Source organism: Hevea brasiliensis, chromosome 17, assembly GCF_030052815.1.
Source record: "Hevea brasiliensis isolate MT/VB/25A 57/8 chromosome 17, ASM3005281v1, whole genome shotgun sequence".
NCBI lineage: Eukaryota > Viridiplantae > Streptophyta > Magnoliopsida > Malpighiales > Euphorbiaceae > Hevea > Hevea brasiliensis.
This window is the reverse complement of record NC_079509.1, coordinates 1,105,870-1,168,367: the sequence shown is the minus strand read 5'-3', so window position 1 is coordinate 1,168,367 and position 62,498 is coordinate 1,105,870. Positions and strand designations below refer to the sequence as shown.

General features: G+C 30.1%; 6 protein-coding genes and 1 pseudogene across 7 annotated transcripts; 2 read left to right on the top strand and 5 right to left on the bottom strand.

Annotated features, from left to right (window-relative positions):
- The first annotated feature begins 11,409 nt into the window (after positions 1-11,409).
- On the top strand, positions 11,410-14,942 carry LOC110638463 (LOB domain-containing protein 4). Its single transcript, XM_021789024.2, has 2 exons — positions 11,410-11,835; positions 14,404-14,942. The coding sequence occupies exons 1-2, from the start codon at positions 11,659-11,661 to the stop codon at positions 14,671-14,673; spliced, it is 447 nt and encodes a 148-aa protein (XP_021644716.1). The 5' UTR covers positions 11,410-11,658; the 3' UTR covers positions 14,674-14,942.
- Positions 14,943-20,499: 5,557 nt separating this feature from the next.
- Positions 20,500-22,118, bottom strand: LOC110638462 (uncharacterized). The gene is made up of 4 exons (XM_021789022.2): positions 21,589-22,118; positions 21,344-21,481; positions 21,082-21,231; positions 20,500-20,867 (listed from the first exon to the last, which is right to left on the bottom strand). The coding sequence occupies exons 1-4, from the start codon at positions 22,045-22,047 to the stop codon at positions 20,802-20,804; spliced, it is 813 nt and encodes a 270-aa protein (XP_021644714.1). The 5' UTR covers positions 22,048-22,118; the 3' UTR covers positions 20,500-20,801.
- A 3,603-nt stretch (positions 22,119-25,721) lies between these two features.
- LOC131175233 (uncharacterized protein At4g15545-like) lies at positions 25,722-31,330 on the bottom strand. Of its 2 annotated transcripts, none has more exons than XM_058138929.1 (10): positions 30,779-31,330; positions 29,489-29,542; positions 29,178-29,231; positions 28,945-29,008; positions 28,639-28,713; positions 27,553-27,795; positions 27,267-27,312; positions 27,096-27,174; positions 26,822-26,949; positions 25,722-26,010 (listed from the first exon to the last, which is right to left on the bottom strand). In XM_058138929.1, exons 1-9 carry the CDS (start codon positions 31,073-31,075, stop codon positions 26,857-26,859), a joined length of 1,005 nt encoding a protein of 334 aa, XP_057994912.1. In that variant the 5' UTR covers positions 31,076-31,330; the 3' UTR covers positions 25,722-26,010; positions 26,822-26,856. The 2 variants fall into 2 exon arrangements, with proteins under 2 accessions (XP_057994912.1, XP_057994911.1); XM_058138928.1 differs by having other exon boundaries at positions 29,489-29,557; positions 30,779-31,329.
- A 321-nt stretch (positions 31,331-31,651) lies between these two features.
- On the bottom strand, positions 31,652-37,657 carry LOC110638470 (cyclin-T1-3). The gene is given in 9 exon segments (XM_058138927.1): positions 31,652-33,110; positions 33,413-33,564; positions 33,642-33,817; positions 34,303-34,437; positions 34,698-34,726; positions 34,729-34,778; positions 36,236-36,551; positions 37,397-37,445; positions 37,550-37,657. Coding segments are annotated over 7 exon segments (1,794 nt in total). The 5' UTR covers positions 36,454-36,551; positions 37,397-37,445; positions 37,550-37,657; the 3' UTR covers positions 31,652-32,076.
- A 1,329-nt stretch (positions 37,658-38,986) lies between these two features.
- LOC131175509 (uncharacterized) lies at positions 38,987-41,247 on the bottom strand. The gene is made up of 3 exons (XM_058139964.1): positions 40,823-41,247; positions 40,430-40,618; positions 38,987-40,079 (listed from the first exon to the last, which is right to left on the bottom strand). Exons 1-3 carry the CDS (start codon positions 41,000-41,002, stop codon positions 39,549-39,551), a joined length of 900 nt encoding a protein of 299 aa, XP_057995947.1. The 5' UTR covers positions 41,003-41,247; the 3' UTR covers positions 38,987-39,548.
- Positions 41,248-42,729: 1,482 nt separating this feature from the next.
- On the bottom strand, positions 42,730-43,279 carry LOC131175469 (uncharacterized; annotated as a pseudogene).
- Positions 43,280-45,566: 2,287 nt separating this feature from the next.
- On the top strand, positions 45,567-49,200 carry LOC110638459 (probable potassium transporter 13). The gene is made up of 10 exons (XM_021789020.2): positions 45,567-45,608; positions 46,009-46,240; positions 46,340-46,588; positions 46,705-46,755; positions 47,025-47,285; positions 47,360-47,412; positions 47,503-47,617; positions 47,765-48,019; positions 48,111-48,633; positions 48,730-49,200. The coding sequence occupies exons 1-10, from the start codon at positions 45,567-45,569 to the stop codon at positions 49,124-49,126; spliced, it is 2,178 nt and encodes a 725-aa protein (XP_021644712.2). The 3' UTR covers positions 49,127-49,200.
- The last annotated feature ends 13,298 nt before the right edge of the window (positions 49,201-62,498 follow it).

Genomic DNA, 62,498 nt, shown 5'->3' with positions numbered 1-62,498 from the left:
AGTCCGTAATGAGAGTATTAGAGAAAAGGTAGGAGTGGTGCCAATTGAAGATAAGTTGGGCACTGAAAGAGTCATATGCATCTAAGATAAGAGTTGCAGAGATAATGTTAAGGTGGATAAGTGGTCATACTAGACTGGATAAAGTCCGTAATGAGAGTATTAGAGAAAAGTTAGGAGTGGTGTCAATTGAAGATAAGTTAAGAGAAGGGAGATTGAAGTGGTTTGGTCATGTGAAACATAGACATACGGAAGCTCCAATTAGACAAGTGGAGCACATTAGGTTAGAGGATAGAAAGAAAAAAAAAAAAAAGGGGTAGACCTAAATTGAATTGGAGGAGAGTAGTATAACATGACTTATAAGCATTACACATTTCTGAAGATTTAACCCAAAATCGTTCAAAGTGGGGAAAGCGAATTCATATAGCCGATCCCAAATTTTTCAGATAAAGACTTAGTTGAGTTGAGTTGAATTTATAATTATTAGGTTTACTACTGTTTTTTAGAAAAATTGATTGAATAGAAATTCGAATCTAACTATATTAAATGAGTAATGTACTTTAATTACTAAATCAAGTCAAATTATACTTATTTTTATTTGCTATTAATGTAATTGTAATTTTATTTTCTCGTAATTAATTTTTTTTATTTTTTATCATTCCATTATTATGCAAATTAACTTAGAAATCATTTGAAATTATTTAGAAATTACATTAATGTAAAGTAGTTTAGAAATTATTTGAATTCTTATTATATTTATTAGAAAATAATTAATTTTCAATAATAAAATGTATGAGCAGGTTTATATGTACATATGGAAGAAGGGTGGGTCTACTTCCTTAATCAAAATAGCTAATGCCATAACTTTTTAAATGGAATTTTTATTTTTTGACTTAACTGTCCCTCTAAAATATCATCCATGAAGAATTATTATAATTAATTTTATTAAGTGCAAAAAATTAATATCTTTCCTATTTTTTTTTCAAAAAAATTAGTATCTTTTCATCTTTGTTATAATAATTATTTTCATAATAACTTAAACACCATAATTTCTATATTTCATAAATAAAGAAAACTCCATCATGCCCATAGATAATAGATTTTTTTTTTATATCGCTATTTATAAAAAAATACAATTTTATTTGGTATTTTATATTCTTTTATTATTTTTTTCTTATCTTAATAATTAATAAATATAATTTTAAGCTAATTTTTGGACATCGGATGCTCTGCAAATTTTTTACAGATTTTGCATTAATTAATCACAATTATGTTAGCCGTCATTTTCAAAGATAAAAAAAGTAATTTTGTAAAATCATAATTTAGAATTTTTAAAAAATAAAATAAAAAAGAAATAAAGAGAAAATAATGGAAAATGCCATTTTCAGACCACTGCAAAAGGCCTGATCAGTCAGGTCAAGTTTTCTACTTTTCAAAGTTCAAACGTCACCATGAAGGAAAATGAAGGGGGTGTGTATATATATATAGCAATGTGCAAAGCTAGCTCTATTTAGAGTAATATGATATTGAAAGAAATTGTTAAAATGACATTGATAACCTCTAGTTATTTTGTCAATTACATGTCCATTTAAACAATTAATATGAATGATGTGCATTTATCAAAGAAATATATCTAACATTTTCAAATTAATATTCTAAAAGTTCATATCATATGCTTTTTTCTCATACTGTCCGTGAACTGCATAATAATAATAATTTGAAAAATTTTAATTTAAGAAATAATTTTTTTTATAAAAAAAAATTATATTTGACACAATGAAAATTTAATATGGTAAGCATTAAGAATAGTTAGAATTGACAATAATAGTTGGCTCCTAGAATCTGGGGATGAATTAGGTGAATTTTCCTTTAAAATAAATTCTTTTTGAAGAAAACAGATTCTACAATATTCCCGTTTTCTTTTTCCCTGCCCAAATTAAATATCAAGATTTAGGCCTTTAATATCTTTTCCAATTAAAAGAAATTTCCTAATTTTAATGTCGCCAATAAATATGTCCTGAATAAAAAATAATAAGACATATTGTATTTATTTGATTCAGTGGATCGAGTCATGGAGATTTTTTAATTATTTTGTATTTTCTCTTCAAAAACTTAATTTATTTAGACTTCAATTATAATTATGGTTATCTCAGAATTTTAAATATAATTTTAATACTATTAAATTAAAATTAATTAATTATATAAAATTATTTTTAAATATGCTATGATGGACTTAGACAAATCTTGGTATCGTGAAAGAGATATAAATTAATGTAAATTATTAAATTAAATATAAATTTTGAAGTTTCGAATACAACCTCACTCGATGCAGCAACTTTGAATTGTAAAAGATTAACCTGAAGTGTGTCACCAATGTTGACAACCGAGGCACAAGTGGTTGGTGAATCCAATTATTTAAGTTTGAAATATATACTTGAGAAGCAACTCGATCCAGTCCAAAGTGTTTTACTTTAATTAATAAATAATTATTATGTATTTTGAATATTATTAGTTTGGTTTAAAGTATTAAGCCAACGTACTTTGACTTTGAAATGTAAAAGTAGAGTGTCGCCAATATTGATGACCAAAGCACCTTTTCATTGCCTTCTAAGTTTCTTCCATATTCACGTAGAGACCACCAACGCCATCCTGCAACAACACGGTAAGGGTACCCGAATCTGAGTGGCGACCCACTCCTGCAGTGAGCTCAGGATTTGAGCATGTCGGGTAGAAGTTCATATTAACCATTTTCAAGCCAGTTAAGGCATCCATTTTTGCATCATCTAGTATCACTGCAAGCTGCCCCATCAAAACTTCAAGTAGTTTTCTCACCATATTGATTGATGTTATTAAATACTCAAGAGCAACTTCCCTGATGAAAAGTATAAAATAAAAACAATATTTAAACTAATATTTTAACACTAAAATCCAATTATATTTTTAACAAAATCCATGCCTTGGAGGAGGTGATCGATGAAGATGAATGCATTTAATTTTATTTGTGGACATCAACTACTCCTCAAATTCAAATCAAGGCTGGAATCTGGAAGTGGATGGAGCATAAAACATCTTAAATTTTTGCCTTCTTTTGGCTTTTTCTCCTTTCCTTCCAACTTCAATATTTCTAAAATCTTTTGAATAATCAACTTTTTTATTTGTTAAAACTTTTTTAAATATGTATAATAAGTTATATATAAATATAAGGAATTATGTATATATATTAAAAAAAAAATGTGCATGAGAGTCAAGCAAATTTAACTTAAATCATTTTAGTGGAGGTAATTTTAAATGCAAATAATTAAAACATATTAATAGTTTTCAGCACTTTTCGCATCAGAAAAAAATTTTACAAAAAGTGTTTTGCATAATTAATTTCATAAATATTGTCTTATATGATTGAAGTCCCCCGACAAGACACTCGCATGCATAATTTACATTACAAACTCATTAATTACAATAAAAAAAGCTTATCGTTTTTTTATTTCAACAACACCAACCCCCCCACCCCCCATCCCTACGCAAGCCGCTCGCACATTCATCGTGGTTGGTTTGGTGATTTATTTTATTAATTAATGATGATGGTGGTTGGTGCAGAGTCTGATTTAGAAGGGTCAAAGAAACTCTTTAGCCAAGCCAGTTGCTAGAAAAATCTTCACAAGACCGGCATTGGCCCTCGGCTGTTTGGCGGTTCTTTCCCTCTGTTTTTCCACGCATGCACATCACAGTGTCCCCCTTCTTCTGCAAATGGGAATAGCACATCAACTACGGGATCCCAAAATCCATAGACGCATATTGACAAACATCATGTTTGTAAAGACTAATCATCTAACAAAATCTATAAACAAACAAAAATATAAATTGGGATTGGATGTAAGGGTGTATATGTGTTGGTTTGAATATTAAAATCAGCTATTTCAATTTAAATAATTTGATTTATTTAATTTAATTTACTAAAAGAAAACTAAGAAATAGCATATAAAAATTTAATCACTCTATTAATACTTTAATAGATTGCTTATAGATATAATTTAAATTGGATTAATTGCTTATACATTAATAAATTATAAAAATTGGATTGATTTAATTTAAATTAATCGGATTGAATTGTTAGTGCGAGCTAGTGTGGACGCTTAGATGTCGAACTCGTCTTTCAGATAACAAACCTACAAAATCTAGAAGCAACTTGTTACTAATTAATATATGCCCTAAGTATGTCAATTTCTCAAGTTTATAAAATCTGAAATGCTATATCCTCAAGATATTAGCCACCTACCAATTCTGTCATTTTACCACCAAATCAGTTAAATAATATTGTGTATAAAATGCACAATAATTAATATTAATCTATCTTGATATGTAATTAATTAACTTATATAATTATGGATATGTATGAGGATATCAATATTTTCGGTAGGTGTGAGCACTATTTAATTTAAAATATAATAATTTAATAATAAATTTTAATTTTAAAAATATAATAATTTAATTAATTTAATTTTAATAATTAAAATTAATTAATTTAATTTAAATTAAATACTTAATCCTAATTTGTAGCATAGTTTGAATTCAAGATACTAAAGAAGTTTGTGATTGATAGGACAATTAAGTGAATAATTAATTAAGCATACGTAAGCTTTTGACAAAGGGTTTGAAATATTCTCGAATTTATGAAAGTTATCACATCTCGACCAGCTTTTGTCTCAGCAATAGCTACGTTAAATGACCTGAGAGATAAAATAATTTTTGAAATTTTCAACTATAAATTTAAAATTTAAAATTAAATAATTTTTTAATATAATATAAAATTCCTTCAAATCAAAGGATTTAAAATTTAAATTTGAATAACCTATTTATTAATTGAAATATTTCAGCGCTTACAAGATATGTCCTTCCCAGGCTACAGCATTCGTATATTATAGAATTTTATATCTTTCATATAATATAATTTGACTAGACTGGCTTACTGCTTTATTTATATATTATTATTTTTGTAATTATTAAATTATAATATTGAATTACTAGTTGATTGCCGGATTATTTGCATGGTAATCAAAGATAATTAGCCCATTTATGAAAACAATTGACATTAAAATTTCCTCCTACAAAAATAGTTTAATAATTACTAGATCAAATATTTAGATTTACATATTTATTATATATTTTTTAATTAATTCTACATAAACTATAGTATAAATATTTGATATAACCGTTGTAAAATTCATTATCATATATAATATATAATTTATATTAAAGACACCTAATTTTCTAAATTTGTTTTATAGTTTTGTTTGTTATTAAATTAACATATGCCGCTTTGATGTAAGATTTAATATTAATATATTATTTTTGTTTTCTCTTTTTATCAATCAATAGATATTTTTTTTTAATATAAAAAAATCCCACCAATCATATACTTTAATTTCTAAGTAAAAAACTTGAATTAAAATTTATAAATTCAAAGCTATTTCTCATCAATTAACTTAGATATTTTACTAATTTGGAAACTAAACTAAAACCATGGGCCAATTGTGTTTTAAAATAAATTAATGTCTTACCCAAACAAAAGAAATCCACAACAGAGGGCTAGGCCCATTAACAAGAGAAATCCACCTCCTGAGCTTTAGACCCAAAAACCATGACAAGATTGATGCAGCTGAATTTAAAAATAATTGGGTTTGGTCCATTCAATAATTAATCGTAGTTTATGTTTCAACTCTCAACTGAAATTACCTAGAAATCATTAAGAAGTGAAGTTTAAAGTTGAAGATTAGCCATGAATAATAATTGAATATGATTTTTGTTCGGTGATAATTAATTTGAAAAGACCATAGTCCATGACAACCCATACCCAATAAGAACTTCATTAAATAATTCAAATCAATTCATTATTCATCGATTATAAATTTGTAATATATATATATATATATATATATATATATATATATATATATACCTTGACATTATTTTTTGCTTAATTAAATAAATAAATATATTGCCAACGGTTAAATTTAAATCCAAAAAAATCAATGTAAAAATATATATTACATGTTAATTTCTTGCTGAAGTGTGACAACAAAATTCATTATCATCTTGTCAAATCCACCGACTTGGAATTCAATTCCATTAATAATGTCCAAAATTGCTTAGATAGAGTTGTCAAATTTGATCGGTTGCTTGTGGAATATATCACTTCAATCTTTATATGCGGTGGTGGTCATGTCCATTTTCAGTTTGATTTCGAAATAATTTTAGGTTGTACACATGCACTTGTAATATGGGCAGCACTTCAAGCTTTGCCCAATAATGCCAATAAGCTTAAACAAAGCTTACCCCACAGTGGGATTAATTATTGATTAAATTAATTAATGTATCATTTGAGCCAATTAATCGAAATTTTTGTGGAGATATACAAGGGGATTGCATAATAAATATTCTTGCTTATGTTTGCAAATCTCGTCCAGTTATTATTTAATTAAGTAGTGGAACTCTTTAAATAAAATTAGTGTCAAAAGCACTCACTCTTAGTGATGTTAATCATTTTTATGTATCCCAGCAGAGAACTTTCGGAAGGTTTTCTATATATCTTGTCAAATTCAGCATATCCCCATCACCTGTAATTTACTAATATAATTTTATAATATCAACTTTCTACTTAATTAATCACATTCAGTTGCATTATTTTATTTTTTCATTATTTAACTTTATTCAACACTAATCTCATAAATGATTCCAAAACAAAAGAAAAAGGACTAATCTCATATTAATTAATGTTCAAAATTATAAATATTTTAATATTAATTATTTCACATATTTTTAATCCCTTAATTTCTTTTCATTTTCACTCTTTATTTTTACGTATCAGATAATATTTATAAATTGTTAAATACGTGCTAAAGATAATGTATTTTATATTTTTAAAAAATAATTTTTCATAATATAAAAAATAAATATCATATATTATTAAAAACGGGTGTATGCATATCGTAAACACTGATTTATATAAAGCTACTAATCTTTAAGATGTAATTATAACTCACAGAAAGATGAATTGTAAATTAACAACATTAAAATATGTGATATCTAAATCCTGTTTAGCATTTCTGAAATTAAATTGATTAGTTAGTTGGTGAATTGATTAATTTATTTATTGATATAAATAATAGATTAAAATTAATATAATAATTAACTATTTTTTAGGTTAAAAAAAAAGCTACACAGAAATTAAGAAAATTCTTACTTATATTAGGATATATAAAATAATTTATACACTTAAACAATTAAAAATTAAAAAATTATATTTTATAATGTGATTTACTATAATTTTTTTTTTAAAATGACTTGTCATTAATTTAGTGATATATTAATTTTCAATTGAATAAGCGTATGAACAAGTAAGAATCACTCATAAAAAAAAATGGGATTAATTATTGATCTAACTTTAAATTTAAATCCACATCCAACCGATTGGTTCCATTTTTTTTTTTTTAAAAGCTTTCCGTTTTGAAAACGTTTCTCTCTCTCTATATATATATAATAATTTAAATATCCCTTTCATGAATTTGTATTTGGAGAAAAAAAATAAAAAAAAAAAAAGAGCAGTGAAGTGAATAAATTAGAGAAGGTTAAAAACTGGGAGAAAAAAATGCATATGCTGCAGAGCAAAAGCATGTGCATACATAGGCTATAGATTAGTTGAAGGATTGCGGTAATTGTTTTCTATTTATTTATCATTAAATTTTATATTCTTTTTTCTGATTCTTTAGTTAACCTGTGAATTTTTTTTTTTTTTTTTTTATTGACGGATATACCTCCGAACTAAAAATAAAACAAATAAAATAAGAAATTTCATGATACAATTAATTTAAATATTTTTAAAAAATCGTATAATATGCAATATGCACGTCCATATTATTACCATTGAACACATTATTAGTATTGAATCAGTAGTATAATGATCGAGTATGTATCTCATAAAAATTAAATTTTAAATTTTGTTAACGTTTATTTTTTAAAAAATTTCTAAAATATTAAAAAAATAGTGTATAAAACTGCATGCACTTCTAATTTTCTATCATATACATATTAAAAAAAAATATAACTCATGCATTTTGTAACTCTCTTTTTTTTTTTTTTTTTGTTATCTTGAAAATTGGTGAATGGAAATTAACTGCATTAGACAAAATGTGAATCTCACAATCCATTACTGGACAGACATATATATATATATATATATATATATATATATATATATAAAAGAAAAAAAATGATGGAGTATGGTGAGCATGTATGATATAATTAAAGTTGGGGACTTATTAATATAATCATTAACTTTTGGATTAATTACTATTAGATGTGACATTTTACTATTAATACATTCTTCTGTTTACCTTAGCTCTCAAAATGATTCTTGATATGAAAATTTTGGGACCAAATTATTAAACTAAAAAAAGCACAAGAATATATTAATTTCCTTGTGGACGTTAGATATCAGTAGAAGACTTTTGTTTTTTTCTTTTTAATTTTTTTATGATAGTGATTAGATGCTTAATTGCTACCCACATCACAACTAAATATAGAACAAAATTCCATTCCCATCCCATTTCCATGTATTTCCATCTAATTTTTTAAAACTATTAGGCCAAATATATAATTTCACATCTAAATTTTATTAAAAAATTTTTGTGATACTTTAAATTTTTAAAATGTCTCATGATATAACTCAATTATTGTAAATGTCCTGTGATACACTTTGACTCTTGTTGATCAAAAGATATTTTAATTTCACTTTACAAGAGTTTAAGTGTATTGTAAAATATTTATCGGAGTTAAAATATATTATGAGATATGTTTAAAAGTTTAAAGTGTTATAATATTTTTTTAATAAAATTTAAGGGTGAACTTATATATTTTTCTATACTTACGTGAAAATATTTATTTTGAATAAAAAATAACACTGGATGATGACCAAATCCCTCTCTAAATATAGTGATTAGGACTTTGTTTAGCCCGCCATATAGAGCTAAATTAAAATACAAATTAATATTTCTATGATTTTTTTACATTTTAATTTAGGACTTCGTGTATCGGGACACTCAATCCATTGGATTTTAGTTGAATTTGATCTTCTAAGTTTTTTCTAGATAATGTTATTATTAATAATTTTTCCTTATAAAAAAGTAGCAAATTAATTATATTTTAAGCTTAAGCTTAAATTTTGAATAATTACTATTTAATTTTTATATTTTAATAAAATTAATTATTTAATTTATTTATTTTAAAAAATATATTATTTCTTTTTTTTTTTAGTTTGTGAAGTATTTCGATATGGTAATTGTCTTAAAGCAATTTTTTTTCTTAAATTAATTATTTAGTTATTGTAATTTGAATAATATAATTATTTAATCCTAATAATTTTAAATTTATTAATTAGTGAGTTTAAGACTCTGTTGTATAATAACTTTTAAAGTAGTACTTACCATTTTGATCATAGTCAATATATTATTTTTTTTATTTATATTCATTTCCTTGTGGACGTTAGATATCAGTAGAAGACTTTTGTTTTTTTCTTTTTAATTTTTTTATGATAGTGATTAGATGCTTAATTGCTACCCACATCACAACTAAATATAGAACAAAATTCCATTCCCATCCCATTTCCATGTATTTCCATCTAATTTTTTAAAACTATTAGGCCAAATATATAATTTCACATCTAAATTTTATTAAAAAATTTTTGTGATACTTTAAATTTTTAAAATGTCTCATGATATAACTCAATTATTGTAAATGTCCTGTGATACACTTTGACTCTTGTTGATCAAAAGATATTTTAATTTCACTTTACAAGAGTTTAAGTGTATTGTAAAATATTTATCGGAGTTAAAATATATTATGAGATATGTTTAAAAGTTTAAAGTGTTATAATATTTTTTTAATAAAATTTAAGGGTGAACTTATATATTTTTCTATACTTACGTGAAAATATTTATTTTGAATAAAAAATAACACTGGATGATGACCAAATCCCTCTCTAAATATAGTGATTAGGACTTTGTTTAGCCCGCCATATAGAGCTAAATTAAAATACAAATTAATATTTCTATGATTTTTTTACATTTTAATTTAGGACTTCGTGTATCGGGACACTCAATCCATTGGATTTTAGTTGAATTTGATCTTCTAAGTTTTTTCTAGATAATGTTATTATTAATAATTTTTCCTTATAAAAAAGTAGCAAATTAATTATATTTTAAGCTTAAGCTTAAATTTTGAATAATTACTATTTAATTTTTATATTTTAATAAAATTAATTATTTAATTTATTTATTTTAAAAAATATATTATTTCTTTTTTTTTTTAGTTTGTGAAGTATTTCGATATGGTAATTGTCTTAAAGCAATTTTTTTTCTTAAATTAATTATTTAGTTATTGTAATTTGAATAATATAATTATTTAATCCTAATAATTTTAAATTTATTAATTAGTGAGTTTAAGACTCTGTTGTATAATAACTTTTAAAGTAGTACTTACCATTTTGATCATAGTCAATATATTATTTTTTTTATTTATATTGTTCGATGACATAATATTTATATTAGTTTTTATAGATTGAGGTAGTGGTTTATAAAAAGTTATCCCTCATAACTTTTAGATGTTAAAAAAATGTTTTGACTAATGTTAATGAGATTTTATCACTATTTTTATATTTAATAGTTAATTTAATAATTATTTTTATCGAACATTTATATTTTAACAGTTATATAAATAGTTAATCATTAACTATTAATATTTAATAATTAATTTTTAATAAAATAATTGACAGTTATTAAAATAATTAATAGCTATTAGAATAATTAATATTATCAAACAGATCTTAAGATGATTTGATTATAAAAGATTAATTTAAATAATGATAAGAATTAAATAGTTAATAAATTAAATAATATATTTATTAAAATAAATAATATAAATAATTAATTTTTTATTGCAACTAAATAATAAAATAAACAAACTCATATCTAGTTCTTTAAAAAAATTAAAATTAAAATTAATGGATGATGAATGAATTAAAATATTTTAATAATAGAGATGTATGATGATCTTTGTATTTATTTTAAATTTAACGCTTCGTAATTTTAAAAATAATGTTTTCCGTACGGTAAAGAAATTGTTATAAATTATTAAAATTAATTTGTTTTGATATATTTTATTATTATAATATGAAAGAGAAAGAAGAAATATCACATTGAGGCAGACCTAAGGGTCTTATCAATAAGGATGTTTTGTCCAACAAAATCTAATGGCTGTTCTTTAGTGGGACCCTTGTAAGATTTGCTGTCATGTAATTTCTTTATATAACACCCATTAGCTCTCCCGTCGAGCCCCCTCCTCCTGATATCAGCGAGCCTCTCTCTCTCTCTCTCCTTGTTTCATTTTCTTGTGAAAGGTCAGTTTCTCGAGTTTTAATTTTCTTTCTTAATCTCTCAACTATAACCATTTCTTTCTTTCATTTTTTTCACCTTTTTTAGCCAAAATATTGGATTTATATACATGTATATATATAGAGAGAGAGAGAGAGTAAATAGTAAGCTTAAAAATTTGCTATAGGAGTGGACAGATTTTTCCCACCCTCAAAAGGTCTATGGTCACCTTTAACAAAGAATGAAGGAGAGTGGTAGAAAACAAGGTGCACTATCGCCATGCGCAGCTTGCAAACTTCTCCGCAGGAGATGTGCTCAGGACTGTGTTTTTGCTCCATATTTTCCAGCAGATGAGCCTCAGAAGTTTGCTAGTGTTCACAAGGTTTTTGGAGCAAGTAACGTTAACAAAATGCTACAGGTTAATCTCCATCCATCTCTCTCTCTCTCTCTATAGTAATTAACGCTAGCACACAACTGCAATTTTTTTCTTTAAATATGTCAAATTGTCAATCAAACTATACCTGTTTGATTACGAGCGCAATTTTCTTTATGATTTAAATGCGGCGGCTAGCTTTTTTTTTTTTCCCTCAAGGTGCACTAAAATAAGCTTGAGATATGCACATGTATATAAGCTTGGGATCTACTACATATATATAATTATATTGCTAGGCACTGTTGTGTCCAACAATGCAAATAATACACAAATTAAGGAGCACCCTAAGGAATCAGGACAAGATTATAGAAAGTGCAAGTTAGAAAAACAAAAGGTACGCGCTCTTGTGTGGAAAAAAAATTACCTTCTTACATTAATAAATAAATATTCAAATTTTATAATAAAAACCCACATACATTACATTGCTTATAAAAGAATCTGATAATTGAATTTTTTTTTAACTAATTAAGATCGATAATGTTAACATCAATTGTCATATATATTACACATTGGAAAGACATAACTATTTTGTTTGTGGGTGTCAATTGCGAGATATCTATGTCTAATTATGTGGCATAAAACATTTACCTGCAGCCTATAAGAATAAATTAACAAAAAAATATTATTCAAAAACTCATGAATTCAAAATATAATATATGTAATAAAACTCACATATAAAATAATTTAGACCTACTTATTTATATCTTCAGTCAAGTTTAAGTAAATTTTTTTCTAATTATAAAAAATGGGAGAAAAAGAAAAAAATTTTAAAAGTAGAAAAGTCTTATTTTTAACTTTCATCATCGGTTGTTGTGGTTAGTTTTCAGTTGATAGAAATATTACGTACCCCACAACACTGAGAAAGTAGGGTTCTAATTCCCATATTCTATTCAAAAGTAACTGTTTTACCATTTTGATTCCTCAATTTCGTACACTAAAGAGAATAAAGGATCACAAATCTAGCTTTACTTGTTGGTTTGCATATGTGAAATCGAGATAATATGATTAAAGTGATGATTGAAGAGCCAAACCTCTCTTACTTTAAGACCCATCTACATAGAATTCTCTTATTTTTCCATATAAATTTGGAAAAGATAGGTTGATTGTGAGTGGCCTGTGCTTTGTGCTTTAAGAACATTGAAGTTACGTGGATAGAGATATATCATAAATATGTCCAAAATAGACCTTCATCCCATCTAACCAAATAAAGTTTGATACTTTACTATGATTTCTTATTTTATTTTATTATTTTAGTTTTTTTAAAGGGATTTTATTTTATAAAATTAACCTAAACTCATGTAAGCGATTATGTCATTATGACATCTCTACATAATTAGAGTTAACTAAATTTATAATTTAATTGTAAATATAATATCAATTAAAAAAATTTTACCTCAATAATATTTAAAGTTATTTTTTGAATTATAAAATTTTAAATTAAAATTTGAATCTTAATTAAAATTAAGTATATCTAAAAAATTTATTTAATATTAAAGTAAAAAAAAAAAAAGAAGTTATTGTTAAGTAGAACAAAAGAAGATATATATTGTTGCTTTTCTTTAATAAGAGAAAATTTAACGATGAATCTATCCAAATTGAATTGGATAATATTTCACGATTTAAGATATTATTCATTTTGGTCTTTGAACGGCGCAGTTTTGCTCTGGGAAAAGAAACCTCAAGAAGGAAGAGTTAATCTTGGCTTTACAATTGCAAGACTTACTATTGGTGTAATATTTTACACCACTAGCAATCAAAAATGGAAAAAAAAGATCGACCCAATAGTGTTAGCACGTGTGTACCAAACCCAATGCCAATGGTGAATGATTTATGGAGGAATTTCTCATGTCAAAAGTACTGTAAAACATCAACTCCAGCACGCCAGACCAAATAAAGGTCTTTAAATGCATGCTTACTTAAGGGCAAAACTGTGGCACATGATTTGGGTTGAAAAAATTAATTATATCTATAATAATTTCCAACCCTTTTCTTGAGGTTCACTTCATTTGATATATCGTTGCAAGGTTCATTGCATTAACCAAATAATGCCAATGGCATGATTATTGTATTCATTAATTAATACCTGATTTTATTAATATGTCAACGTCTATTAATATTTTTCTCTTATCTTGCTTTACCCTATATATTCTCAAGTGCTTTTTTGACCAAGCAGAACAGAGTTCCAGCATTACATTAGGCCAATTTCTGTACAGACTACATTTTAAAGTTAGATTTTAGCAAAGAATTTTCTTTTTTGCTTTTGCTTTTTTCCCCTTCTACATAGAACAAAAAAGAAAGAATATTCTTAACTTGTCTCGCTTACCATTCCTGCTTGAAGAGTGTAACATAAGAGTGTTTATTATTCAATACAAATCGCTAAATCAAATTGGACTTAATTGAAATAAAATATTTAATCTAATTTGACTCTCTTAAAAAAAGGGTTTAGTTTGAATATTTTAAAAAAATTTGTTTACGGTTCAGTTTGGTTTTTCATTTTAAAATAAACCAAACCGTTCCAGCTTATAGGGTATAACAGGTGGTGAAAATTTGCAGGAATTACCTGAGCATCAACGAAGTGATGCGGTGAGTTCGATGGTGTATGAAGCAAATGCCAGGTTACGTGACCCAGTATATGGATGTGTTGGGGCAATATCATCCTTGCAGCAACAGATTGATTCTCTGCAAACCCAATTGGCAATTGCACAAGCTGAGGTAGTTCACATGAGAATGAGACAATATGGTTCGTCTTCCAATAATATTCCAGGCACCATGGACATGGTGGTTGATCAGACCAACGCTGGGGAGTCTTTGTGGTCATGCTAGTTATCACCATGCATGCTTGCTTTCCCTTTTTGCCTACATACTTATTTATCAACTATAATGGGCTTGCTTTATTGTCTCCTTCTTTCATGCCCTTTTGCTTCTTTTTTTTTTTTCTTATTGTTTACAGCACATCTCTCTACTTGACCAAGAGATGATGATGATGATGATGATCATTAACCATATTGTATATATTTATAAACATATAATTATGAGTTATGATATCTTCAGTACAAGTGAAGTTGACTCTCTGTCAGCAGCATTTATTTTAATTACTTTCATTTACTTGTACTAATTAGAAAATGAAGTGTTTTTGGTGGGAAGAGTGGGGTTTGGCAGTGCAATGGTTGGTGCAATGTCATAATCCATTGTGATTATTAGAGTTAATTAAATTTGATTATTCTACAAACCTAAAAATTTTTGAATGGCGGTGAAAAGGTAGAAACCAAATCTGATAATGAAGTGAAATCAAAGATAATTAATCCAAGTTAATGTAAGGATGATGAAAAATTTCAGACAAGATTAGACATAAATCAAGTGTAACATGTTATCATGTCATGGCATGCACAAGATTGTCTTTTGTTTGAAAACTGGCAGCCTGTAATTGGTTTGCTCTATCATGTCATGGCATGCACAAAATTATCTATTGCACTGCAGAATTACAAGTAAATTAATGATTAAATCACAGAAAAGCAGATTCCCAACACCATACCTGCGCTATTTTGGGGAAACAGAGCACAAATATGAGTGAGATTTACAGGACTCTGGCATTCATGCATGAGCGGTTGGGAAGTTTGGTGCTTTCCACACCTAATAATTCCAAGCTGAGGTAGTTCAACTAGCCATTTTCTTATGCCCCACATATCAAAATTTAATAATTTTGATTGAAAATAAATGTGATAAATGAATATATTTTAATAAGAAAAAGGAAGAAACAAAAGAAAATATTTTACTGAAGATTTTCTTTTTTAAAAGAAAATTCCCTCGAGAAAATTTATTTTTTTCTGTGAAACAAGCAGTTCCTCCCTAAGTAATAAAAGACGAAACTTCCTTGCTTTCCTCGAGCCCATCCCATTAAACAAAACATGTCCTAATCGCGTAAGGCTGTGCCAAAAAGCCCATTTCACCTAAAGAAAACCATGGAAAAGCCTAGGCTCTGAAGCATGCTCAAAGGATATTGTAGCCTTTAAAATTTTCAAATTTTGATTGCAATTTAATTCTTAAATTTTTATACTAGAAATTATTTTAATGCTCAAAAAGCTTAATTTTTTACTAACCAACAGTTTATTTAATTTCTGAAGTTTAAAAAAAAAATTATAAATGAAGAGTTGATAAATTGTAAATTTATAAAAGTGCATGAAATAGGTTTCGAGTTTTATTTTTTAATTTATTTATTTTGAAATTTATCAGATTTATGATAAGAAAAAAGAGAGTACTTTTCACACGCATTAGACATTTGTTGAATAAAAACAAAAATTTATAAGACTTCGTTGAAATAGATATGAATTTCCTATTTAATACATTTAAAATTATACTGAAATTTTATAAATTTTCATCTTATATATATATATATATATATAGTGGAAACTTGAAATGAAGAGAGATGACTATCAAGAAAAAATGTGCACTAAATAGGGCATCTAGTATTGACCTCCTGTTAGAAGTAAATTAAGAAGCGGGTCTATATATTATCATTTTTCCCTATTGGTTGGTCAATGCATGTTACAGTAGCTCTTGTTTTTGTATGGTGTTGGACTTGACCTCTTAAATCTTACAGAGAGAGGCTTTAATTTATGAATCACAATGCCCTAATTGCGACATAAATATGAATGTATCATATCTCAGAATCTATGCAAGGATAAATATACAGTAGCTAGGCTTAAAAAAGTTAAACATTAAGCTAGCTAGCTGAAATTGCGCAGCAAGAGTAATGGGTGTCCTCACATTCCGAAGTTGGAAGTTTGCAAGTGCATTAGTGAGGGTCAACAGATCTTTGATCTTCATGGGACCTGGATATTGCTTCCATTTAAGTTTATGGGAAGCAAATGTGGCAAGATAAGTCACCGACAAATCTCATCGAATGGTCCTATCTATGATTGACACATGCTAGTGCTCGACTCAAATAGTTCTACATTATTATCATCAAGTGTTTGTATAGTTTCAACATTGAACCCCACTCACTAACACTTATTAGTTAGCTCTCCCTTCTCTTCAACGGACGCTGACTTTGGAATTCTGCATCACATGCAATCGTAGGGTGCATTTTTTTTGGATACTTCTGTGGCCTGTGGCTTGCTGTGTATGTGTGTTGCTTTCCATATTAAGAGGGACTTGGAATTTTGTTGTGAAAGAGGAAGCCATAAGTCCAATGAAAGTTTTAAATGGGGAAAATGAAATTGAATATTTACTATTCGCTTTATATCATAAATTTATATTATAGTAATTTAAAAAATATTTATTCAATATAACAATAATTGCACATTATTTCAAAATTTAATTAAAAAAAATATAAAGTTGCTATTTAATGAAATAGTTTTCCACATTTAAATTTGAATCAAAATCTAGAAATAACTATTCTATTTCCAATGTAATCAGCTTAAGGCCAAATGTGAATTCTGCCCAAATCTTCAATCAAATTGTGAAAAAGAAGGCAAATGGGATCAGCTTGTGAAACTGAGGATGTTTCAAAATCAATTTCAGCTAGTGCTTTCTTACGATTGCAAGAATGCTTGCTTGTGACACCCATTTGCTTCTGCTTCCTTTTCCTTTATTTTTTCTTTTTGGCTTATCCTACTAACTCTTTTAAGGGGAAAAATGAGAACAAAGCGGGTGAAAGGACATTATTTTCATTGGTTTGTCATGTTCATGTTGACTTGTTACAAAATTGCAAGTGTAAAATTGCCTAAATCTTGACTTTTTGAGTTTTTCCAACACAGAATTCAAAAGCATTAATTAATGCTTCCTAATCGTCCTCGTTTGACTTGGGATGCCTTGAACATGTCGTTTAATCTAGAATTGGAATAATATTTGCTGAGGCAGTTGATGCTTTTTTAATTTCTCTTCGGACCATACGGGAAGCTTCATATGTTGAATCTTGCTATCGAAACAAACCTTTCAAATAACAATAGCCTCAAAGTGCCTATAGTCGAGCCTGCAAACTCCAAGAGCAGTGCGGAACTAAATCTAGCTACTATATAAGTAGCTTGTTCCTTTGGAACCATAAAATTCCTTAATTAGAATTGGATTTTACAAAATATCAGTTTCATCATGTGTTTTAAAACAATGCTACTCTTGCTCATGGAAGAGGGATTTAATGTTAATTTGTGTACTATATAAAATTTCTAATTTTCTTTTTATTTATCATAAAAATAATAAAATTTTTAATTAATAAATGAAGAAATTTAACTCGATGTATTTTTAGATTTGATTATTGATGATTTTCAACTAGTGCTGTAACCATGTCTTTGAATTATATATATATATATATTTTTTTTTTGGTCAAAAATAGAACACACGCATATGAAATAAATCATGGCATTTTTAACAAGTTTTATATATAATAAAACAATATACTACTGTGGAATATTGCATAATCGGAATATATAAAAAGCATATGCCTCCACCTCGACTCTAGAGATAATTATTGGAAAAACGAAACAGAAAAAAGATGAAAGCCCAATGTCACTTCCGTTTTGAAAATTATGGCCATCTAATAAAACTTCCCGGTGTATCCATGCATAGAACCAGAAATTCGGCATAAGTTAAGGGTTAGTCGTAGAATTTATCACTAAGGGTGTGTTTGGTTTACCTGTTGGGTGCAGCTGATAGCTGATAGATATCCAAACAGATAAATTGTGGTGTTTGATAAGTTTAAAAAAAATAGAGCTGATAGCTGATGGACAACTGATATAATACCCATCAGCTGCAGTTTGTATCAGCTCTATTTTTAGAGCTGTTTCTCATCAACTGATAGCTGATATGATTTTATTTTTTATTTTGAACATATTATCCTTTTTTATTTAACTTAAAAATTAATATTATTAATATTTTTATTTTTTTATTTATAATTTTAATTAACATATTTCAACTTTGTTAAAATATTTTTTATTAATAACATAAAATATAAAATATTTATTTATATCCAAAAACTTAAAATTAATTATAAATTTTTCTATTAACAATAATAATTATTTTATTATTTTATCTATATTTTTAAAATTATTTAATTATCTTAAAAAAATAATTATTTTTTTATTTCAATACTAAAATAAATAATATAATATAAAAGATTAATAATTTTATATTTATTTAAATAATATAATATATTAATTTAATAATTATATATTTAATTTAATAATAAAATAAATAATATAATATAATAAATTTATAATTTTATATTTATTTAAATAATAAAATAAATTATATGATATATACCCTTATTAGTCATTTCACATATTAACAAAGAATACTAAATATAATTTTACCAAACACTTAATATAAAAATTTATCATCGCTATCGGTATCACTAACAAGAATGACTATCAGCTAACAGCTATCAGTTATATTCAACAGTTAATCCAAACATGCCATAAATCTTAATTTTAAGTTTATTAAATTTTAGTTTATTTATTAAAATACCAAATCTTGATTGTTGTAATAATAAAATCATTAAAAATCATATATATATATATATATATATATATATATATATATATATATATATATATTGCATATCTTATTTTAATAATTTAATTTAATTCAATGACTGACAGCATACTACTCACCAGATAAACACTTAGATTTAAATTCTCATTCTCTTAATCCCTACTCAAAATTAATTATACTTTTTCTGTAATATTAATTTTTTTTAAATAGAAATCTAATTTCATTTTTTAAATTTTACTCATAGAAAAAAAAGGAGTGAGAGGAGAGAGGGAAATTATTTTGGATGATTTATTAAACATATAAATAATCAAATATAATAGATTAATAAAAAAAAGTTTTAATTATAGTGCTTGCATCCTATTTTTAATTTGAATTTGATCAAATTTTATTTTAGTAATTTTATTATTAACAAATTAAAACTTATTGAATTTTATGTGATAAATTAAATTAACAAAATTTAATGATATTTAACAATTATTCGATAAGGAAGATGAAACTTATCCACATAATTTTAAGTTGTTACTCTAATACTAATTTGATAAATATAAAGAAATAATTATTAAAAATATAAAAAAGATGGATAATATGAATTATAATACCAAATTCTGTTTACAAGGATACATGCAGAAAGATTCTAAGTTTTATGGTTTTCAATTATTTTATGGATCATTAACAGTAATTTGATAGACAAGTAGAGCATATTAGGTTAGAGGATAGAAAAAAAAAAGAGATAGATCTAAATTGACTTGGAAGAAACTAGTACAACATGACCTAGAAGCATTATACATTTCTGAGAATTTAACCTAAAATTATTTAGAGTGAAAAAAATGAATCCATATAGCTGACTCTAAATTTTTAAAATAAAGACTTAGTTGAGTTGAGTTGTAATAGTAATTTGATACCACCATTTGGAATAATGGCTTCAAATTTTGTAAATAGCCTATTTTAAATCATGATGATATAATTGAACATGCCACTGCCACAAAACTCAGTTGAGCTAGCTTCACATATGTATGCAATAATTATTGAGCCGATCATATTAATGATAAATTATTAAAATAAAGATAATTTAATTAACCCAATTCAATTGAAGCAAATTAAGGAATTTCTATATTAAAGCATATGCGTATGATCATATGAATTAGGCACATTAAAAATCCCCAGGATGCCTTCGATATGTGATCATGTACAACATTAGTTACAACGTACACAGTTGTTTTCAAAACTCATGTCATTGTTAATTAAAGTGAAAAAGGAGAGATGGAGATTATCATATGATAGTTAGGTGAATCTTTTTCTATTTTGAACTTCAATTTCCAACTGAAAACAACCCAGCACTAGCCATCTCTCTTTAGCCAGCTTACCCTAATTAGCTTGGTTAGATCAGTACATGTCCATATCCCAACACTCCTTTTTCAGTCGCTGTCCATTCATTCTCCATATAATTAATTATTTAAGTCACCCAACTATATATGGTACATCATTAGACTTGCTACAGCCTCTTGCAGCCAATCATCATCATCATTCTTCATCTGGAAAAAAAAAAAAGAAAAATATTTAGTAATAGAATTAAAGATATCTCTACAATTATATGATTTTAATTTCGAGTCTGATTTCGATTAGGTAAATAAAAAAAATAAACTGATTATATATATACATATACTGTGCATATAAAAAAGTTAATTTATTTTATTAATTTTGTATTATTTAATAATATATAGGTTTGGATTATGGATTAGCATATACCTCGAGGGCATCATTGCTATATGATTCTTTTTCTTGGAGAGGATTGTCAATCTTTTTCCCATCAGTGTCGTCTTCACATAGTTCATTATTCCTGGCAAATCTTCCCCGGACACGAACTCTCCGGTCAGCTAGGGTTTTGCGACAAGCATACTGTAGGCATAAAATACATATAGCAATTTTAAGGTAAATGCAACATTCTAAAAGGGCTGAATATGAACTGAATGGGAAAAACGAAGATATTGAAATGGGGAGAGAGAGACACCTTGATGGTCTTATTGAAGTTTCTTTGGTTTCTCTTCTTCAAGTACCTCAGAATTCTATCTTTCCTTTCTTCCACCGTATACCGGCCAACCTTTATGTTGGTGTGTTCCATAGCTGGCATTTGATTGCATTGAACTCCCTGTAGCAAAATTTAGAAATTATCACCGCCTAAATTATATATACAATATTCAAACACAGAAATCTTTACATGCACTGTAGGAATTGAAGAAAGAAATTAATATATACCCAATTTTCTCCAGAATCAGGACAAACAGACTTGAAATTCGGCACAAGCCCACTGCAACTGTCTCCACACTCACAGGTATCCAAATACTGAAATCCGCCTCCAAAGTTCTGAATTTTGGCAATGCCACTAAAACCCATTTTGTAGTCCAGCAATGAGGGCACATCCACCTCAGAAAGCACAAGTTGCTCAGGGAATGAGGTGGTGGCGGTCGTCATCGGAACCCGCGACAAGATATCAGACTCTATCGGAAAACCTTCAAGCCCACCATTATTATTATACAAAATGGGAAGGACAACGTTCTGCTCATGGCCCAACATTGCACCACATGAAATTGTACCAGTGGAAGTGCTAGCAAATGCATTACCACCATAGTGCTCTTGAGCAATCACCGACGTAATCTCTGAGAATTCCTCAGGAGAAAACTGATAATCTGAGTAGAAATGAGGGAAGGAAGCCATTATTAATTGAGGAGAGAAAGAGAGACGGTACTAGAACGTAGAAGGTGGCTTATGGATTAAGGTTCTCTCTATCTGCCCTGTCACTTAATCTTCGAGGCTTAGATGATATATATATATATATATATATATATATATATATATATATATATATATATATATATATATATATAGGAATAGGAATAGGAATAGGAATGTAAGAGTGCAGTAGCTTTAGGCAAGTTGTTCTGCCCGAAAACTGTGCGGGCAACAGGAAGAGGCATCGATAAAGACATAATTAGCAAGCGAACCTGTTCATGTCTAACTGAACTCAACACTGTGTTTTTAACTATACTGTCTTATCAAAGCTGTGACACTGTTTTATTAAGCTGTAAACGCGTAACGTTTGTAACTTTGCTACTAACTCATCAATAGCATTAATATTACTTAACCATTGTTATATATACATATAATTTCACTTAGTTATCAATTTTCATTTTATCCTTAACCATAATCATAACAATATCTATTTTCTTTGCTATTTCATCTATTCGTTCAGAATGAACTTTCAGGTTTTTTTTTTTTTTTAGCCCACTTATATATATAACGAGGAAGAAAAAAAGTTGTCAACTAGAAATTTTATTCAAAACATCCTATCTAATTACCATTCTATTCATACAGAGGATCTGGGTTGCAGTCATAAATGTTTGAATTGTTCATCTTTAGAAATTTACCAATTAATTTAGCAAACCTATATTTTTCTTATTTATATGCTGAAAACTTTTAAATTTAATGTGCAATTCGAAAAAAAGTGATTATATTGTATTCAGTTGCCTAAATATTATCATGTAATTTATATAAAAAAAAAAGATTCAAACTTTATTTTTTTTTCCCTTAAAAAATTCAAAATTTTTATTTAAAAAAAATCAATTTAGGGTTTATACAAATTTGAGTGATAGTCAGTCGCAGAGGAAACACGAATTAAATGAATAAATTTTATTTTATTGATATTAATTTTGTCTATAAAGTAAAATTGTAAAGGATGGAGGGTAAGATGCGAACTTAGGCAAGTGAGAATGAAAAGGTGAAGTGACACAGATAAAGGACAGTGTATATAGCAGAGGCCAGAGGGGCTCATGTGATTACTATTCTCATAACGTTTAAAGCTGTACAGGCACAACTAAAGATTAGCCTACTTATAGCACAAGAATCTAACACATGGGCTTGTAAGATTTGCATCGACAAGCAAGTTGGATAAATATCTCCCAATTTCAGGGTTTAATTCTTACTCTTCTTCTTATAGCCTTACCATACCATCATAATTACATAGATTGAAAGGCCAAATATACCCTGTCTATGCTAATATCTCACATCACCAGATGTTGAGGGGACTGCTTCACACCCACTTGCCTTGTCTTTGCTCTTGTTTTCTCAATGGATGATTCCTTGGAAGTTTGGTCAAATTAAGCCGCTGGGACATAAATTTTTTTTTTTTTAAATTTCTGCATTAATGGAACATGTTCTCTAATATTTAAAGATTCTTGATTATTTTCCATGTGCTTTAATAAAAAGTTTTGTTTCTCGGTTATATGTTCTTCATGACTCTTGATCCTCCACCTTGTTACTTCTTAGTCCTAATCCAATTTTGGTATTTTACACAATGTAAATATATATTAAGCTACAGCTTGAGTATTAAGGTGTAAATGTACTTGAAGAAAGAAAAAGGAATGAAAATAAAAATCATCACTGCTTGATTTCTATTTTATGCCAATCCTAGATGTACTTGGATTAAAAAGCTTTCTCATTTTATTTCATTTTCACAGGTAGAAAAATATGAAATTGGTCCCGTTCACAAAGGCTTATTTGAAAGAGTTATCCATACATCTTGCACAATCTTTTGTTATCTTGAAAAAAAGGATTCCTTGGTTTCCTATCGTTCCTTATATAGGGCAACTTGGGAACATTAAAATTGCCATTAGAATTAGATCCTAACAGCATGTTTGGCATTATCTTTGTTAGTAGCAACTTTTACGCAAAATATTAAATGGAGTTCTCTCAGGCAACATACAATAAAGCTTAAAAATTAGATTTTGAAAAAAAGTTAATATTTGAAACTTTTGCTCTAAATCAGAAAAATAAGCTATTAACTATTGTCTTGCTGTATTTGAAAACGCAATGTGCATAGTTTCTGGTGTGGGTTGGTTCAAGCTCAAAAGTTTATATGTATTCTCAAGCTATTTGCCACAAAAGTGAAATTCAGATAGAATGTGAGATGAAGATTATGTTTAGTAGTACATAGTATCAGGTGCCATTGATTTCCCTTCTTCAATATCCCATCAACCAACTTAGCCAGCAAGCCAGGGATTAATTCATTCCCACTTGTGTCAGTAATGGGCCTCCTTAATTAACTAATTTTCATTTTCCTTTTTCCTTTATCTTTTTCTTTTCCCTCTCAACTTTTCCATATATCAAGCATGCATAGCTAAACATATGCCAAATAGAAATTCCTGGAAGCTAACAAACCTATACTGGCTGCTTTATTCATCTTCTGCTGCTTTTTTTCTTTTGGCATTTTCTAACTTTCTGTAATTTCTTAATGCAGAAATCAATTTGAAGTGTCAAACACTGAAGATGGCCTCTTTGGGTTGACTCAAACATATAGCATTGATATTGCATAGTGTAGTATAGGATATTATGTATCGTCTAAATACGTCTTATTTATTATTAATTTTTTATGAATAAAAAATGAGCACACCAATCACCAACTAAAAATAACCCATTACATTTGTGTTTTTATTTATTCTTAACTTAGCACTATCTTAATAGACACAGAAAAAGAGGGTGCTGGGATTCAAATTCTCATTGAGAATTTATATCACGACATATATATATATATATATGAATCTTTCAATTGCACATGCAGAGCCAACCAATATATCAGTTTGTATTTATTCTCTTGTTTTATGCACTATCAGTAACGAAGTTCTCATCAGACCTCTGATATAAATTGATGTATTGGGAATATATATAAGGTTAAGGTAAAGAAAAGGGAACAGGGAAATGTCGAAAAATAATGGGGATTATTAGCAACCATAACATGATCTGACACAATTCCATCTGATCACTTTTTATCTCCTTCCTAGTGGTAGTTGATGGTCCAACAAACTCATGTTGGTGCATGTTGCCTTGAAGTGAATCTAAGCTGATTTTAAGAGCATATAAAGATCACTACAGCACCATATGGCACCTTTTCTCTTCCTTTAATTATTATTATTATTATTATTTTCTCTAGAAGTATTCTTGTTCTATAGAGGACACTGCTTTTGTTTTCTCTTAGCAAGTTGGGAACTTTTGTCCAAAGATATGTCATACTTTTCTCATACATGTTCACTTCCCTTTCATGCAATCAGGTCGGCAATTGCCTCCCTCATTATGAGATCGCTTTTTCTTGTACAATATCTGCTCAAATATTTGACTAACCCACAAAAGATTTTGTCTAGGAAAAGCATCTACACTTTTGCTACATTATCGAGGTAAAATAGCCTCAAGATAAAAACACAAAACATAAATATTTGATTTACTAACATATATAAGACTTGCTTTTCTTTGTGCAATTGTTTAATTTTGAAGAAAGAATCAGCACATGCATCAGTCTCTAATATCAAATGTTAAACAAAAGATTGGTGGAGATGATAATGTATTGAAGAAAGTAACCTCATCAGTTTCAAATTAAAAATATCAAAATCTTTCAAAAGTCATGTCAATCAGTATTTCTTGATATCCAAGCAGGTAGTGCAGGAAAAAAAAAAGACGTATTTACACAACATACCTGCAAGTATGAAGGATATGAAGCCTACAATTTTAGATGCTTAAACATAAACCACTAAAATATACCTTAGTTGCTGTCAATAAATTACATCTTGGAGAATTTATCACAAGGCATCCTCTCGCTACAGGCGGAATGTTGGACTAAGTTCGATCCACAAACTGTCAAGTAATGGTTGTTAATTAGATAGAATCCGTCACAAGCCTTCATCAAATATATGAATTTCATTTCAAAACTCTGTTCTAAAGTTGAAAATAAAAGAATAAATAAATAAATATGCAGGCTGATTAGAATGTCAGAGCCTGAAATCAGGTCTTACTGCAAATATAATTTTGACACTATTAAGTTCACAATAGGTTCAATAGGTCTACACATCATCATCCAAAGGCCCATCTGAGATGGAGTGACAGCCCTGTAAAATTTAAGGCGGACAGAATGGCAGTACCATGACATCTCACCATAAATGATAGGGGTGTGCAAACGGTTGGTTCGGTTCTGAACCGAACTGAACCAATAAAACTGAAAATCAAAAATTTTAAAAACTGAACCAAACCGATTATCAAGAGAAAATCGGACTGAACAAAACTGATAACTATCGGTTCGGTTTTAAACCGATCAAACCGAATTTTATAAAATTTCATATTTTCAACATTAAATCTCAATAACAAAAATATGAAAAAAAAACTTAGGAATCAAAACTCAAAAATCTTAGCGTTTCCTTAATATATATATATATATATATATATATATATATATATATATATATTAGTAATTTCTGTTTGGTTCAGTTTTTTTTATTTTTATGAAAATAACTGAACCGATTAATCGAAATTATCAAAATTTATAAACTGAACCGAATCGATTAAACCGAATTGATTTGGTTTAGTTCAATTTTTTGGTTTAAACCGAAATCTGCTCTGCCCTAAAAAATGATACAAAAACAGGAGGAACAAAGAATAGGAGTAAGCATACCTGAGTACCGTATCTAAATTGGACATAGTTTAGGGTCAACGAATGTTGCGATTAAGCAATCCTTGGAACAACAGGTAAAGATCTTTGTTATCCATCCCAAATATCTCTTCTGCCTTCCTTAAGGTTTTCTGAAAGGTAAAGATTGAGAGACCAAAAAAATAAAAAAAAGAGAGAGAGAGGATAGTTCAACAAAAAAAAATGGAGTGTAAAATACACCACATCAATGAATATAATATTTGAAACACATACTGCCATTTAAGAATTCGTAACTTACTTCTCGAGTTTGCTTTTGAGCATTTAGTTCCTTGACGTTAGCCAAAAATGCACTGAACTGTTCATATGATAGGCGACTCCTGAATTACAAATATTGCCAAAACAGTCAACAGGAAGGTCCAAAGAACTCTAGATATATGTTAGTCACTGACAGTAATATTAGAACACTTACCTTGCCTGGCGAAAGAACTCCTTTCCATCAATTCGTGGAGTACATCCTAAAGAATTTTCCAGAACAAAAGAAAATCATGCTAGGAAGGGAAAGAAATCTTGAAAGTATGAGAGCCATGTAAAATTCCTTGGACTCAATTGACCATAACAGATTGAACTACTTGATCAAGACTACACTAATAAATAACTGCTACAAATGACTAGATAGATAGCAAAAAGACCAATACCAATTTTTACTATTAACACAATTCTGAAATCATTGTAAGATAAAAAATACTTCAATATACCTGGCAATGGTCGTCCATGGGGAGGAGAGTTTGCTGCTGATGACTGCTGGCTTGATGGGTACCATGAAGAAAGTGTAGTCCATCGCTCATAAGATGTTGTGCCAGAGGTTTTCTGAGGAGATCCAATGGCAGAAAAACCTTTAGGAGACACACTTGTAGAAATGATTTTTGGGGTTCCAGTTGGAGTAAGCCTTGGTGTGATATAGGGAGTAATAGAAAACCTTTGCCTAGCATGTCTTGAAGCTGTTTGACCAAACAATCAGCTTGTAATGCACTCATATATAACATTATCACGCAAGAATAGCCTTATTTGATTACAAAAAACCATCCATATATCATAAAATATAGTTAAAAGAAGCAAAAAAAACTAGTGTTGTAGAAAATGCATATACTCAGATACAAAAGGTTGACTGCAATTTTGCTGATATTAAGACTACGAAACTCAGGCATTGTCTTAGTAAGCAATACAGATAGACCTGGCAGGCTATCCAAATTTCTTCCAAATGCCTCACTATAAATAAATAGATTTGGAAAAAAAAAATTACTGTTGAAGGCTGAAATCAAATCCAATTTTCAGGAGGAAAAATAATCCTACTACAACAGAGAAAAGATCAAGTCATGTGAACCAGTTCTAGAACAGAAATCCAATTACTTGACTGAGTTTTTTACAGAGTGCTTGAAAGGAAATACAGAAGTGGAAAAGAAAGAAAAAGTTGGATGATAAAAAATTATCAGAACAGGTGGAAAAAAGAACCAGAAAAGAAATCACATACCATTCTTTCTATGAACATAAAACTTACTTACAGATTGAAGGTTAATATTTTGAGCAAGACCTTTCTCCCGAAGGATGGCATTTGACGCATTAAAAATACCCATACAATTATTATTGTTTGAAATTCAACAAAAATAGGATTCAGACATGTGAAAATGATGTTGACAAAGAAGCACAAAATGAATGACAAAAATAGAGCATTATTTTTTAAACAAAATAAAACATTACTAACTTGTAAATACAAGAAATGGAATCTGTTCCAACAAGACTTGTAATCATTATAGTTATAGAAAAAGAAGAGGCTAGTTCAATACCATCGTCATTTGTGTTTCCTGTATCGGTAGAGCCACTAAAAGAATTTTGGGTTGCATAACCATTCATCTCCTCATCTATGAAGCAAGGAGCCAAAAAAAAAAAAAAGCAGGACAATCATGTAGCAGAAAAGGAAAGAAAATCTGTTGAATGAAGAGAAAACAATAAGTATCAATCATCATTCGGCCGTTCTTTAGACTCAATACACCCTTGTGATTACAAGAAGGCCAAAACAGTCACTGCAGCATCAAGTAATGTCCCATATTTTATAGCAATAATCACATTGAATCAAAAGCTTCATCAGGTACCTTTGTCAGGATAGGCATTAGGAGCTGACTGATCACAAGTCCCAATGTCAACAGTTTCAGCCTGCTGTTAAACATGAAAAGAGAAGCTAATAAGTATCTCTACAAATGCAAAAAAGGGAAAATGGCACAGAAGACCTCGTTAATCACAGGAAAACTGTCAAATTAAGAACAGCAGGTACATTCTTGGATTATAAAAGAAATATGAATACAAATTGATAAATATGACTTCTTACCGGTAAACTATCATCATTTAGTGACTGCATCAATTGCCTCTTAAAGGTCTCCAACTGTCAAAATTAAAATAAATCAGTACCTCTTCCAAATAGATATAATGGAACTATGAAGTATAAGCTTCTTTACTATTTTAGCTGCACACTATCAGGAATAGTGAACCTGCACCAAGACCTTGGTTCAATGTCTCAGAACAGGCACTTCATGTGCACACAGACAGAGGAGTGGACACTACAAGAAGACCATTATTGAGCAATTGCACTTTTAAATACAGCAAGCAACTCAATTTCATACATGAATGGTGAAAACTCACCTTTGCCAAATCATGGCTGAGTTTCTTCAAGCGCATCGCCAATGAATCCCGCTCCTTTGAAAGTTTTATCTCCATTCAATATCAAGAAAACAACCAAGTAACTCTCAAATTCAATGGTTCAACATGTATGCCACAAATTTATTTGATTAAAAGACAAATGAGGGAAAAATTAATTATATTTTACTCTTTTTTGCCATTTTCAGATTTGCAGAATTTTTTGAATACCATACAATATTTTTCCCTTTGGAATTACTATGACAATGACCCACTGACAGTTGACTTAAACTGACTTCAATATATTGATTGGCTTTCCTTTGTGTTTGGAAATCTGCATCAAATCAGCATTCTTTTTTCCTTATTCCACTGTTACCATGGCAATAAAACAAACTGAAATGTCTCAGATTTTTCAAGATTAATTGTTATCTTTTTATTCAATTAATGAGTTACAGAATCCTGCAAAAGCAGCCTTTACTGTAACTTTAGTATCCTAACCTGATATAACTCACATTGTGACAGTTTTTCCTTTATACATTCAGAAAGCAAGATAACATAAAAGATTAGTTCTTTGGTAGGAAAATAACCATGACGTCCATTCAGCATATAATTAAAATCTATCTCCCCATCCCCCACGCCTCTTTCACCTTTTCACCTCTATTATTCTTTAGTCTAATAAATTTACTGATGTTTAATCCACTAAACCGGTGAAACTAATTTCTTTAATTTCACTCAATTGAGAAGTAAGAACTAAGAACATTACTTTATAATTTATATCAAGTAAAAACAATCACAATCAGCAAAATTCAAATTATTTTCAAAAGTTTACCTTTTCAGATTCACTCAGTTTTCAGTTCATCCTGTTACTGTCACTTTGCACTAAGTTCTTTCATATTCAAATGTGCTGAAATTATTACTGAATTTGGGGGACAAAGGTTCGTTCCTTTTCCTAGTCTCTAATCCCGAATAGCCATTAATTAGTTTTTAATTCTTTATATGCCACCCTCTTGCGAAAAGGGGGAAAAGGTAACAATAAAACGAAATAGTCATTCAATCCACGAAATTCAAAATTTCACTCCCTTTCCCCAATTTTCCAGCAAGCAATGCCAGCACAAAACCATAACCAATGCCTAATTCTTTTCAAAACCAAAATAATCGCAAAAATTTCTCCTTCTACAATCCCCAATTTTAACCAACCATCACGGTAAACAAAATAGCATAAATATCTTTTTGGTTTTAAAAAAAAAAAAAAAAAAAAGCTTCAGTTTTATTGAATCATCAATTTTCATTCCTTACATTTTCATCAAGGCTAATCTTCAACCTGGACTCCGCCTCCAGAAACGAGCGTTGCATGTTAGACGCTTTCTCTTCAAGCTCATATATAATTTGATCCTGCTCGTAAATTTTCTGCCTCATACAACCCGTCTCTGCCTCCAGCTTCGACACGCGAGAGGCAATGGCCATTGAGGTGATCTTACGAGCCAGATCTAGCTGGCCGTAAGGTTCCGTGGGTATCACAGCCAAGATTTCGTCCGGCAAGTGGAAGTCCGATCCACCGACTCCGGCACTGTGGGTGCTTCCATTCCGCGACATAATTAGTTGGTGCTTCAACCACCACCACCTCTTTCTCCTCCTTACTAATTATTTATACTTCCCTCTCTACTGCGCTGGGTTTGAAATTGAATGTGCAGATAATAGGGACAAAACAAAACGGAATGAATAATTAATTGAAATTGGTAAATTCCAAATTGCCAATGGCATCTGATCTGTAGATATCATAAAAGGAAAATGTGCCATCTCTCTGTTGTCTGAGTTTGAAATTTGGATGGTTTCCCTCCAAATGGGCGCGTTTCAGTCTGCGATTTGGGCTATCTTGTGTTGTGGGTCGGTTCGTTTTTTTTTTGCGGGTATTGGTACTTGACCCAAACTTGCTCCACGTCGCTTTGTTTCGTTTTGCCGACTACTCATCCGTAACCAAAGAGAGAGAAATTCAGTGCTAATAACTACAGGCTTAGGATAGTTAATTTAATTTTAGATTAATTGCTTCAATTAACACGCCAGACCAATAATATCATAGCACTTCCGGAGGAAATTTTGCCTTTATTTTGTGAATTTTGTCACGGTTGTTAACCATTAAACAGCTAATATAGCAAATAATAATAATAATAATAATAGCAAGAAGAGCTTTCATGATTGAATACGGCTAAAAATTCCAACTCTACAAGTTCTTTAACAGTGTGATCATAATTCCTCTACAAAATTATCATCTTTATTATCCATGGATCATAATGATTCCAAGCATTCCAAAGAGAGACCGGCGGGCAAAGGCATGGTGGGTAAAGCGAGTCGCGTCAGAACTTCGATAGACTCATTTCTTACAAATTATATGGAAAGTCGGTCCAAATAATCAACTGAAAAAGAAAAAAGTCCTCCATCGTTTATACCAAATATTGTTATCGTCTCCCTACAGGACTGATGACAGCTGACAGCAACTGTGATCTTCTAAACAATTACCTCCATCCAATGAGAAACTCTACTCAATATGTGCTTCAGAGGACAGACATCCCCCAGGCGTGATTTTCTGGTGCATGCCTTCAGTGATCCCTCTCCACATAACCAAGCCTGCTCATCCTGTTACGGTCGTCTAAGTAGTCGTGATTATTATAATGATGTGGCACATAATCATTCCAATGCTTGCCCTCAGGCATCTTGTCTGGTGGGCTCCATGACTTTCGCTTGCGTTTGCTTGATTTGGGTGAATGCAAGCCCTGGTCCATGTCATCGGGAACTTCACCTTCTTCCATGTTCAAATCTGATTTATGTGATAAATGCCCCTTCATTCCTCGACTTTCTCCATCCCCTGCATCCTCTTGATGTTTTTCATGATGTAGGTTTTCATGCTCATGCCTGTCCAAGGGCTTAGAATAGCTTTGCCTCCTGTCCCGCTTACTCTTCTCACTCTCTGCAGCTAGTTCAATACCAGCTTCCAGTTCCCTCTCAATGAGATCATCCTCGTCCAAGAGGTCAGTTTTCCTTGTAACATCACCCCTTGACTTCTTCCGTTTCTCCAGCGCTGCCTTTACTTTGTCTCTGTCAATCTTTTTAATAGCATCTTGGGGTGAATGGCCTACTGTACCTTCTCTGTTTTCCAAATTTCGACCAAAATGTTTGTCTTTTAATTCCCCTGTTTCACTTATTTCACTTCTTGCAGCATTCCTTTCTTGATCTTCTTTTCCATGGGATGCATGTCTCCATGTGTTTTGAGCTTCCCCCATATTCTCATGGCGAGGCACCACTATTCCTTGGTCTACATAATCTGAAGACTCGCCATCAGCATTATGATCTGAAGGATTCTTCATCTCTCCACTTGCATGTTCATTACCTTGATTATGGGTGGCTCTTGGTGCCCCACCACAATTATCTGCAAGTGACATTGACTTTGAGGTTCCATGTCTTGAATTTATACCTCCAGCCTGAGAATGACTATTAGTTGTTGCATGATCTTCCTTGCCAGATGAAGCTTTTGATGTGGTCTGATGTGTAACCCCACCTACAGTGCTTCCTTCAGCTTCATTGTTAGTAGAAGGTCGATTCTGTTCGTAGAGTTCAAGCATCTGATTGCTCACCTCTGAAAAAAAAAATAATAATAAATTCACATTTAAAGCTGAAACCGCTATATTCAAAAGCACCATCAGAAAATTTTTGCATGATTATTACTGTTATCCATTTGTATGGTTTAGTTCACTTCTGACAGCACACCAGCTTCCTATACTTCCCCCCCCTGGGGTAATGAATTATCAGAGAAAGAGAGGGTGGGAGGAAAAATACATGCTTGGAGAAAACAAATATTGCAAGCATAACTGTTAATGGGAAAAATTTGTGTTATCATATTCATCATTAATAGATTTTAAAGAAAGGGAGAACACCAACCTTCCAATTGCCGTGGGGTAACATCAAACTCTTGCCACCAAACTTTCTCTCCATCTGATGGAAGCTTTACTTTGAGGAACTTTGCAGCAAGAAAAATGGCACCTGCCGCAATGTGGTGAGGCTTAAATTGCAAGCAAAGAGATGTGCGCAGTCTGCATGCCGCATCCCCCCGATCAAGAAGAGAGAATAAAAAAAGTGTATATAGACTAAAATAAGCAATTCATCATACCCATCATTCACAAAATTCCATGCCACCTGAGCAAGGGCATTTTGAGCAACCTTAAATTTCTTTATCGCATCAACAAGAGGTTTATATGGGTGCTGCACGTTTAGATCAAAACCAAGAGTTGAAAGAACAACTCTCTCTCCAAGTAAAATCAATTCTTTCTGCTGTTCATATACGTCCTGCATGAAAGATGTGGATACATAAATAACAACAGATTAAAAACTACAAAGAACAGTAAAGCTTATGTAGGCAAAATGAATTCGAAAAGACTGGTGGCTACACATCCCAGAACAACTCAGCAAGAAATCATGCTAAAGCAAAAGAGACATACACATTAAGGAACAAGATTGCAGTCACAAATTCACAATACTGAAGACATATTGATTGGTGTAATATTCGAGAATAGGCTACCATGCTGTAAACTCTAGCTTTTCAGCAAGTTTCACAAGAAATGCCTTGGGTTTTAGGCAACTGACCAAGGGCGGAGTTGAATTGGGATATCTCAGGGTTAAAAACTTGACCATAAAAAAAGAAAAGGGGTGAGGGTGGCATGAGAAAAAAAAAATTTATATATATATATATATATATATATATATATGGGTAACATGAAAATGGTAAGAGTGAAAAAATATCCTAGAACAATAGCACCGTAGGGATAAATTACCTTTTGTTTGATCCTCTGAACAGCTTCAGGATCCTTTTTATGAATGATTTCATAAGAAACAAGGATAACATCTTTCAGTGGACGGGGAGTCTCCTCCACCTTCCCCGCAAGAAACATACAAACTGTGGCAATAGTCTGTAAAACAGACATTATGAGTGAAATTAGACACTACACTGATCATTTTCCTAAATCCAAATGTCAGTCTTCTTCTTTCTTTCTTTCTTTTTTTCTTTTTATGAAGAAATGAATACATGCCAGTGGACGTTGCAATCCAAGTGCAAGGAGAGTGCAAACAGAAGACTGAAGAAAGAAATGGAAAATGGAAATGAATAAATTAAATAATTGTTTCCTACTACAGAAAATATTTTACATTTAAACAACTAACAAGAACTCACCCTCCTATCATTCTTTGCATGGGATTGTGAAGAAAGAATCGGTGACAGAAAATTATTGATGTAGCAATTGTTAGCTGGGGCCTGCACTTTAAAAAAAAAATCCAAGGTTCATCATGCCATGACAGTGAACATATGTTCATTAACCACATTTGACAGATGGCTACATGTAAAGTAGAGAAAACTCACACTGCATTGATATTCCATCAAGGAATTAAATTTAGCAGGTGGCAAAAGCCACCAGGTAGCAATGATACTTCACATCGACGCTGATTCTGCTTTAGGGGTAAAAATATCTCAAACAGAAAGCAAGATATGGCAAGGAGTGAAAATGGCAAAGGAACAAGTCTCAGGTGGCTTAGAAGATAAGTCTAAATGCCATTTGGTGGGCTGTAAAGAGGTTGAGAGTTAAAAGTTGATACTTCTTGTAAAGCACTGTTAGGAAAATGGTTAGATTAGAAAGTTGATGCTCTTCAGAGGCAGGCGCTAGGGATGAAAAAATATAAAGAGGAAGTACCATTAAGCTTCAGCAATTGCTTGAGGGTATTCACGGGGAAGGACTAGGGAAAGGCATTTGGACTGGTTCACATAATTTACAAGTTATAGAGTTAATAGTTCACTTTTGGCATGACCATTCATGTCAAGGCCACTTAAAGAGTTGTATTTCCTGACTTATTCCCCATTGTGGAATATAAGGAAGCACTAAAGGCAAATATATGCATAGATAATTCTTAACAATTTCCATGGACCATCTGAAGAATAGAAGACCCAAAAAATTGTGTTCTTTTTCCCAAACTTGAAGTTCACAAACCATAAAAAAGAACTGTGACACTCAGTTATTCCCTAAATTTTACTAAATTGATGTGTTACAATGACATTTCACAAACTTCTAAGGGATCACCATCCCCAGTGCCATGAAAAAATAACTGACGCTAACATTAGCAGCAATACACATGCAAATTAACAAGCAAACAGTTTGTTTTTCCTTTTATTTCTTGGTGCTTGATCTTATTATCAGATGGATAGTAACACAAGTGCATGCCATGTGCAACAGTATTATCAATTTGATGGGTTTATTATATTAATCAAGTAGTTGAAGACAAAAATTCCTCAAAAAATTTTAGAAAATCATTCCACAAACTTCAAGTTGTCAAGAACTCTTATAACAACAATCTAAATAAGATCAGTTGTCCTTATAATCCCTCATTGATAAGCATTATCAACAGTTTGTAGCCAGAGGACATTGTAAAAAACCACCTACACTTTTTTGCAAATTATTTTCCACAAAAGACTATTATATCATTAGAAAAAAATTATAAGATCAAAGCAAATGCATAACATGTGCATAAATCTAAAACATGTGAATTGGCAATTAAAAAAGAAACAAATAGTTGGAACATGCAAAATAAACCGATCTTTAAGACTTCAACCTAACTTCTCATTAATGGAAATGTGGGAAAAAAAATCATATAATATGAAAATCAAAACATTTTAAGTTTAGACAAAGAACATCAGACACAACTTAATATTCAAAAACTCACACTTTCAGTCTCATGCCCAAATCTTGTAGAAATGTGCAGTAGGATTTACGTAAGTAAGTCTCCTTCTTCAAGTCAATGCCGTCACGTCTGGATGGAGAGTTTTCTTCGATTTCCTTTCTAGAAAAGTACCAACGACTGCCTTCCTCCAGTTTTTCCTGAGAATAATTCTGCAGGTTTGTTCCATGATGAGAAGAGTCACCAGGCAGTGAATTAGCCATGTGTGTCCTTGCACAACTGATGTATCCAAAATTTATATAAAAAAATCTCTATATGCGACAACGGTGCTGCCTAAATCACCATGTCCTATAGAAGCTCCCTGCATAAGGATTGCCAAAGATGGGTCAATAAAAGAAAGACCCAAAGAATAATGCATGCCATTGAGGAGAAAAGCAGATGGCAAAAAAGCCCAATGGAATGAAAGAATCTAACAACACATTAAATTGTCAATAAGACTTAAACTTGAAGCTCTAGTTTCAAGACGAGTTAAGAAATTGCAAGGATTAGACATGTGGAAAAAAAATGATGATTTAATGTGAAGTAATTCTATGAGCAATGTAGATATTACTTACAAAACCAATAAAACCACACTAGTTCATGAGTGCCCCAGAAAATGGAACTTTAAGTTTCTAAAACCTATATTGGATACAATACAATAATTAAATCATCTTCCAATACTTTAGCCAGTTTTAATTAATAAAAGTGATTCAACATTTTAGTCTGTCTTGATACCCATTTCATGATCCCCGAGAAAGAAGCTGTCAGTTTGCAGACAGATGATAGATGAGTGTAACAGTACTATGCTTATTTTAGGAACATTTTTTTAAATATTAATTCGCCTACCCTTTACTCAAATACATTACCCTATTTCAACAACAGGAAATCATCCCTGACCCGAATCTTTGTATCCCCATATTGTGGACGGAAAATATAAATGAACAACTTGAATGAAACAAATCAAAGCAAACAAAAACTTATCCAACTGTTCGACTTTCAAATTTCTAAATCGGGGGAATCTTCGAAGCCCAAACTAGGGATTCAAAGCACAAGGAATTCACCATATAATTTGCTCCTGTAATTTCACCAGTGGGAATTACTTTCTATCACGAAGGAGAAAACCACAAATATTCTATGTAATTACAACAAGGAAGTAGCGGAATTTACCTTATATAGAGCCCAAAAGAAGAAAATAAAGAAGATTTCGACGAACGAACTGCACTAAAAAACTGCAAAGCTCAACGTAGCAAAAAACTACATGGATATTAATAAATATGCACATCGATATAGAACATGGAGGAGAGAAAGAAGATATGGTACCTCCAAGCTCGAACGAGTGAAGAATAGAGAAAGGGGAAGAAAAGCCTTTTGTTGAATTAGGGTTTACATTTTATACAACGAGCACTGATACTGTTGACTAGTTGATAAGGCCCAAGCATTTTTATTTTTAAGCAGAATTAATATGAGATCCATATTTTCATTGTTAATTATGTAATTCAATAAAAAAAATAAAAAAAAACTAATGTCTCTATTTACTTTTTTGCTAGTCTACTATTATAAAAGAATTCATCCGAAATTTTAAAAATATTTTCAAAAAACTGTGTTTCAAAAATAAATTCAATAAAAAAAATTTAAAAACATTTACAAAAAAAATTCATAATTTCCTTGAAAAAATCATTTTTTTAATTTTTTTTTCCAAAAAAATGCATTTAATATAATAATAGAGAGATTCGTATGCAAAGAAAGTATCTAAAATATCTTTTTTTATAATAATATCTATTTAAATATGTTTAATAACTTTTTATATTTCATAATTATAATGCATATAAATTTATTATTTTTAATATAATATGAAATGATTTGTCAATATATAATTGACTCAATTATTAAATTATAGATTTTTTAATTTAGGTTCTTAACCCGTTTTTATTGGGTGAAATAGATTTATTAATTCTTTAATTTTAAAAATAAATTCTAAAAGCTAAAAAAAATTACTAGATTTTTTTCTAAAACAAGCACCAGATACATACAACCGTTTTCTATTTAATGGAATTGTTAAGTTTATTTTACGAAAAAATATTTTTTTAACGTTTAAGGTATTTAAAATATTGAGTGATAGAAAATATTTTCTAGTTAAAAAAGATAAAATTTTTTTCAAATTTTAATAATTTTACTAAAATATAAAAAATATTTTTATATATAAATAATATAAACACATATTATTAATTTAATATTATAATTAAATAATAAAAAATATTTTAATAAAAAATATTTTTTAAAAAATTAATTTTTATGAAAAATATTTTTAATATATAAATTACTTTTCACGATATAAATGAAGAGCCTCAGATAAAATATAAGTATAAATTGAGCTAAACTTTTCCAGTAAATTTAATAAAAAAATTTATCCTTTAGTTTAGGGGAATTGCATGTGCCCCACCAATTAAAGATAGAAATATTATTTCGATATATATTATATTTATATTTACTTATGCTTTATAATATAATACAAAACTCTTATTTAAATAAGCATTTGATAGTTTATAATTTTTAGGGATAAATTGAATAGATATTCTTTTATTTTGGGATTTTTGCACATTGATTTCCTGTAATTATTTCTTCTAATTTTTCAAGCTGATTTAATTTCAATAAATCAAGAACTTGATATTTCATCCAACGTTCATTGAAAGGATTCAACAAATTTAAATGACATATTGGAGATATGAACAGAAAGACCATGATCTTGGCACGTATACCTTCAAGCAAAACCCACATTATATGATAACAGAACAAAAACAAAATAAAAATAAAAATAATTTGAGAACAACAACCCAAATTATCTGTTTATAAAGTTAGGGAGGTAATTACATTACCAATAACAATAATTAATTACCTAAACCCCAGGTTCTATCCAACCACTTAAGGTAATAGTATTCATCATTTCGCAACATAGCATAGCAAGATTGAAACTTGCTCGAGAATGTGATACAAAACCCATTCTTCCTGATTTTGGATAGTTAAAAATATCATTTGTTCGTCAGTTCCCAGGCTCACGCATGCCATCATTTAGCTGGCATCAGAAGGCCTTAGTGAGAAAGATGAAGGAACGGCAAAACTTGCACAAGTCTCTGATACAAAATCCATCCTTCCAAATTTTCGCAGTAGAAAGATCTTCTGGTCGTCAATTCCACTTCCCAGGTTCATACATGTGACATCATTTATCAGAGATTTTCCAATTCAGTAGTAGTACCTCAACTGCTCCTTGTGGTATGCTACTGATAAGTACAGCCATTTTTGTCAATGAACTGTGCATCTCATTTCACTTCACTGATTGTACCCCAACTGTTCTTACACGGAAGCGATACTGAGGCTGTGACTCCTCATCATCTTCATCATCATCATCTTCACTCAAGTCATCCTCAACTCTATCCCAACGAGCATAATCCAAAGCAGAGTGGCCCTTTGGTTTTGGAATTGCTTGCCATCCTTTGGAAAGTTGGTCAGATGATTCCTTCTTCCTCTGTGCTTGAGCTATAACTTCAGCAGCAAGAGTCTTTCTAGGCTCAACTTTCCGCTGTGCTTGGGCAATAACTTCAGCAGCAATGGTCTTTCTAGGCTCAAATTTTTGCTCTTTGTATATTTCAGAAGACCCGTTGATGGTTGGAATTCTAGGCACAAGTTCAGTGTTAACAGTAGCTGCACAAGGTTCAGTTTGCTGATTAGTTCTTGCTATTGTTATAGCTGCATCTTCTCCGTCTTGCTGTTCTTCCTCAGGTCTAAATGGTTCTGCTTCATCTTTTTCTTCCTCTTCTTCCAACTCAGCTTCAGATTCAGGTATTGGAGCAAGTGACTTTCCTTGAGCAAAACAAAATAATTTCGTTAACTGACTGCGGGAGATCAATAATTATAACATTACAATATCAGCCATAGACCGTTAGTTATTAATTTAGCTTCAGCAACATTTTCCTAATTAAGAAACCTACGCATTGCTGGTAAACAGATTACCGGGACCCGTATATGATGATCCCCATCCAAGGTATTCATATTGATTCCATATTCTAAATTACACCTTTAACATATAATAATAATAATAATAATAATAATAATAATAATAATAATAATAATAATAATAATAATAATAAAACACTAGAATACAGGGACTAAAGTTTTAAAAATCTCAGCAAAAGAAGAATGGGATACCAATTGTGTCCTCAACCGAGCTTCAAGATTTCGATAAACTTCCGAAGAAGGGTTCAACTCCATAAGCCTGTTGACATCAAAGAGGGCGGAGTGATACTCCTTGAGGGTGACTAGTGTCTGCGCCCGCAGCATCAACGCTCCAGCGTGCTTGTGATCAAGCTCCAGCACCGACGTGCATTCATCAGCAGCCTATGATTTAAGTAACAGCTATGGTTAAATTGAAAGGTATATCAATTCCACCAGAAGAAAATGCAACAACATCGATATTACCAGAAACTATTTTATGTATAGAACAAAATTCTAATTGCCACCCAGACAATTATTTCGCACTAAAAGGTTAACTATTCACCAAAAAAAAAAGCATAGGAAGACAAATTAGGAAAAAGATAGTACCTTTTTGAAATCGTGCAATTTCAAAAAACAGGCAGCTCTGTTACTATGCAAAGCGATCTTCTGGGGCTTGGTTTTGGCCATGGAAAGCGCGTCAGTGTAAAAGCCCAGCGCTTGCTCATACTTTCCGTCCCTGTACATCTGGTGAGCCGTGTCGATCTTGTTCGACGGCGCAGATGCCATGTGCAGAGAGGTATGAAAAGCAAATATCCGCCGTCGGAAACTGAGCTAAAAATCCAAAGCTATGAAAGACGATTTTGAAAAGAATGATCGAGACAGAGGAGAAAATAATCGGAGAGAGAAGAGACAGCAGAGCAATTAACTGGAGAAAGACCGCATATAACACGGATTTTCTTCACTCTACTGATTGCCGTTTGAAATCTGATTTCGAGTGTGGACCGAGGGAGCCAACTTCTTATAAGAGGCCCAGAGATCCCATTGATGATGCAACGGCCCAGTGCTTTTTTTTTTTTAAAATTGTTATTAGCACCACGATTTTATAAATTAGCATTTTTCTTTTTGTGGGATTAAAGAATAAGACTGAAAGATAAGTGAATAATACGTTTTCGGTCATCAAATAAAATTAAGCTAGGCTTTATAAATTATGTTTTTCTTATGTAAATTCAATACATCATAAAATAAATGAAATTCATTTAAATAAATTTTATATATTTATATTTTAAATTTATAATAGATCAAATTTAAATAAAATTTTTTTTTATAAATTAACTTTAATTTAATGGCTACTGAATATCAATTAAAAAAAATATTGACCGTACATTTAAGGGGATAAAATATTTTGTAAATTATAGCTTTGAGTGGTTTTTAAAAACTTTTATTTTTCAACCCATCAAATTGATGGGTTGATATGGTTTTTTATTTTTTTAAATTTTTAAATACTTAAAAAAAAACTTTTCTTTTCTTAAAAACCTAAAAGCTTGTAAAAGTTTAAAATCTATGAAAACCTTATTTTAAAAAATTTTACTTTATTCTACTTCCTTCAAAATAGAGTGTTAGAGTAATTTTTTAAACTAATTAAAAGAATAAAAATATAATTTTATGTTAAAATATATCAATTTTCCAAATGAAAATTTAATTCTTGAAATTTTAAATAAAATTTGAAAAATAGTTTTAGATTATTTTATACTATTTTTCTTTAAGACAAAAGGCTTGATTTCTAATTGAAAAATAATGATTTTCCTATAATCAAAATTACATGGCAACTTTATACAATCAAAATTTAATAAATTATTTAACAAAATATTTATTTATAATAATAAAAATTAACTATATTATTATAAAATAAACGAATAACACATATTAAAATAATTTTAATAATAAATGAATTTTAAAAATATTTTATAATGATTTATTTCTTTTAGTTATGAAAGTTATGAATAATTTTTTTAATTAAAAAATTATTTTCTATTTATTAAAAGTTGAACATATTAATTTCTCTTATATAATGAAAAATGGAAAACATACTTTCTACAAGTAAATAAACACTAAAATAATGATTTCCAACTATCATATTTAACTTTAACTTTTCAATTGTTTTGAGTTAGATTATTAGTTGATTGGAAATTGATTTTAATTAGTTCTTAAATTTTAACTAGTTGAACCCTAACACGTTTAGATACATGAGAGTATATGCATGTGACTTTATATTTTCATTTTGTTAGTGACATTAGAATTTTGATGTCCATTATTGCTAATAAATAATTAATTAATTATAGTCAGAATCCATCAAAATTTTGAGGCTTAAACTATTAAATGAATTTTGATAAAAATAGAGAATTTAAAGCTCTCCCATCTTATTAATTCTTTCTGTCTTGATTTGCAGTACTAGTCAAGTACTAGATAATGTATTTCTTAATTTGTATGATATTGTTGATGAGAGAGTAAATTAATTAGCACATAAATAGCCAGAGCCGATCAATTATTCTCATAGCTCCCTGAGAAAGATCTTCATAAACCTTCATCTCATAAGCAATGCTCCCTGGGAGATGCCATTTTTGGCTCTTAATACTCTTCTGGCAAATTAGCTGAAACTTGAGGGCTGTAAGCACAGAATGGCCAGCCTTATCATAATCCCCTATCTTCAAGTAAGAGAGCACTTTAGATAGATCTTTACCTGCTTGACAATACCCTCGGCTACAGGCTTCACAAGCAGACTTTAATTTTTTACCTGGGACTCCAAGAACAAGCTTAGACATATTGGCTGCCAAGTGTTTAGAGTGGTTGCTTAGACAAGTTGTGATGATTCTGGCAATCCCTATCTCATCACTATATGGGGCCCTTGGGTCTTATTTTAGGCACTCCATGCACAGTTCTGAGGCTTCAGTGACATTCTAGCTCGATTAATTCATCATTGGCTGAAAAAAAATTGTGGGTATCATGCAATAAGAAGGTAGGGATGAGAGCAAGAAGAAGAAGCAAGAAATTTGTAAGAGAAACCATGGTTTGGTTTGCTACAGCTCTTATGGTTTGGTTTGCTACAGCTCCTGCTATAACATGTATCTATGGTATTATATAATTTGAGATTATCGCGTTTATATGCATGTTTAACCCCACAAATCATGCTTTTGGCGTTTTCACAATGATGGGTTGGCCATAGGATTCGCTAATTCTTTGTACTTACTGGCAAGAAAGTCGTGGACAAATCATCCCTTAAAATGGATTAGCTATGGACTATGGTATGGTACAGGCTGGGTTTCTAAACCTTTGTTGTCATTAATCATAATGAATTGCAGTTAGCCAGTTACACTTACCTTTCTATATCCTTTACATGGAAAATTTTCATGTTCTGGCAAGTTGTAATTAATATTGGATTAGCACGGCAGTTTTAATTTTCTGGTTTCTTTTGTTTTGTTTTGATTCCATAGAGCATGTTCCATGGTGAGCAAACCATAAATAAAATCCATATCTGATATGAGATATATTGTGGATAGAATTTTGAGGCCACCACTTCTTAATTATTTGAAAGTGTTTCTGTAGTGGTCTTCTTCTAAGAGTGGAAATGTGTTTGGCAAATGTGATTTTACAAAAACTAGTCAGTGCAATTTCCAATACAAAAATCCCATCAGACTCCTATAGAGCATGCTCTTTATGGCCCTCAATGAATAGGGAAAGGAAAAGTTTAGCAAAGACCTCGCAATTGCAGCTAAATTGTTATTTCACTTGCCAAATTTCAGGTTCAAGTTAGGCAAATCAACAAGCTAACATGCCTTCCCTTCTTTCAAAAAAATTGCAAATTTATTATTTCTTTTTTTTTAAAAAAAAAGGCTATCTACATAAGCCAAACAAACAGGTCAAGGTGCTGACGTTTGATGATGGTGAATTCCAGCAAGATGGGAAAAAAAAAAAAAAGAAAAAAAAGAGGTCAACTATGGAATTGTGATGGTTATATCGGCACCAGCCGTTTGAATAAATTCACAGCATATTTAGGTCTCACCGTCGAGCCATTAAACCTGTGAAAAAGAGGGAAGTGTTAACATGCCCTCCCTTCTTTCAAAAAATATTGCAAATTTATTATTATTATTTTTTTTAAAAAAGGCTGTCTACATAAGCCAAACAAACAGGTCAAGATACTGATGTTTGATGATGGTGAATTCCAGCAAGATGGGAAAAAAAAAAAAAGAAAAAAAAAAAAAAAAAGAGGTCAACTATGGAATTGTGATAGTTATATCGGCACCAACCGTTTGAATAAATTCACAGCATATTTAGGTCTCACCGTCGTGCCATTAAACCTGTGAAAATGAGGGAAGCGTTTGCTTTTATAGATTTGTCCCAGAAGAAACACAAGCACAAGAAAACTCGGCCAACTATCCGATAAATGGAACAAGTTAACTAGGTTTGACCAGCCGCAACGCACAACCAGGCAAGTAGCTGCCTGAGCTGGCACAACATTCGTACTAGGACCTACGTTGTACCTTTCGACCCATCTCAGGATTCTCTTCCCCATGCTATAAATAGCTATTATCTCCCTACTAAACTCCAAATGTTTCCACATGTTATAAAAGCAGTACGACAAGTTCTAAGGGATATGCCATAAACCTATTACAAAGATAAACAACATTCAAAGGAATGGGAAATAATTTCATTTAAAAAAAAATCTATTACAAAGATTCAAGCATATGCTTTGTGATCGAAAATTTGCCTTTTTTTTTTTTTGGGTACAAACGAGGGACTAAGCCTGAGGATTGGGCAAAGGAGATGGAGTTGTCAGAGTATGAATCCTTGAGGGTGCTTTTCCTTCCAAGGTGCAAAGAAAAAAATCTATTGGCTTCTGGTCACTGAGAAGAATCTGACAAAAAAAGTCGTTGACACCGAGGGCAGTAATGCAAGTAAACAGGCAGAATTTTGGTAACCTCTAAGCAATTTCAACACAACAAAGCTAAAAACTGAACTTTCTTTCAAATTTTGTTATCCTTTATTTTATTTTGCAATGTCATTTTCTATAATTGTCTTTTCTCTTACTAAGTCTTTCTCTTTGTTATCTTTCTCCCTCTGAGGATGTCACCAATGGCTTTATAAAGAAAGCCTTATTCTTGAAAGAAGACCACAATAGAGGATGTAGCCCATTAATTCTTATCTCCTTACTTCTTTATTTGGCATACTTATTTCTTATTCAAGAAGAAACAGAGAAATCCAAACGCATAAATAACATTTCGATGTTATTGCCTATCCAAAGAAGAAAATTTTTTAGTGTAGAAGTTTTAAAGAGTTATACATTAGGGGACGAAAAATGGTTCAAGAATCGGGCTTTAAAACCTGGGAGTCTCGACTGGTAAAACATATTTGCATGGTCTTATCTGTTTTTCTTCTAAATGCTATTGAATAAATGGTTATTTTTTTTATTCTTCTTTGGTTCCTGAGAAAGTGAAATAAACTCTCGTGGCCTTTTTTTTTTCCGAAATTTTGCAAGTTACAGACTTCAGTTCAATGATGGGTTCTCTTTTCCTAAACTTTTCTAGGCAATATGTCTTTATTTTCTTTGAAATTTTCATTCTATTCTTCTCCAATGGGTTGAAGACTTGAAGTGTTAATGGGCTGCACTCTAAAACAGATGTGACTGTTCTTCCCTGCTAATATTTATTTCTCTGTTAACTCTGTTTTATTCCTTTTTCTTCAATGAAATTTGATCAGTATTTCAAGTTTTGTCTTTCTTTGCCTTGAATTATATGCAGAAGCTCTACAAAACAACTCTGTTACTTTCCTACCAGAGTTTCGGGGTTGTTTACGGGGATTTATGCACATCCCCTATGTATGTCTATAAAAGCACATTCTCTGGGAGTTTACAGCTCTACGAGGAGAACCAGGAGATTTTTGGGGTACTTTCTCTAGTTTTCTGGACTTTGACCATCATTCCTCTTTGCAAGTACATTATATTTGTGTTAGGGGCAGATGACAATGGCGAAGGTGCTTACATCTACATTTCCGATATATTTTTTAACCCTCTTATTAATTCAAAGATTAGTGCTCATTTTTGTTCAGAGCCAATCTTGAATCTCTGTACAGGCGGACCATTTGCATTGTATTCATTGCTCTGCCGACGCTCCAAAATGGGTTTCTTAGAGGGCTCTCACATGGGGCATGAGGGTTTTTCTTCTCATGATTCTTCTGCGCCTACCAAGGAGACAAGAACTAGCTTGCTTATAAAGGAATTCTTCGAGAAGCATCATTCTTCTCGTCTAGTGTTGCTGCTAGTTGTTCTGCTTGGGACTAGCATGGTTATCGGTGATGGAATTCTGACCCCAACAATGTCTGGTATGAGTTCTTAACATATCACTGAGGTATTTTCATTAGTGATAATTTTTATTTGCATTTGTGTGCTTTCTCTGCAATTTTCTACTCTTTAAGCGTTCGCCATTCTTGTTTCGCAGTTTTATCTGCAGTGTACGGAATTGAAACAAAGGTGCCAAATTTACATGAGAGTAAGTTATAGTATCATCCTCATCTGCTTGCTCCAAATCTGGAGTTGCCTTGCATGAAATCTTGGCAATTATTTTAAGAGTCTAAAATGTTTAGATTGGCGAGTTCACTTAAATTACGCATATATTATGAGCTCTATTTCCCTTCTTACATAAATTTGTTTGTTTGGGCTCTAACTTAAGACATCACTGTCCTCAAAATGGCTCCAGTACAATTGAGATAAAGCTCTATGGTCTTCTTGCATAATCTTTAACCTGTTTATATGTGCCAGATTATATTGTGGCAATTGCCTGTGTGGTCTTGGTGGGGCTTTTTGCACTCCAGCACTGTGGAACACATAGAGTTGGGTTTCTGTTTGCTCCAATTTTGTTAGCTTGGCTACTGTGCCTTGGTGGAGTTGGCATTTATAACATATTCCATTGGAACCCTGGCGTGATCAATGCTCTATCTCCAAGCTATATTTATAAATTTTTCCAGAAAGCCGGAAAAAGTGGATGGAGTTCACTAGGAGGCATTGTTCTCTGTGTTACAGGTTAGTTGCAAGGAAAAATTACAAAATTTAATCGTGTCAATTGAGCTTCTCTTATGGTAAAGGCTGATCTGCAGGAGCAGAAGCTATGTTTGCTGATCTTGGCCATTTCTCACAACTTTCTCTCAGGGTAATCTATTTTCCACTATTTGCTATGTTTTATTCTTGAATAATCTTTAAAGAAACATGAATATTGAAAATCCATGCCTTCTTCAAATAGATTGCTTTTACAGTAATTGTGTATCCTTGCTTGGTTCTGGCTTATATGGGTGAAGCTGCCTACCTATCCATGCACAAAGAGGATCTTCAGAGAAGTTTTTACAAGGCTATCCCAGGTAAGCTTGAATATATTTCTATAGACTGGAAAATTGCAAGGCTGCTCTTACTTGTGAAAGAATTAGATGCCCCTCTTGAATTGGAGCATGTTTAGTAAGATAATTTTCAAATTTTCTTCCTTTTCCTCATCCTTCTATGCCCTTCAGAGGTAATATTTTGGCCAGTGTTTCTCATTGCAACCCTGGCAACTGTGGTGGGTAGCCAAGCAATAATCTCGGCAACTTTCTCCATCATTAGTCAGTCCAGGGCACTGGGTTGCTTCCCACGAGTAAAGATAGTGCACACATCAAATAATATACATGGGCAGATATACATACCAGAGGTGAACTGGATACTAATGCTGTTGTGTCTTGCTGTTGTTATTGGATTCAGAGACACTGCTATGATTGGCAATGCATACGGTTTGCATTACATCCCTCTCTCCTCTTCCTGTTTAATTTCGTGTATGAGCATATTATAATCAAGCCTTGTGATTTTGTTGTTTATGTACAGGTCTTGCTGTGGTTGTAGTTATGTTCGTCACAACCTTGTTGATGTTTTTGATCATTAGCACTGTGTGGAATCGAAATGTTTTCTGGGCTTTACTGTTTGTATTGGTGTTTGGATTTGTGGAATTGTCGTATTTCTCTGCCTGCCTTGCCAAGGTACACAAAGGAGGATGGCTTCCCCTAGTGGTCTCTCTCCTAATCTTGTCTCTAATGTCAACGTGGCATTACGGAACTTCAAAAAAGCTTGCGTTTGAGATGGAGAACAAGGTTAGCTTGGACAGCCTGCTGACCCTAGGATCAAACCTGGGAATAACAAGAGTTCCAGGAATTTGCCTAGTTTACTCTGATGTTACCAATGGTGTGCCCCCAATGTTCGCTCATTTTGTCACAAACTTTCCCGCATTCCATCAGATTCTCATATTCGTGACCCTTCAGTCTTTGATGATCCCAAAAGTTCCAGTTGGTGAGCGTTTCCATTTTGTGAGGATAGGACCTCCAGAATTCCCTCTGTTCCGGTGCATTGTTAGGTAAAATTCAGCCCACACTCTATGCATTGGAATTTTTTTTTTGTCTTTTCAGCTGAATTGCTGAGTACTGAAGTCTTATGTCATCGCTCTGGTCAGATACGGGTACAAGGATGTGAGGGACAGCCATGACTTGGAAACTCATCTGATTGAAAACATGTCAAGATTCCTGAAATGTCAAGTTCAAAGCCAAGAAATGGCAATAATAGAGGCAAATGAGAAGGGTACTACTGGTGCTGGGACAAGGAAAGTGAGGTTTAAAATAAATATAGAAGTAAGCGAGGAAGTAGAGGAACTGATGGAGGCAAAAGAAGCAGGTGTGGCTTACATGATTAGCAATACTAGTGTGAAAGCAAGTGAGGCATCATCTTTCCTGAAGAAGTTTGCCATTGACATTGTTTATGGGTTTCTTAGACGCAATAGCAGGTGCCCTGCAACTGCACTTGGGATTCCACCCGCTTCACTTATTGAAGTGGGCATGCTTTATCATGTATAATCCCACCTCACTTATCCAACTCTAAAATATTTAATTACATTATGTTTAAATCTAAATACTTAATTTAATAATTATTAAATGTGATTTAATTTTATATAAAATAAAAATTATGATAACAACATTCTTAATTAAAACATCCACAAATGAAGTTAGATCTAATGAGATTAATTGGTGACCATGGAAACTATCGGTACTATGGAATTTATTCAAATATGATGTTCAATGTTAACGTTCAACTGACAACTGGCAATCTCACGGTCCGTAGGCGTTGGGGCTTGATCTGTGCTTCTCCGCCATTAGATATTCAACCTCTATTTAAGGCCAATGAATGCCGGCCAATCAATCACCCCCAGCTTTTATTATAACTAGTTTTTTTTTTTTTAAATATATCTATAATTTAATATTATTTATAATAATAAATTAATAATTAAAAATATTTTTTATAAAAAATAAAAAATAATTTTGCTAAAATAAAAAATGTTAACGTTATTGTATTATTATTTTTAATTAAAATAATAATAATAATAATAATAAATTATGTAATTTAAAGTAAAATACTTTTTCAAATTGAGTTATAATGTTTTTTAAATTAAATTTTTTATAATTATTTTTTTATAAAATAAACGTTAAATTTTAATAAAGAAAGTTATTGAATTCAATAAAATTAATGTCAAAGTTTGAGATTAAAATAATAAAATTAAAAGGTTTAGTTAAAATTTAAAAAAATTTATAAAATTTTTTATTTTTTTAGTCATTTAGCTATTAAATAATAATATAAATTTTAACTATAATTAAAACAATTAATTATCACAAAAAGTTTAAATAGTTTTATGAATAGTATTTTTAAAAAGTTTTTAATATATTTATAAATTATAATATTTTATTGATGTAAAAATAAAATTAATTTGAAAATAGGACTAATTAATAAAAAAATTATAATTACTCTTTTTATTTTATTTAGAATTTTAGTTGATTTTATTAAAATTATAAAATTAATGTTTGTATTTACCTAAATTAGTGAAAATTACATTGCAATTATAATAATTGCATTAAAGTTGTCAATAAAAATGAGTTTTTAATTTATTATATTGAATAATAATTTGAGAATATAAAATTATTTTTTTTATTCTTAATAAAAATGAAATAAATAAAATTTGTTTATATATAAAATAAATTTTAAGTTTGATTAAAACTCTATTTTTATCAATATAAATAATTAAAAAAGACAATAAATTCAGTTTATCTAGTTGAATTCGATTAAAAATTTAAGTTCTTGATTTTAATATGTAATTAATGTTAAATTTTTATTTAATTAAATATATATATAATATATTTATAAATAAATATGTATATATATTAATTTTATTAAAATAAATTAAATAATTTTTAATGAATTAATAATATTTATAGGATTATAATTATATAATTATTAAATTAAAAATTATTATATATTTTTTAATATAAGTATAATTATTATTAAAATAATATTAAAATTTTAATTTATATTAATTATTGTAATATTAAAAAAAAGAAATTATTATATATTTAGTGACAAATAATTCATCATTATAAGTTATTAGTAACAATATAAAATATTATACAATCGGCATAGTAAAGGATTTAATGATAAATTATTTGTTGCTGAAAGTGATAATAATGTTCTATTTGTTAATATTATTAGGGACGTATATTTTTATCGCTAAATAGTATTAAGATGAATTTATGTGATCAGCATCTTTAATATGCATCGTTAGCGATAAATTATTTATTTGTAGTTATAAATATATTTTTTTATATTTTTATGAATAATAGATAGGTTAATAATATTTTTTACTTATTAATTTTCTATTTTAGTTAATTACTTCTTATAAAATTTTATATTTAATTAAAATTAAGTATAAATGGGACTAAAAATTTTAAATTTATATTAACTCTAAAATTAAAAATTTTAAATTTATATAAACTTTAACATTAATTTAAATAATAAAAATGTATTATAATTAATTTAAAAAATAAAAAATAATTTGAGTAAAGCTAATATTCCCCTCATTCATACATTTATATACAATAATATAGATTAAATCCTTTTTCTATATTCAGTTTATTCGTTCAGTTTTCTTGAAGCTCACTCATTGCTTTTCATTTTCTTTCTTTCTTTATTTTATATATATATATATATAATAGTACGTATAGTATTTAATAATTTTATTCAAGTTAGTAAAATATAAATTTATAAATGGTATTTTTTATTAATAATTAAATCAAAGTATGTAGATTTATTTTTTAAAATTTGTTCCATCAAATGAGTGTTAATTAAAATTAAGGAATTTGATTATAAAAAATTTCCACACCTAGCTAATTATTACAAGATGATGAACAACCTCATCCACAAAAATCAAGCCTAACTTTAAAGGTACGAACCAGCTAACGAAAGCAAATAATTGATGAGAGAAAAGCAACAAATTAATGCCAAAAATGGAACCAGCCTGTACTATGCATCAAAGTCGATCAGCTCATCATCATAAAAGTGAAACACCCATTATTTGTTGCTTTTGAATTTTGATCTTATTCATATGATATGGATTTTCAGCTTCTCAATTTAATGGATTTAATTTCAATTATATATGCTTGGAAAGGGGATGATAATAATTAAATATTTATGGACTTAATTTGAATTCGTAATATGTATTTTTATGGTAATTTTATTAAAATTAAATAAATAAATAAATAAACAAAACATACTAGTATTTTTCAGGTAGAAATGGATGTAGAAATATACCAAATGCGCAGTTGCCGACTATTAATTTCACTGATGAATTATTGAAACTAAAGAGAGCAGCTTCCATGTACGTGCGGTCTGTTGTCAGTGTCCAATGACACTCTCAACAAGACCAATAAATTGCAGAGGAAATTATTTAATTAATGGGCCAAATTGCATTTAAAGCGTGAGCGCAAATCAGCCCTCATTTATGCAATTTTTCAAAAAAAGGAAAAACCATTTCCACCGGAAAACAATAACAATGCATGCTTTTGTTGCCCACCATCCAATTCAACATATATATAAAATCATCCATTTCTTTAATTTTGGTCTGAAGCTGATCAGAGGTAGAAAATGTATTATCTAACGCTGGTGGCTTATTACATATACTTCAATTCTTCCAAAGTTTTGTATGCTCTTTGTGTGCTAGTGTTGGGTTTGTTTTACATCTATGTAATCTCAGAAAATATGAGAGATACTCAGAAAGTGGCAACTTGGCTCTGCAACCAAGAGGTGATCATCAGCAACTTGGTGTATCTGCAATTTGAAGACTGTTCTTCTGGTAGTGCATCATCTTCTCCTCCTCCTCATCATCACTCATCAAATCACTCCTATTATAGGGTTTCACTCTTGTCTAGGGCTACTGGATGATTTTGTTTTTGCATTTAATAATTTCTTGTTTCTTCTAATTATTTTGCTACAAATGTAATAGCATTTAGAAACGGAGGTTTCTCGTACTCTCCCCTTCAACTTGCTCTCTCTACAAATTCAAAATCATGGCTGACCAATAATAAACTCATTTTTATTGACGAAGATTTTTTATCCATTACTCAATAAAAGTGTATAAGAAAATGGAAACCTTCAAATTTATGTGCGATAATTAAATAGAAAAGAATTGAAGAATTCTAAATCTGCTGTGCTTACTTCAACAGATCCTCAATAAAGAATTTTTCTCTAGTGTTTCAAACAACCGAAACGGCTGGTACCTCTTTATTCATCTACAACACTTCTAATGATGCTATTTTGCATACAACAAAACCTTGGCATCCATGTAGGGTGGTCACGGTCCAGTTTTGAACCGAAATTAATTCGGTCAAAATCGGACCAAAATCGATTAAAACCAGAATCAGCTTTGAATCGGATCGAAACCGCCCTTCTGTGATTTGGTTCATATCCATATTTGGTTCATATCCATAGTTCTGAACTGGACCAAACCTACAATTTAAATACAAAAGAATTTAATAAATACCTCATCCCACTTCTAATTCATTTATATATATCATTAATTCTCTACACAATTATTCTCTGCACTCTCTTTAATTTCTCTCATATTTTATAAATAATTATTTTTTATATTCCTTTTAATTCTAAGTAATCTCACAATTTCCCTATTTTATTATTTTATATGTTCATTGAAATTTTTAATACTATCTCAATTACTATGTTATTATTTTATATCATCAATAAAATTTATAATACCTACCCTCTATTTTTAATTTTTTTTTCTCTTTTATACTTTTTTCATTATCAATTATCATATAATTTAAAAAAAAGAGCAAGCAATATAACTAGAAATTTTGATTCTTCTAAATCCTAAGGTAATATATAGGCAAAATAAGTTAATGCACCTTTTTCTAATTTTTTTAAAAAAAATTAATTTCATCTATAATTTTTTAATAAGTTCAAGTAATTGCGTATTAAATTTTTCTTAAAAATAAGTTACTTTTATTTATTTTATTTTATTTTAATTGAAAGATTTCTAAGAAAAATTAAAATATTTTTATAAATATAACTTAAATTTTAAATTAATAAAATTTTCCTCTAATTTTTTTTATCTAAGTCACTCTTAAATCATCCCTAAACTGCTCTCAAATTATCTTAAGCCATCCTTTTTTGAACTGCTCTTTAAACCGTTTTAAATCAAGGCTCGAACTGGAACCGGCGGTTCAGGAACCAATCTTCAAACCTTCTCATGGCGATTTGATTCAAGTTGATGATTTTATTTAACTTGAACTAGCGATTTAAAAATCGTAATCGGCGGTTCATAAACTATGGCCACCTCTACATCCATGTGCTAGTCTTCTATAATTACATACAAGATCACTCAACCATGATAAAAATGACGGAAAAGATGAAATTATTGCCAATGATCTCGTGGAGCATGGGCGTGGTAGCACTTAGCGTTTGATGGCCTGCGTCGACGACTGTGCTTGGACTTGCGCATTTAACCGTAATAGCTAGTATCAGTTCCTCTGTGCATTAATTATCACCCAAAATGCTTCTGCTAATGTCATCAAATTTCCTGTCAGTCAAGTATATATCCAGGCATTGAAGTAACACTGCTCACTTCAATGTCCCCAGATACCATAGCCACTACACGTGACATTGTGTAACACCCTAGGCAAATCCCACATCGACAAAACACGGGAGATGGAGGTTTATAAGATGGAGGTTCCTAAACCCTATTGACGCGTTTTAAAGCGTGAGGGTTTTTGACCAGCGGAAAATATCACTAGTGGGCCGGGCCATATCACGACCCAAAATTCTGAATCGTGACCGGCGCATAATTTAAGTATTCTTAAATCATGCAAGCCTTATCAGAGTATCTTAAATGAATATTTTGTCACTTACTAATCTCAAAAATAGACAAAATCCAAATAAACAAAATGATGAATAATCATCATATTTATCCCATTGGTAAATCATGGAGTCTCTCTGATTTCAATAAAAACTCAAACTGCTCAATAAACTAAATTAATTATTAGCCCGAGAAAACATGAATTCGCATACCATGAGAACAAATCAAAGTTGTCCCTCTCCGTAAAATGGATGAATATTTGGATCACCGCAGAGTTCTACCGATCCAAACAGATAATGCATGAGAAAGCGTGGTTTGAGCTAGATGCTCAGTGAATGATAATTATAGCACACAACGGAATAGGAACAGGCAGACGCTTGATTAATTTCACAATAAATTTTCTATTCAATAAAATCATGCTCATGCTGTCAAAAATCATTAATAAAATAACTTCAATAAACATATATATAAAAGAAATTCATTCAATAAAAATTTTATGGTACAGTGCACCAGGGTGATGATACCCCACATCACCAAAGGCCAGATGGTAAGCGCGCTACCAGATATCAGATACATTCCTCCTCCTTCACAGATATCAATGCATATGATACTAATGCAAACCATAAACTGCAATGATGCATGACTCGACAATGCAACCTAATACCGTGATAGTTCACACGCGGGGCGGATAATGTAAACAGAATCGGGCACAGGTACCAATTCAAAACAGAAAATCAATTTGTACAAATCAATCAAAATCAATAAAAAATTTCAGATAGCAAATAATAACTGATAGTGCAATTTCAATAGTGTATTTCAATAGTTTCAGAGAGTCAATAAAATCAAATCAATATCAAATCAATTCAGTAAAATCAAATCAATCTCAAATCAATTCAATGAAATCAAATCAATCTCAAATCAATTCAGTAACACATCAGTAAATTTTATAGTCAAATATCAATCAATATAAATGCATTAAAGGTCTGTTCCCGGAATCCTAATGGGTCTAATGCAGAGATAGTTGACAAAATCAATTATTTAATCAAAACGAAATAAAATTCAATAATAATATAAAACTCTAGAAAATCACATATAAAACCATTGTTAAAATATTGATTTAAAATTTCATTTAATAACAAACTTAATGCTAAGAAATTTTAAAAGGGATAAAAATTGTGTCATGTACTATAATTACCGCTCACCTAGAACCTTCAAGACAATAGTTATTTTCAATGAAAGAAAGACAATTTCAATTGGCTGATTGAATATTCGAATCTCCTACACACCCAAAATATTAAAGAGAAATATCAAATAATAACAAAATATAATAACTTATATATATATATATATAAGTAAGGCACCGAAGTGAACAGGAACGTTTTCAATATATATATATGAACAGGGACGAGACGCAGGGACGGGGCGCTTCAATTGCTACCAAATATATATATATATATATATATAATCTAAATTTAAAGATATTGTCTCACAGTAATTATGATCAATTCAATTCAATACTAATGATCAAAGAAAAAAAAAATAAATTTCTAGGGTAGTTGTAACAAATCAATGAAAGAAAATAAAATCAAATTCACCCATTATTGAATAAAGAATGAGAATTTTTACCTTGAAAAATAGAATCGAACGTGATGAATAGAGAAAAAAAATTTAGGGATTCTCTGTTGAGAGTATTTGATAAAAAATGAGGTGACAAACAGGTTTTGAGAGCAAAATTTAGCATAAGGGATTATTAGGGTATATATATATATATTTTAAAAGTTCTATTAGGTGTAGAATGTGATAAGAGTTATTATTAAACTGGGTTATTTAGATTGTAGATATATATTTAATTTAAAAAATAATGTATATATCTAAAATAAATAAACATGCTATTCCATAAAATATATATATTATATATATATATTTTTTTATAAATATATTAAATTATTATTAATTAATTAAAATAAAATAATAATAAATATATATGAATTTTCACACATTGATGGGCGAAGAAGGTACAACTTGTCTTCTTCTAGGGTTGAGTCTGAATTTGGCCTCCCACTCATGACTTCCAAAGCCACGACTCGAATGGCAAAGACACCAGCCTTTTCTGCAAGGTCTCCACGCATAACTCTGGTGCAAGATACCCACTACATTAGTAATGATGAAGTCACAAGACAAGTTATTATATTTATTGCTTTTATTCATGAAATAGATAAACTGAAAAGAATCAAGTCAGAAAGAAACACAGTTTCTTTAATCAACATGATTTTGCATGTCCCTGCAACACGGGTGCTTATATGGGTCTTCGTATCATCATAAAGTTTGGCCAAACCAAAATCTGAGATTTTGGAGATGAGATGAGAATCAAGCACAATATTGCTGGCCTTCACATCTTTGTGTACAATTGGAAGACTTGACTCCTCGGGAAGATAAGCAAGATCTCTAGCTACTCCCAAGCATATCTCATAACAACGTGTTGGCCAGTCGAGGTTCAAACTTCTTTCTCCTGGAGCATGAAATCCATAAATCAACAATATAGATACATCAACTGCATCAATGATCCTAGCATTTCTCCTCTTCTAATTTTTGTAACATGGAAATGTTTTGGGGATGTGATTGCTTGCAAGAATTAAGGGGGTTTACACTTCTTTTTACTAAAACAAATTAATTTCAAGAGGAATAAAAATAGTGCTTGTTTGGTATTGAATTTGTATAGCATAAATTATTTTTTTAAATATAAAAAAAGTTTAGAAAAAATTATTTTGTTATTTTATTATTTTTATAATTAAAATTTTATCAAATTTAATTTTAAATTATTTTTTTAATATTATCTATCTAGCATATTTAAAAAAGTGATTTTCTCAACAATATCTTTAACAGCAGTATCAAACAAGTCCTTCATCTTATAGATTTTTTTATGGATTATAATTATATGTAAAAAAATGTATATATTAAGAGCATGGAATAATTTTTTAGGCCCATGGCATTGACATGAACAGTGTGTATATACTGACCATGAACTTTCAAATTATATATATATATAGACTTTTGACAATTAATATATGCAACACCAAATATTGCTGGCTAATTGGCAATGAGATGGAGATGCATCCTCCACTTTTCTCTGAATGTGACAGTTCATCTGCCGAAATTTCTATTCTGATAAATATCTACGCAACCTAATTGCTCACGTTGTGCAAAATTTTCCCATGAACCTATTGAATTATTGTAAAGAGACGCGATATAAGTTTTAATTTTTTTTTTAATTAAATTTTAAAATTTGTTTTGAAAATAATCTCAATACCCTAAAGTTAAAAGTTTATTTGTAAATTTTTATTATTTTTAATACTTATATTTTTTTATATTTTTTAAAATTAAAATATACTATTTTCAAATTTAAAAATAAAGCTCAACTGAAGGAGAAATAGATTACGGTTATTTTTTTATTTAAACATAAATACATTGTTGAATTTCATAATTCAATTCAATGTAAATCATAAATTTTTTAAAAGAAAATTTTTTTAAATCATATAAATATTTAATTATTTCAATTCAAACTAAATTGAAATTGCCTTCAAATTAAAATCATAAAAAAAAAGGATATCTTTAACCCAGCTCAAATCCTCGGAACACAAATTAATTTTATATCTTTCTTAGGCCTATGGCCCATATTGAGTTTGAAAGTATGTATGTCATAACTTTAACGTTGGCCCATTTTATAAACCCAAGCAACTTCTTTGTTTTGGACTTGAATATGGGTAACTGTGCTTTATTAAATCCAATCTAAAGAAGCAATCATGACATGGTTGCTCAAGTCTGATTTCCCTACCCAATACGAATCTCACAAACTATCTATGGCGGTGAGGGTGTTCTGATAAGAGATCCCTCCTGTATTCTTAGGATGAGGGTGGTTTGATTTGGGGATTTGTTTTCTGGTTTGGCTCATAATTGGTGGACTTTCTTTTTCTGTTCAAATATTTATTCTAGATCCAGGTTATAATTATTGCCCTTTTGGATTTTTAAATACAAGCTAGTATGTTTCCAAAAAAAAAAAAAAAAACCATAAGAAGTGAGAGCTCGCCAATGAGATCTTGGCATTAAGAATTATGAGTCGAACTTGCCATTTAAAAAAAAAATATATATATATATATATATATATATTTAATATTGTTGAAAATTATTTAATTATTTTAAAATTTTTATAATGAAAAAATATTAAATTTAACTTAAAATTATTTTTAATGACATATATAATTAACATATTTTTCTTAATGATAACTCAAATTAACAAATTTTATATATATTGCAAGCTATGGGCATATCCATAGAGAAATTTGTTTACAGGCCTCGCGTGTTTCAGTTTGCTTATTATTATGTGAAAAAATGATACTAGAAAACTTGTTGAGTGCACTGTCGGCAGAACCACAGCGGGGAAGAAACTAAACAACGAAACAATCATTAATTCGGCAATGTTACTCAGAGACCTTTGATCATCTTTCGAGTGATAAGTTCGAGAAGATGGTTCTTGTGAAAAGACTAGCTGATGGTTATGACTTCATCGTACTTAAACCGTAGCCGCCAAATGATATATAGGAGAAGATTTGATATTACTTGAAAATTACCTTCCATTCTTTCATCTTAAGGAGTTATATATGAGCTTGCCTTCCCTCCTGCCACAACAAATTCGATTTCTTTTCTTGTCCTTGCCTCCCGACGTTGCTTATAACAAGCAGAATTACCGCTTAACAGAAACAGAAAATCTCAAACATTTTACAGATTTTATTTAAATATTTTCAACTCCCTTGCACCCCAGAAGTGGCCCTACGTACCCCTGCAAGTAATTGCTTTGGAAGGCAAGGCAAGCAGTTTCGTACTAAATCCAATCATATCTTTTTCACTTAATCACTTTAACATAAAATATTTAAACAATTTCATCGTTATCAATTATATACTAGAAAATGTAAACATTTTCTATGATTCTATGCGACTTACGATCACGAGAAAGCTCCTGTATCGTGCACGTAACTGTGCAGTCAACTATAGCTGCAAGCGGCGGAGAAATTTGTTGCACCAATGTTGACTCCATCACTCCAATACTATTACTAACTACTACTTAATCACAAGGCCATGTACGGTTGGACTGCTTTTTTATCTTATTGTTCCCTGCATTTTCAATTTTATCATATTTTATTATTACTTTTTTTGTAATTCTTTTTAAATTCGATTATAAATAATGATATCGCCACTTTTCATTACAATATGTAGATATGTCTGCCAGTCCAAACTGAGATAGTTCTGAATCAGGATTTGTCAAAACTAGATTAAAGGGTCTATTGATTTCATTTTAATTAAATCTTACAGTTATTTTTTATTAAATGAAAAAAAAAATAATTCTAATAACCAATTTGACCAGTTCAAAGTACGATCATAATTTAATTTAAAATTAATTTTGATTAATTTAAATTTTGGATTTAATTTTAATTTAAAAATAAATTAATTTAATTTCAATTCAATTATAATTTTAAATCGAATTGTTACGAATCTGGTAGTATGAAGGTATCCAAAAATATCTATAAGTGTTACCTACAACCTATACCACACAAAATCTGTTGTCATGTGAATCCATCATCAAAATTAGACGGAGACTTAGAAAAATGAATGTTTTATATAAGCCATAAATAGCATGTACATAAATATTCTCATTAAGTTTATGTAGTTTTCTGTTTGCTTACTCGCAAAACACAAAAGAAAAGAGAAGAGAAAAGCAAAAAAGAATCAAATGTTTAATGTTGGGTCGGTGGCTTTTGGCAGTTTACCCTGAATATCTGAAAGAGAAAATGGAAAATGAATGAAAATTTTTTAGTTTGATCGAGTCAGCAAATACATGTTTTCGAGATCAATTACAAAAAAGAAGAAGAAGCAACCATGTCTCCATGCACTTGAGTATATTCCTTTGCCCTTCAAGGCTAGAGGGATTTACAAATTTTCTCACTTCACCACTCTTTAATATAACATAAAATAATTAATGAATTCGATTAGTGACACGTATCTTATAAGGGATCATACAAGTACTAAATACTCATACCTAATAATATAGAAATTTTAAGTTCGACCGAAACATATGACTACCTCACCTAACTTGTTAGATGTGAACAATAAGTAATTGAGCGGTCGTCCATGATGAATTTTTAAATAGTCATCCTTATCCGATTAGTGTTATTGCGGCTTCTCTGTTAAGGAATCAATTCATTTAATGAGTTTTAAGGTCTCGTCATGTCATGATTTATCTTTACTGAACGCATAAGATAATTAACCTACCCAATCAATGAGTTAACTTAGAATAACTATCACCCCCTAAAAAAGATACATGGGACAGTCCCCATAACCAATATGAATAAATTAAGTCCACTTGTTGAATATTTGCTTATGTGGAAGCATTATCTCTAACTTGATCGTCTAAATGCTTAGTCGGAAAAATTCCTTAGCCCTCTAACTCTTCGTTGTCCTGCAGATCAACTAGTCGAAGGTATTCTTAAGGAGTTCTCGAAGGAGGCGTTTAGGAGGAGGAAGTGCTCGTCTGGCTTGAGTAGTATCCGTATCACCCAACCTAACTCGTATGTACTTACCGCCGTATCAGTATCCCTATTCATATCTCATCCACTTGTCCACCATCCAAAGCATCCTTGTCTCCATTTTGATTCATGATGATCTCTGCCATTAAACTTTTATGGGCTTTGAACACTGGTTTGGAGCTTCATTTTCCGTCATCTTATTAATTAATTTCATCTCGTTACCTCTTATTAATCAATTTCATCTGTTTACCTCCATTTCTTAGATTATTTTTTATTTTTTTATTATTTATGATGAGTTGTAATTATTTATACAAATTAATATATTATTTAAAATTATAATAAATTACATTGAAAAATATTATAAGTCCCCCCTAAAATTATAATATAAATTTCATTATAATTAAATAAATTAAAAAAGAAAAGGATTGCACTTTGACCATTAAATTTCAATGTAATTCTTTCCTTGAAAAGAAAAAATATAATGAATGTCATAGATAGATAGGGAGGGAGAGAGTAAAATGGCGCATGATTCTCGAGTCTATCTTCTGGCCCAATCAACATATACAAGTCGCATAAAAAGCTCCAAAATGTGCAATCGCATGGACGCTGAATTCTTCCCCCCACCAACTTGCTCCTCAAGTCCAAATTCGAAAAGTTTTGGCCTAACCCTTGAAATACCAATTTCCATACGCAACACCCCTACTTAATTATATTTTTAAAAATAATTAATAATTTAAGACGTGAATATGCTTTAATTGATTCATCATAAAATATAATTTATTAATAGTAGTGGTACAAAATTGAAACACAAAAGGGACGGATGACATTTGAAAAATAAAAATCAATGAAAAAAAGAAGCTTAAAAATAATCAGAAGAGACAAAAATTCCAAAGGAGAGGGCTAAGATGAGGGGACCATAGTGCCCAAGTCCAAGTGAAGACCATTGCCTGTCCCATGACTCACCCGACTATTACAATTAGCCAACCGGGTGGGCCTAAATCTAGAGAAATTTTCTTCATAAAGATACCTATTTAATGCATTCTGAGTCAAAAGCTTAGACCAACAATTGCCCTTTTATCTGTATTGAGATTTCGAATTGTGATTTGTTTGACCAAATCCTTACCATCAAAAGAAATAATTAATAAAAGAAAATACACAAAACACATCATTTGGTATTTCATTTTATTTTATTTATTGAGTTTTTATGATATTATTTTATAGTATTTTTTTTATATTTTATAAGTATTTCCGATTTAATGGATTAATATTAATTTTATCCCTATCATTTTAATTTATTAAAAGATAAAACGTTCTTAATATATATCTTTTTTATCTATGAAAATTGAATACTCAACTTCATTTAAAGAATAAGAATGAAAAATCATTAATACCAAATATTCATTGATTTTATAATATTAAATTAGGTTAATATCTTAAGAAAAATACCTTTTGAATATGGAT

Excerpts from the sequence above, each read along its gene's own strand:
- LOC110638463 (XM_021789024.2), top strand. The coding sequence starts at position 11,659 with ATGAAGGAGAGTGGTAGAAAACAAGGTGCACTATCGCCATGCGCAGCT. Across the intron at positions 11,836-14,403 it reads ACGTTAACAAAATGCTACAG|GAATTACCTGAGCATCAACG; the intron begins GTTAATCTCCAT and ends GAAAATTTGCAG.
- LOC110638462 (XM_021789022.2), bottom strand. The coding sequence starts at position 22,047 with ATGGCTTCCTTCCCTCATTTCTACTCAGATTATCAGTTTTCTCCTGAG. Across the intron at positions 21,232-21,343 it reads ACTTCAATAAGACCATCAAG|TATGCTTGTCGCAAAACCCT; the intron begins GTGTCTCTCTCT and ends TTATGCCTACAG. Across the intron at positions 20,868-21,081 it reads ATAGCAATGATGCCCTCGAG|ATGAAGAATGATGATGATGA; the intron begins GTATATGCTAAT and ends TTTTTTTTCCAG.
- LOC131175233 (XM_058138928.1), bottom strand. The coding sequence starts at position 31,075 with ATGTCGCGGAATGGAAGCACCCACAGTGCCGGAGTCGGTGGATCGGAC. Across the intron at positions 29,232-29,488 it reads TCAGCCATGATTTGGCAAAG|TTGGAGACCTTTAAGAGGCA; the intron begins GTGAGTTTTCAC and ends TAATTTTGACAG. Across the intron at positions 29,009-29,177 it reads TAAATGATGATAGTTTACCG|CAGGCTGAAACTGTTGACAT; the intron begins GTAAGAAGTCAT and ends CATGTTTAACAG.
- LOC131175509 (XM_058139964.1), bottom strand. The coding sequence starts at position 41,002 with ATGGCATCTGCGCCGTCGAACAAGATCGACACGGCTCACCAGATGTAC. Across the intron at positions 40,619-40,822 it reads AATTGCACGATTTCAAAAAG|GCTGCTGATGAATGCACGTC; the intron begins GTACTATCTTTT and ends CTTAAATCATAG. Across the intron at positions 40,080-40,429 it reads CTCGGTTGAGGACACAATTG|TCACTTGCTCCAATACCTGA; the intron begins GTATCCCATTCT and ends GCTCAAGGAAAG.
- LOC110638459 (XM_021789020.2), top strand. The coding sequence starts at position 45,567 with ATGGTTCAAGAATCGGGCTTTAAAACCTGGGAGTCTCGACTG. Across the intron at positions 45,609-46,008 it reads AAACCTGGGAGTCTCGACTG|AAGCTCTACAAAACAACTCT; the intron begins GTAAAACATATT and ends AATTATATGCAG. Across the intron at positions 46,241-46,339 it reads GGCAGATGACAATGGCGAAG|GCGGACCATTTGCATTGTAT; the intron begins GTGCTTACATCT and ends ATCTCTGTACAG.